General features: G+C 44.4%; 1 protein-coding gene across 2 annotated transcripts; it reads left to right on the top strand.

Moving 5' to 3' along the window:
• The first annotated feature begins 5,742 nt into the window (after positions 1 to 5,742).
• TFAP2C (transcription factor AP-2 gamma) lies at positions 5,743 to 19,231 on the top strand. Of its 2 annotated transcripts, none has more exons than XM_074888060.1 (7): positions 5,743 to 5,795; positions 10,788 to 11,264; positions 11,544 to 11,595; positions 13,089 to 13,311; positions 13,961 to 14,079; positions 15,501 to 15,642; positions 17,499 to 19,231. In XM_074888060.1, the coding sequence occupies exons 1-7, from the start codon at positions 5,766 to 5,768 to the stop codon at positions 17,782 to 17,784; spliced, it is 1,329 nt and encodes a 442-aa protein (XP_074744161.1). In that variant the 5' UTR covers positions 5,743 to 5,765; the 3' UTR covers positions 17,785 to 19,231. The 2 variants fall into 2 exon arrangements, with proteins under 2 accessions (XP_074744161.1, XP_074744160.1); XM_074888059.1 differs by lacking the exon at positions 5,743 to 5,795 and adding an exon at positions 9,266 to 9,410.
• The last annotated feature ends 41,717 nt before the right edge of the window (positions 19,232 to 60,948 follow it).

Here is a 60,948-nt window from a genome sequence, read left to right as displayed (position 1 = left end):
GTAGGTAGTGTAGAGCTGGCGGAGACCAGCAGAGCATGGCAAACATTCAGCCGGTCTGAGACTGCTGGAGATGTAAATTCTGCCCTGCTTGTCTGCAGACATGGTCCTCACTACTGACCAGGCTTATGGGCACAACACTCTCTCCAGAGAGGCTGAGGCATGGCTTTTAGGAAGGAGGGCTCAGGATTTAAAAAAGCAAGTACTGAAACCCTTCCCTTCCCCAAGTAGTGCTAACAGTTTTATATAGACAATTCAGTAAGACTGGGCTCTTTTGCCCAGTCTTCGAGGAAGCCACCACTGGTGAGCAGCTGTGGCAGCAGAACTCATCCCTCCCTCCCATCCGTTGCAAAGCCTTCCTGTGACTATTCACATGCCACCATTACCAAGCAGGGCCAGGTTTGGGCTCCAGAAGGCACTGCAGGCTTGATGAAGTTTGGCCTGCTTTGCTGGAAGAAGCCACAGGCGTAAGCAGCAAGCGGTGCCCTGGGCATGGACAGGAGCCTCAGTGCTCCAAGGGCACTGGGGGCTCTGGGGAGCTTAGGCCTCGTGGCCATGTTGTGCTGGCCACTGTGTGGCTGTGGTGGCTTTATATGCTGCCTGGGAAAGAGCAGACGATACCTAACCCACCAAAACAACCCTGTGCCTTGGAAACTTGGGAACAAACTTGAACTGGTGAAGAGATGTGTGCTGTTTGCGGTGATGTTGCTCTGAGCGGCTCCTAACCACGCTACAACAGATTTACAGTCTTGCTGAAACGCAAGCGAGGATTCCTTTGGCAAAACTATGCTGGGATAAGCCACGCTGACAGAAGAGCACTTTAGCTGGTGTATTCTGTGTTTACACAAGAGGAGTGTTTTATCGGTCTAGCTATACTGGCAAATGTCCCCTCAGGCTAGTTAGTCTTCTCTCTGCAGCTTTGCTGTGTAGCTGTATGGGCAGAGTCTCCAAGCAGAGATACATGTGGCACTCGGCGAGGGGACTTGGGAGAGACCCTCGCAGTGCCTGCACGGGGCAGTTTGCCCGGCTCGCCCCGGGGCAGGCACTGCCCGACAGCCTGGACGCAGGCTGGAGCTCCGGTCATTCTGGCGGCACACCGGCACACACCCTCGGTGTGGACATGGCGCGCTCTGGGGTAACCTGTAATTTGCATGGGTGCAGCTTGACCTGGTTTGAGCCCATGTCTGCCGCTGGATTTGCATCTGTTCAGCTGAGCTGGTTTTGTTTTGCTGCTGTGATTGTTTTCAATTCTAATGCAGCCCAGCACAAGGAAGTCGCGGCCTCCTTCCTCTCCTCTCAGCATCAGGGCTGGCTTTCAAAGGCAACCATCTGTCTTGCACCAATATGACTCTCAATTGTAAAAACTGTCTTCCCTTCCCTCCAAATTCCCTCTCATTCCTCAACAGACCCTTGCCCCATGGCTCCGCAAAGCAAAACTTTACTCCCCCAAGCCCCACAGGGAGGGAGCAGCTCTTCTCACATCCCCTGCTAGGCTGTCCAAGGCCATGCTCCCAGGGTCATTAGTCTCAGCTCTCTGGACCACTAAGTCACCTAACAGCATAAATTTAATCTGGATCAGACGTAGACCGACGGTTGCCTTTCTGCTGAGTTAGTCAAAGCACATGGTTAGGGTCAGGTCTGGAGTCACCATTTTTGTAAATTTGTTTTGGTGACGGGATGATGGTCCACATCTGGCTGCAATGGTGTGGGCAAAAGACGTTTTATGCAGCATAAAACTGCTGGTACCAAGTTAACATCAACCTCTTTTTTAATATCCCTGTATTGTTAGTGTGAATTTATGCTGACTTAGCGCTTTCCAGTGACAGATTTTTATACTAGTAGTAGGAAAGGTAAAGCTGGATGGACTGTATTGCCTGGTGGGATCTGGGCTGTGGCTCCTAAATCCCATGGGACAGGAACTGTGGGCTCTTTCCTGAAACAGCTATGTCAGAGGTTGGAAATCCAGCAAATACCTTTGTTACACCACTTAAATGTCTCCGCACTGATACGTACTGGGCACTTTTCACTGCTCTGGCAGGTAGAAATGTAGCACAAGCAAAGAGAGCTGGGCATCAGCCACGGAGAGCCATAGCTGCCTGATCACAGCGGTGCTCCTGTGCAAGACTCTGTTAATAACAGCAGTGATGGGAAATCTTGGAGCATGGGTGCATGTGCACATGTAGGGAGGAAAAGGGGAGATGGAGGGAAAAGCTGGAAGCCCCAGAATGAAGATGACTGACAGGCTGCCTGAATTCAGATTTGAACTGAAGCACCCTGGATCGTTTTGCCTCCATTTGATTAATGTGATTAATGAATAGTGAAAATTGCAGGGGTTTAGTACAAAAAAAAAAAAAATCTGGACATTCCAAGTCTGCATCCTTCTGCAATTGTACCTTCATGCAATTAGCTCAGCATAAATAAGAGGTTTCTACGTAGTTCATATTCTTACACCTCAGAGTATCTCCTTTGTGCCTTTGCAGCAGTAGTGCTGCATGAAGTTTTGCAAGAAATTTTGCATGGAAAAAATAGAGCTATAAAAAAAAATCTAACCCTGTCTATATCGGGTACAGTAACCACGCAACATCATCCTGGACTCCTGTCTCTGCAGATACACCTGTGAAATCAAGTCCTTGAGGACGCAGCTTGGAGCAGGTTTGGAATAATTTGAAGGTATTTGCTGGCACCCGGTATTTTACAATGCTGACAGCCCTTCACTGGTGCCTTATTAGTGTGATTATAAATGACAGAGTGCATTAGGTCTAGAGTTCTGACTGATGTAATTTTTGCCAGCAGTTCAATTCCACCCCCCCCAGCTCTGCTTCATCTTGCCAGGTAATGGTGTTGCAGCTCACCAGCGTATCAGCAATGGAGAAACACCACGAAGGAGGAAACGGAAACGTCATGCCACCAAATCCTCTGTATTTTCCAATTAAGCAAACACCTGTGGTAATCTATTAACAGGGACATGGAAGGGAAGAGAGTGTCCTTGTGCTCTTCTTGGCTGCTAAGTGATAAAAAGGCCAAAGGGTTTGGCAGTCTTGTATTTGTCTTTAAAATTTTTGTCCCTCCAAGCTTTTCCCCCATATGTGATACATTTCAGATTTTGTCCAACCGAGCTTTGATGAAGGACTTGGGGAAAGACTGGCTATTTAGAAGGATTAGGAGTTTTCAAGAAATTGAACTATGGAACTAAAAGAGTAACTGAATTTGTTTTCTTTAATTATTTAAATTGCCTAGAGGCAAAATACTCAGCTTCAACTCACATGACCCATTTCCCTGACATTGAGGTCAGTTTACTGATTTCATCACCCCTTTAAGATGACTGAAGAGTGAAAGGTAACTAGAAATAAAGCAACTAGAAATAAAGCATCTGACTGGTCTGAAATTCCTTTCCTACTGTACGGTACTGCCTGCATTTTTTTTGAACTCTTTATATTCAGAAGTGTTTGGATAATTTATCTATCAGGATTTTAAACTTGTGCTTGTGTGTGTATGTATGTATGCACATGGAGAAGTGGATATTTTAAAAAATACCCTTAACAGACCTGATGAATCCCCTGAAGGTGCACAGGCTGCAGGACCCAAGGCTGGGGATGCAAAAGACCTTCTGCACCTGGTGCCCATCTCTGTCAGTGGAGGAACCTTCCCCAAACCATCGCTGTTGTGCCCCAGCAGTTGTTTTCTTAAAACATGGTGCATCATTTAAGGTATCATATAGGCTGCATATACCATGAAAGCAGAGGAAAGGATAAAGAGAGCATCTCATGGCAGATGTTTTTACAGTGCAAGTATAGGTCAGTGACAATGCTCGCTCCTTTTCTTAAAAGGGCAAAAGGAATGGGAGGTTCATACTGAAGGATATGTATTAGCTACAGCCTGAATTGGGCTGAGCAACGTTTTTTCAGCTCATTTCTGTGTCTGTATTTGGAAGATTTGCTTTTCTGCTGATTTAGCCTATGGGATTCTTTCTTTTTGTGGTACTGGATCTTTTTTTTTTTTTTTTTTTTTCTTATTGTAGTATAAGCAATTAACTGTAGGAATGTATGATCCACCAAGACTTTATTTTTTAAAGTATGAATTACATATATTGTACCAAGAGTCTGTTTATCTTTTTCCTTTCAGAAAAGAGCCTAACTAAATATATGAATCCTGATTTCACATTTAGCATTGTGGTGTTTTGACTGTTTTTGATTTTTGATCTTGGGTTTTTTTTTTGATGTGGAGTCTGCTTCCTGCACTAACGAACTGAGTTCAATTACACACAGTCCAGCAACGACATCCTTTGGAGCAACACTCTGACTAATGGACATAAAATGGGAGGAATAAAAAAAATCAGAGCATCTCTCCAGAATGGAGCGATCACACCACTGCAGTCAAAATGTCAGAGCCCTGAGGATCATTGGGCAGAGCTGCAAGGGTCTTGGGGACCAACTCTCCCATTTCTCCCATGGTCCCACCTGATAAGAATCCAGCTCTCACCAGCCCTGGAATTGTTACTCTTGTTTTATGAATGAGGAGACCGAGGTAAATGCAGCTGCAGTCACATTTGTGGCCATTCCCTGCCTGAAGAACAGGGACAGGCTGGGAATTTGGGTCTTCCTCACCCCTGTCCCATGCTATGGCTGCAGGCAGGCTCATGTGAGCTCCCTCCCTCCCTCCCTCCCAGGTATCTGTCTCCTGCTGCCAACCATCCAGCTCGACAAAACTTCATGTGTACAAAAGCCAGAGAAACTCCTTGCAGGAGCCCGAGGCAGCTGCTGAACCTCTGTCACATGCTATGCAGCATCTAACCCAGGGCCCGAAAGTGCCTGGTGTCAGTCTGTCACTTCTGCCTGTGAATTGCTCTCTGCTGCAGGCTCACGACAGGCTGTGGCCAGGAGACTCCACTGCTCCAGCTCCATTGGGAAGGAGCAGGAAGAAAACATAGCTGGGACCGTGTTTATTAAGCAAATTAATAGGTTGGGAAAAAACTAGCCGCGGTGTGGGCACACTTTCTTCCTGCCTCCTGCAGAAGCAGGGGCTGGGACCTGGGCAGGTGATGAGTGTTCGACGGCACAATCTGCTCCCTGCTCCCCGTCTTCGCTTTCTCTGCTGGGGGACAAGCTGCGGGTGGGGGCTGACTGGGGCCGGCACACTCACAGCCCTCGACGGGGCGCCTGCTCCCCCATTGCACCTCAAATACGGGTGTAATATTGGTGTGGGTGCCCAGAGCCCCGCTGGAGTTCGGCCTTGCCACCCCCCGGGGGTTCGGGAGCCTCGGGGGAGGCGGTGGCCGCCCGGACCGCCGCCGGGACGGTGCGACTGGGCCAGCGCCTCCCGAGCGGCCGCTGCCCTCCCCGGGGGCGCAGAGGGCGAGGAAGAGGCTCCCGTCGGTCAGGGATGCTCCCGGGGGGAGCAGCCACGGGGAAACACGCGCACACACACACACACACACACACACACACACACCCCGGGGCGCATAAAGGGAGGAGAAACGGCGCATCAGAGACAAAAATCTCCTTAAAATGTCCCGGCTCTGCCGCGGCCCGGTGGGATCCGTCCAGCGGCGGGGAGCGACCATGGGAGGCAGCCATCGAGAATGAAACCCCGCGGCGGCGGGACCGTCTCTTCGTCCCCGTCCCGGGACTGGGGGGCTGCCGGGGCCAGGGTTTGGGAAGGGGGAGAACAAGCCGGGGTGGGGGGGCGCGGATGCGGTGCGCAGGCGCGCTGCTCCGCGCCCAGGTGTCGGCGGCTCCGCCACGGAGGCAGCTGCCGTCGCCGCACGCCCCATGGCTCTGCTGGGGAGGATCGACTGGCAAGTACGTACCTCCGCACTTGTCCCGGCCCCCCCCGGGGACCCCCCCAGCCCCGCGGAAGCCGTCCCGCCTGAGCAGAAACCCCTCCGCAGCCCGACCGGGCGTGGTGTGGCTCTGCGCCCCCCCACCCCCGGCTTTGGGCTGGCTGGGGGGGGGGTGGGGGGTGGTCCTGCCCCTCCAGACTCTGGCAGCCCGGGTGGGCTCCGCTGCGGTGGGGCGAGGGTGGAGGGGGTGGACGGGACACCCCGCTTTCTGCCCCTCCCCGCGGACTCGGCGTGGAAGTTACACGGAAAGTCTGCCGGGGCCGCGGGGCAGCAGCTCCCTTTGTGAAGCTCTGCAGGAGCCGAGGCGACAATCCGGACAGGTTGCTGCAGTCTCATTAATGATACAGATATGTGTGTTTAAATAATTTTTAGAGGAAGAGGGATGTAACTAATTAGCATCCCCACGCTCTCTTTTAATTGCTGCCAAATAGGAAAACTACTGGATGTGACAGAGACTCAGCAGTGCTCCCCTCCCGAGAGCGTGTTCACACCTGGGGGTGCTTTATGGTCCCCCATGGGGAACTGCATCCTCGTAAAAAGAGAGGTGCGCGGGGGAGCTAAGCCCTAGGAAGCAATAAACCATTTTTTCTTGGAGATAGGGGATGTCCCCAAAGTAAGGGCATCAAATTCTGATTTATTTTTAAATAAGTAAATAAAGCTGCCACCTGTCAGGAGCCACCTCCCTGGCTGCTCCTCGGTTCCTGCACAGCTCTGACCCGTGTCTCAAAGGGAGTGTCCAGGGAGGTGCCGTGTCCTTGCAGCAGCCCTGGCTGCCTGCGCCTTTCCTGTGCCCGGGAGTTGCCTGGAAAGGGAGAGTTTCGCCGGGTGTGGGAGGGCACAGTGGGGCGGTGGAGGGGTGCTACAGCCGGTGGGCTTTGCAGGTGGCCCCCGGCCCGCCCGCTTCTCTGTCGGTTTGCGTATAAACGGGGAGGATTGCGGAAAGCCACGCTTCGGAGAGGGAGACTCTCAAAAAGCGTTATCCCCCCTGCCACCCCCCCCCCGCCGCCAAAAGGCCCCCGCTGCCCAGATGCCGGGCTGTTTATTTAATGAAAACATCCCTCGACAGAAGCGCCCGGGGCAGGAGCCTCGCTCGGCCCCGCGGGCGGCATCACCTGCGCGGCGCGGCCGGGGCGCGGAGGGAGCCGCGCTCGGGCCGGGCACCCCGCGGGAGGCGGCGGGCACTGCCCGCCCTCGCCTCGCCTTTTCTCGCCTGGCTTTGCCTTGCCTCGCCTCGCCTCGCCCGGCTCTCTGCTCCCCGCGGAGCCCGGACCCCTGTGTCGGTCCCTGGCAGCTGCCGCTGCTGCGAGCAGGGACCGAGGAGCGAGGGGATGTACGGGGGAGCGTCTCAAACTTCCCCGTATTTAGTCTCTTCTCTGCCTGGTTTGTTTTCTAGGAAGACAAGTGTGCTTATTTTGGTCGCCTGTTTAGGTAATTTCTTATAAATCCCTCCTTGTCTTCCACGCCTCTATTTATAAATATTATTAATATATACACAAAAATAATAAGAAGCTGAATTAATCTTCGTGATTTCGGCCACCAAAAGAAACAAACCGAAGGTGTTCAGACCCTGACAATTCTCAAGAATGAGAAAATCATGGTCGCCTCTCAGTGTGACACTTCTGAGCAGAAAGAAAATCTGGCTTCTAAGATTATGATAAAAATTACCAACGTTGCTACAATACAAGGGTCTCTGGAAGGAAGAAGATCTGATCCCAAACTTGGGAAGCTCGACGGTTCCCTTCCTAGTTTCTTTTTAAATCCATCTTGTCCCTTTAATACAAATGAACTTTAAGCTCCCCCTGTCTTTTATTATTTAGATTCCTAGTCTTAATGACGCCAGGAGCAGCGCAAGCACACTCGCTAATAATCGTCGCGAACTGCATTTCAAAGAAACATCCCTGGAAGAAAAACACCGTCGTTTAAAAAAAATAAATAGAGACTCCACCAAAAATGATAATGCGGAGTCCTTGATGATGATGGGCTTAATGCAACTGCTGCAAATCAGCACCTGCGTGCTAGATAAGGCAGATAACACCTCCAACAGTTACTTCCAGCACCCCAGTCCTCGGTTTTATTTTTAGATCATTCGTTTAGTCGGATGGAGAGGTTTATTTGGTGTTCGGTTTTGTGGGGGTTTTGTTTGTTTTGTTTTGTTTTTTTTTTTTTTTAATTATTATTCTTGTTATTTTTCTTCCCTGATCCTTAGGAAAAAATGCGAGGGAAGTGTAAACTGGTTTAAATCTCGAGACATGGGTCTATCTCAGGCCTTTAATAACAGCTCTCAGGCGGCTCGTCCCCGGGCACTGAGATAGCCGAGATCTCCGCAGCCAGCACCGTCCAGGGTCATCTTTTGTCCCTGCCACAATAAACAAACACTTGCTCCTCTCATGTAAATGAGCAGTGATCCGGATGCACCTTAAAACACTGGGAGAAGTCGTTGCTTTTGAAAACGATGTTCATTTTGTCTGACACACATAACTGCATAGATCAAATGGCTGCAGAAAGGTAGCAATTTGGCAGGGAAGTATTTTCTAAGCTTAGATGAAAGTGTGCTCACGGCGTCCCAAAATGCCTGTCTCACCTCCCACCTGCTTCCCCAGCCCCAAGTTTGCGCGAAAAGATTAGACAGGCGGGATTTTCGTTAAAAAAATAAAAATAATAATGCTGCGAGGAACCGGTGTCACAATTCACACAGCCCCGAATCGGGGACGCTGAATCAGTGCTGCTTTACCTACCAGGGATTCAACACAACTGCAATAATCTTGTCGGATAATTAAGTAAATTATACCTTAAACATTGGTAGCTTACAAGTTGTAATCAGTAATTCAAACTCTTTAACAATTATGCAAATTGAGCTCAGGCTGGCGCTCGGACTTTCTCGCTTTTGCAACGAGCACTTTTTCCGAGTTTATTTCGCCCAGAAGCCGCCGAGTGTGGGGCACCGGCGCTGCACCACCCCACGCGGATTGTAGCAAAGTCCTTCCACGCGTGTGTGTGTGTGGAACACCCAATACTACTCCCTCCCACCAAATCCAACACGTGGGGGGGCATTTTGGGGCAGCCTCACTGCGGTGGGGGTGCGGGGGGGGATGCCCACGCATGACCCCTTCCCCGCGGGCCAGGGCTGCCCCCCCGCGCCCTGAGCGCTCCGGGGTCGCTGGTGGTGGTGGGGGTCCGGCTCTGCTCTGTCTGCCCACCCCTCCGCGGGCGCGGAGCGCAGTGCGGAAGGAGTGGCTTGAGGCTGCGCGCTCCCTCCTGAGTGGCTGGCGGCCGCGGCTCCCGAGCCATCCCTGGGGAGGAGTTATGATAATCCTATTGCCATTAAGGGCGTCTGGGCAGGGAAAAAAAACCGAGTGACCATAAGCGCGGAGGTTTAGTCCGTCATCCGCCTTCATGCCTGCCAACTGAGCTCCGTCCGGGGGGCAGCTCCTCTTCCCCAGCGCCGACGTGGATTTACTGCCCGTGGGGGGGGGCTGAGCTCTCGTCTGTTTTCGGCACCACACACCTGGTTTGGACGCTGGACGCCATGTTGTGGAAACTAGCAGATAATGTCAAGTATGAAGAGGACTGCGAGGTGAGAAGCGCGGGGAGGGGTCGGGAGTGTGGGGAAGGGGGGGGTCCAGCGTGGGGCAGCGCGGAGCTCCGCCGCCCCCCCCCCCGAGCCGCGCTGCCCTCCCTCCCCGCTCGCTTCAACCGGCGCCCGGCTCTCCCGCCTTCCCGCCGGGCGGGATTTGTCCCTTCACGGTTTACGTTTTTTTTTACCCTTTTGGAGATGCGATTTTAATTTTTTTTTAACTCTTAAATAAAACTGCGTGAAAGCCCTGGCTGGGAGAAACGAGCTTGCATCCCGCGTCCCCCCCCACACCCGGTGGAGCCGCGCCTTACGGGAGCGGGGAGAAGCACCGGCTGGGGCCGCAGGCGGGAACGGGCACCCTCCAGCCCCCCAGCGGGGCCCGGGGCCCGGCCCCGCTCTGGGAGAGCGCCGGGAGGCCCGCGGGACCGGGCCGGCAGGTAGCGGCTGCTGCGGGGATGAGCCGGGCCGTTCTCAGGCGCCGGTCCTCCCCACCTTCCCCTCCTCCGCGGGAGCGTCTCCCCCCACCCCCCCGTGAGGGGCTCCCGGGTTTTGATCTCTGCGGAGCTGCTGTGTCCCCCGTCCCCCCCGTCCCGGCTCCATTGGTCGCGGTCCCGCCGGCTCGGCTCCTACAGATTAGCTGCAGTCCCCGCTTCACGCTCCATTGGGACCCCATTCACCTCTTATTAACTAGCCCTGTTATTTTAATGACCGTGAAGCCAGAAGCTGCTAAATCCCTGGATCAGCATAATGTAGACATTTAAGCTTTGACTGCTGAGATTTGCAGTCGGGGGAGAAGCAGCGATGGGACGGCTGGAGGGAGGAACGCCGTCCTTCCCCGCCGCGGCAGCAGCCGTCGGGCGAGCGCTGGGCGTCCCGGGCGGCTCCGGGGCCTCGGGGAGGGGGGAGGGACGGGACGGGACGGACACACGAGGTGCCGGGAGCCTCCGGGCCGAGTTCTCTCCAGGGCCAGGGGGTCCGTAGCCCCCGGTCTCGGAGTCTCCTCCCCAGCCGGGGCAGCGCGGCGGAAATGGGGCTGCGTCGCTGATTTGAATTTTTCTTATTTTAATGATCCTTCCAATGAGTTGCACACGCGCGAGGGTTCGTCTGTTGCAGTCGCGATGAGGGGAGCAGTGAGAGCTGGTTTGTGGTCTCTTCCCTGGGAGTGGGGCTGATTTCTCACGCGAAGTGCCTTAAAAAGAGAAGACCCCCTGGGCAGGAGCAGGGCGGCTCTCCCTCTCTCCTCTCTTCTCCCCCCTGTGCCAGCGAGTGCCGCCGCCCGCCGTGTCGTCCCCCCCCCGGGTCTGGGCTGCCGCCGCTGCCCGACAGCCCCCTACTGACGGCCGCCCCCCTTCTCCCCCACCCCTCTGTGCTTTCCAGGACCGGCACGATGGGAGCAGCAACGGGAACCCGCGGCTCCCCCACCTCTCGGCGGTCAGCCAGCACCTGTACAGCCCGGCTCCGCCGCTCTCCCACTCGGGCGCCTCCGACTTCCAGCCCCCCTACTTCCCCCCCCCGTACCAGCCGCTGCCTTACTCCCAGTCCAGCGACCCCTACTCCCACCTCGGGGACCCCTTCTCCATCAACCCGCTCCACCAGCCGCCGCCGCCGCCCCCCAGCCAGCAGCAGAGCGCCTGGCCCAACCGGCAGAGCCAGGACCCGGCCGGCCTCGCCCCCCACGGCCGCCCCGGCCTCGTCCCCCACCTCTCGGCGCTGGAGAGCGGCTCCGCCGGCGGCCGCAGGGAAACGTACCGCCGCTCCGAGCTCCTCCTGCCCCACGGCCACGGGCTGGACGCCTCCGCGCTGGCCGATAACCTGGGCCTGCATGACATGGCTCACCAGATGGAGGAGGTGCAGGTAAGGCCCCCCCCGCCCGTCCCCGGATCCCCCCGCCCGTGGTGGCAGGCGGGGGACAGGCGCTCCCCGGCTGGCACGGAGCTGCCCCAGCGCTCCGCTGCGTCCCCTTCTGCACATCCCCGCTTTACTTGCCCCGTCCTTGGAGCGAAACCCGCCTTTTTGCCCCTTCTGCCCTTAAAAAAGGGGATGCGCGGGGAGGGGGTGGGTTTCCCAAAAGGCCCCGGCTCGTTCCCTCTCGGCTTTTCAAGGTGCGAAACTTTCTCCCCTTTCTCTTTCCAGAATGTGGAAGATCAACACTTATTAATGCATGACCAGACGGTCATTAGAAAAGGTCAGTAAGGTGGCACTGCAGTTTACTTTCCCTTGTCAATAGTTAAAGTTTAATGACGCACCGGTGAATTGACGCCTTATTATCTTTGAAAAGACGGATCCTTTCGGATGGGGAGGGCGGAGGAGTTTTTATGACATGCTCCGTCTCTGCATTTTTCTAACGCCATCCGAGGGAAGGTGGCGGCGGGGACAAACCCCCGGGGCTGCCCCGGCCCCGCGGCGAGTCCGGGCTGCGAGACTCCTCCGGGGGCCGCCGCCGGCCCCTGCTCGCGGGGGGCTCTAATCGAAACCAGGACCTTGGACTGGAACTGATGCTGCCCTGGAATACGCGGGTGTAAAGTGACACGGGGCTTTTTGGTTTTTGTTTGGTTGGGTTTGGGGTTTTTTTTGTTGCTAGCACTCGAAGAACAGTTTGGGTTCTTTTTCTTTTCCTTCAACTTCTTTACAAGACTTGAAGGGAATGAGTTCACTGGCATAAGCCTGCTCCGCTTTATTCTAATCGAAATGGTTCTGTAGCTGAGGTTTTAAGGAAGGAGAAAGACGTATTGAGTCAATTTACAGTCATTTAGGGTTTTTTTTCCTGCTTTTGTTTTTAAACAAAATTTGTGCTTAAAAAAAAAATCAGTGGAAGTTTCCTCTGAAGACTTCAAACAAATACCTAACTGAGGAAAAGCAGAAGTGTTTGTCAGAGCGCTGATTGCTGCGTTTAGCTCATGGGAGAATAATTTCGCTGTCAGATGCTCCACTGAAAAATCTTTCCCCCTCCGGGGAGCGGGACCGACCTCGGCTCTTTAACCCCTTCCGATCGGTGCTGTGAGCCGGCAGCACACCACTGGGGGTTAACTGGGTGGATTCGCAAGGGGATGGAAAAGCTGGATCTGCGGTTTGCTGCTTAAAGCCTTTGTTGTCCCTATTCACCTAAAGGCTGAAGCCATTAACGAGCAACGTTTTACTTTCGGTTCTCTTCTGGGCTGCATCCCTCCCTCTGTTGTACTGCCTGAATTTGTTGGGATTAAATTCCAAAGGCGGCTTTTTAAATCCGCGTGTGCGAGGTGGAAGATGAACCCCAGGAGGAGCTGGGAGGCTTCTCTCTGCCCCGGCTCAGAAAGTTTTTGGCAGTAGCTGAAGGATGCTAATTTGGAGTCTGTAGTTGTATCGGGCTTTTTATAAGCATGGATTTGCTAATTTGCAGCATGCTGCTTCAGAGATGGGTTTTTTGTTCGTTTTTAAAAAGTATTCTTAGTTGTGTTCGGCAGCTCCTTGAAATTTAGTGTGGCAAAAGAAAGCTGTTCAGGAATAGTTGTGGGTATCTCTTGGTTGCAGCCCAGCCCTGTGTGGCAAAGAGATGCTGGCGACTGGGGTCAGTGGTGTGAGCATTTAATGCAAAACGAAATCCTGTGTCCCGGTCTTTTTTTGTAGAAAGGAAATTCACTTGCCACTTCCTATTTATTTTTCCCTTTTGTGAAATACCTGCTTTCCCTCCTCCTCCCGCAGGTCCCATTTCCTTAACGAAGAACAGTGCTCTGAGTCTCCCCTGCCAAAAGGATGGATTAATTGGAGTGGTCATAAACCCCAATGAAGTATTTTGTTCGGTTCCGGGGAGACTTTCCCTCCTCAGCTCCACGTCGAAATACAAAGTGACAGTAGCAGAGGTGCAGAGGCGGCTCTCGCCCCCCGAGTGTCTCAATGCCTCTTTGCTAGGAGGAGTACTCAGAAGGTAGGCTGTGACTCCCCTTGCATCGGGTCTATTGTTTGTGATTTTTTTTTTTTCGTGTGTGTGTGCGGACAGATTAGCATAGCGAGGAGCTAAGAAAGCTTTTTAACAAACTTCTGATTTTTAAGAAGCCCGATAACACTGAATCCTAATAGGCTTTGGAAATAAAACTTCTTTGCACTTCTGCTACTTCTCGAGAAGTGCTATTAACAGCTCTGACAGCAATTCTCATTCTCTTGTTTAAAGTTGGATTTTTGTTTCAAAAACAGCTCTTGGAGCTTTCTTACTCCTGTGACAAACTGTTTCCCCATGGAATGATTTTTGGATTAAATCTTGTGGTCTTGATTAATCATTTCAAGGACACTTTATATGCCCTTCTTTACATACACTTAATTCAGCTTGTGATCGTTCTACAGCTGTTGGTTTTGATTGTGCAGTTTGAAACATTTTGATTTTGACCTCTGCTGTTTTCTATCCTGGCTGGTTTGTAGTAGAGCATTTAAAAAGTAGGTCACTTGAAAAGAGCCTGGTTTTTATCTTCCCCCCCCCAGTAGAACCCTATTGAATGTCAGTAACTGGAATTTCTCATCTTTAAAAAGAAGTGTTCCCTGAAGATAAATAAGGCCAATTTTTTTTTTCTCTTTAATTACAGAGCCAAATCTAAAAATGGTGGCAGATCATTAAGGGAAAAACTGGATAAAATTGGCTTGAATCTTCCTGCTGGTAGAAGGAAAGCTGCAAATGTGACGCTATTGACATCTTTGGTGGAAGGTCAGTCTTGAATGTCTCTTAAAAATAAACTTTTTTTCCCCCTTGTGTACAAGCTTTTAGCCTCTAGGCAAAGCATGGGAAGGCTAGAAAGTCACTGAACATAATAGAGAGGTTTTTTGTTTGTTTTTAAGTGAGCATGATGGGGACATTGCAGCAACTAACAGCTATGTTGCCTTTCAGGGGCCCCTCTCCCCTTTTTCTCCCTTCAAATCTGGTCGCTAAGCCCTTGTCCTCAGAGCCCTACCCGCACAAACCCAGCTAATGCCCCTCTACCTCTGGGCTGCATCGCAGGGATGCTGGCAGGGATGCAGGATCTTCTACATACCAAGATGTTCCAAATGCACGTTTGTCCAGCGTGTGTTTCTTGAGGGGGGGTGGGTTGTTTTGGGTTTTGTAAGGGTGTGTGCAGGGACAGGCAGGGAAGGCAAAAGGGGTGAAACTCATCACATGAGTGGGCTTGGTTCCTTATTGGGAGACTTTAAAAGTCTGGGGCAGCTGACTCCAATGCCTGCCCTACCTCAGCGGTATCCTCAGAAGCTCTTCTAATAAACAAGCATATAAAGTGAGATTTATAGCTTTTGACTTCCTGATAGGAAACTGGAGCCCCTTTAATCTGTAGTGTGTTATGTGGACCCTCTATCAGCTAAGCTGACTTGAAGGGTGTGTATATATATGTATGTGTGTGGTTATGTTTTGTGTTTCCGTTTAAAGCAGCTCCTGGTAGTGGTACAATTTAATAGGAATAGAAACAGCAGTTGAAAAGTGAAAAATGATCTAACAATACCCTACTGCTGTTTCACTTCTACATCAGCTCAAATAATACAGTAACTTCATTTAAAACCTTTATTTGTAAGTGGAGTTTAAGAGAGCTTATGCATGTGCACATGCACACATGTACATTTACAGGTCATGTACATGACACTGATCATGCCAATTCACTTTTTTAAGCCTGATCAAACTGCCTTAATGAAAAAAAGAAGCGGCCTAGTTATACACCTTACATTTTTATTTTCTGTATGAAAGTGCTTATTAGAAAGTATTTAGAAAATACACAAAACTGATAAACCCTTTAAGTGGAATTTAGTTGCCAGGTTATTTTAATGTTTTTGGACAGTTTGATCTAGACTGAATTCTAATCTTTGCTGCACAGTTAATCTGGATAGACACAAGAGCCTTTCTAGTGTAAAGGCAAGACGATTATTTTTTGTAGTAGTCACCATGTAGGTCTTTTTTTCTTGATGCAAGCTTACAAAGAAACACTGATCTATTAATTAGAAGATGCTAATGAGTGGTATAGTGGTAACATAGCAGTGTCCCTTTCTGAAACAGGAATACACTTGAAAAATTCACAGCACCTTCCCTGATCTCCTTATAAATAGATATTACTACATTGAATAAGCGTTCCCTTTTACTCACGCCAGGTGAAGCTGTACATCTTGCTCGTGACTTTGGTTATGTATGCGAGACAGAGTTTCCTTCCAAAGCAGTGGCTGAATATTTAACTCGACCACACATGGGCCGCAATGAAATGGCAAACAGGAAAAATATGCTTCTTGCTGCAAAGTAAGTTTTGGGCTTGGATTTCTTTTTTCTCTTTAAAGATGCCTTTGTCTGACCATGAGTATCTGTGACTGGACAGTTGGTATGTCTTCATGTGTAATTTTAATCAGGGAGGTGAAGCAATCCTTTTTATTTGGTTTTGGTTTGAATTCAACTATGGCAGTAGTTGTTTCAGTCTGAACCAATAATAATAATAATAATAACAACCACCGCCACCCCGTATGATAACTCTAAAGCAGTTTGGACCCATTCTGTTCTTTTTTAACTGTAGTAAAAACTTCAGAAAAAGTTCTATACCGGGACAGCTATATCTCTTAAGAAAAAGATGTCCCTAGGTCTGACGGTTGAGAACCCAGAGGGCAGATGTCGCTGGAGAATGTGAACCAGTGTCTGGGACTGGGAGCAGGAGATGGTTCACCCACCTCTGCGTACGTGTGGCCCAGAGGGGCACCTCAAGGAGAGTTACTGAGGATGTGCAGGGTGCAAGGGAAGCTCTGCTGCTGTGTCCTTTTAACAGCTTCACTGCTTTTGGCAATAGCAGCACACAGGTTTCCCCCATGAGACACTAGGAGTCAAGAGCTGTGGATAGTCCCTTTTCGCAATTATGGCTGAAGATTTTTGTAGTTCAGTGACAGCCAACCTTTGGTAGATGTGAAAAGTCCCTGTACTTAAGTAAATTCCTATTACAAACCTTGATGACCAAGGGAAGGAAGGGTAAAGGAGAGAAGCTTTGTTAAGGCTGTTCTGAAGCCACTTGTATCTGTAAGTACAGCACATGCTGAACAGGTCTCTGGTGGGAAATATCTGCATTGAGTTATGCTTAAACCAGTGGTTGGAGTGCTTGCTGTCCCCCTTTACCCCACCCTGGCCTTCCCAGGCTGAGGTTTAACAAAGCCTTCAGTTCATGATCCATTCTGGGCTGGTCTGTTTTCTGGTTTGGGGTCCATGTCATTCCGTGCTTTTGAAAGCACTCTTGCTCTGCAGAGGATCTGAGAAAAGCCTGCTTAAAACTGCTGAGAAGAGTTGCCCTGACTTTGGGCTCAGATCTGGCATGCAAAACACACTCCTGTTGCTGAATTAATCCAGCCTTCCAGAGAGACCTTCTTTTACAAGAATATCTCTCTTATAAATTTAGAAGTAGTCCCTCTTTCCTAGAGCTTAAACCTTATGCTTTTTACTGAGCGCTACTCCTGCTTTTCAGTATTTTCATTACTGGTGTTGTTATTGGCACTAATAACAGTAATCTTATGGAAAATGTTTGTGATTGAGAAATTCTGATAAAGTGGTGATTCTGTTAAGATTGCTCAGCTCCTGTGAAATCCCATCAAGGGGACAGATTTACAAGTAGCAAACAACATATGCTTGAGCATTATTAACCATTCATGTTTTGCCAGGCATATGTGTTAACGTTTGCAGGATCAGAGCCTAGGTCTCTCTTAAAGAGGGCATATACATATAATGCACAACTAAACTGAACCTCCTATTCAGCTGCTTCAGTATTTCTGAATTATTTAACTGCAGCTGTGGAAGTTCTCATAGAAACTAGCCCTAGATTCCCACTCCCCCTCCCTTAAAATCTAGAGCGAATGATGCAGAGCCAGACAGATACCAGAGGTGGGGAGAATATTTTGCAGAGCGTGTATGTGTTTTTGTGACAGATATGACAAAGTTCATCAGAAACTAGTGCTGATAAATAGGCTTTAATATTAGACACTGCTGCTGCTGGAGTAATGAATTTCTGAACACTCTTAATTCCCCACAGAACTGTCAAATATTTGATACAGGCTTTCTCTGTTATTTATTTGCTTTTGCATAAATTCCCACCATGGTGTAAAGTGTGATCACTTTGTGTCTTGCAGGCAGATTTGTAAGGAATTCACAGACCTCCTCACTCAGGACAGAACTCCTCTTGGAAACACGAGACCTAGTCCCATCTTGGACCCTGGCATCCAGGGCTGTTTGACTCATTTTAGTCTGATCACACATGGCTTTGGGAGTGCTGCCATCTGTGCTGCCATGACATCCGTCCAGAACTACCTAAATGAAGCATTAAAAATAGCAGACAAAACATACATGAACGCTGGCGACCAGAGCCCTGCAGAAACCAACAAAACCATTGATAAAATGGATAAGCACAGGAAGTAAAAGGAGAGAAACCAGACTTTAAACTCTTCCTCCTAAACACAGACTGGGATCTTCTTGCCAGGGGGAACATAGAGATTTGGGTTCTTTTTTTTTTTTTTTTTTTTTTAAGAAAGGAGGGGAAGAGAGGAAAAAAATCAGTCTTATTCAGGATCTTCACTCCCCCTGGATCCATGCGACAAGTCTTTCTAAAAGCTGCAGTATCCCTTATCTGTGGAAACAATTACCCAGAAGATAAGTACTTGGTACAAGTGTATTGAAATCCTTTGCTGTAAAAGTGGTGCTATAAAGGGTTTTTGATGGAAATATACAAAGAGATATATTTAGATTTCTCTTCAACATCTAAGTATCTAGTGGTGACCAGCTTCATGTATAGTTTTTAAGATACAGATTTTAGATGGCAGCCTGTTCGTTATCCAATACGATTTCAGGGTTTTGTTCTCTCTAAATGCAACAGTAACAATAAAGCAGTATTAAACAATGGTATATAAATTTATGTACATTAAAATTTTTTATAAAACCTGAAAACAGTTAAGATTATTCTGCGGGTTGTGTTTTTTATTTTGTTGGTTTTGGGTTTTTTTTGTTGTTGTTTTTTTTTTTTTTTTTTTTTCAAATTACCATAGGAGAGTACTAAAATCCTGCTAGACTTCAAAGTTATCTGATGGCATTTGACATGCTTATTTTTATGGAAATATTCAGGCTTTTAAAAACTGCAGTAATGTTGGCTGCAGTGAATATTATCTTGATATTTTTTTAACAAGGAATAGTTCAAAATGAAAATGCTATTAGAAAATTCACTTTCTGTGTCTAAGGATATTGCAGCTTTATTCACATATTTATATTGTCTTGTTTTTAAATTGGGGGGGGAAACTTGAAAGAATAGGCACATAGCTTTTTTTTTTTTTTTTTTTTTGCCTATTGAGGCCAAAAACATATTTCCAGGGAGGCTTTATGTGTATTAAGGGAAGCAGTGTGTTTGAATGTAAATATTTATTTATGTGTAATTTAATCGGATTTGTAAATAATGGTGAACTTTTTAATACTTTTTTTTTTATAAATGGGTTTCAAATTTTAATTTTGGTAAGTATTTCAAAGGTAATGGGTAAGCTAAACATATCTTTAGGTTTATGCACAGGTATGTTATACAGGGTATTTAAGACTTTTTTTTTTTTAAAAAAAATCTCAATTCTTGCCACTGAAGATTAAATCTAATCTGAGGTGTATGTTCACAAAGCAATAATTTTGTGCATCATTCACCTGATAACTGACTAGACATGCAAAATGAGTGTGTGAGTTAGTGTGTATGTGAATAATGGAGGTTCTGAACTATCTTTACATATTTGTAAATGTTCCCAATATAATTCTGATGTATATGATAACCATATAATAAAAGTATTCTGGATAGAAGCATGGAATGTTTTGTTAACTGAAAACAGTTTTGTTTTCTTTCTATACTTTGGGAATGTGGGGCGAGTAGCACTAGAGGACATTATGTATTGAGTCATAATTGCAGCACTTTGTTCGGATTAACAGAACAGAAATATGAAGCTGTTTGCCAGTAAAACTAATGGTTTCAATTAAACACATTATGTATCTCCAAGAATTCTTTTTTTCTTCCTAAGATGTCATTATCATGCTAGCTGCCTATTTAAATGGGCAGCTTAAATACAAACTGCAAGGCTTCCTCTAAATAAAAATCAATCCTACCAACTTTGTCTTCTAATGAATCTGACTTTGTTAGAATAATCTGTCTCTAATGACAAATATTTGCAAAATCCTAGCATGTGAAATTCGATAGGTCTCCCATCTGGTTTCAGCCCAATTTTACTGATTTGAGGAAGTTTACATCATTTTGCAGCAAGTCCCCAAAGTACTCTGTGTGCCAGCGGTGAGGCAGGATCTGAGGCTTTCGGTGGCATTCAGTTTTCTCGGATGCAAAATAGATAAACAAACCTTCTGAAGAGAAACCTTTTCTTCAGTGCTATCTGAAAAAGGAACAACATGAACCTGGGTTTTAGTCTGTTCTTGGCATTCAACACCTGATCAATCCATCAGGCATGTGGCTAGGGCAAACGTGAACAGTGACACTGGACATAACTGCGAGTAAGAATTTGGTTGACATCATGGCAGTGTTTCACAGGTGTGGAGAAGAGGCAATATGTACGATTTCTGAATACTTCGTTTATAAATTCTTTTTATGTTGCCATTATTTTTCCTCTAAATGGTAAAGACAAACTACTGAAGGTGGTGTGCAGGGAGAAGAAAGGGAAAGGGAAGCTCAAAGGGTGGTGAGCTGGGAGAAGGCTGCAGTCCAGTCCCCTCTCCTAAAGAGGTGTGAAATTCCAGTCTCTGCATTTGTTAGGCTCACTGTAGCATTTGAGAAATAAGCATTTTGGACAATCTGTAGACGCAAGCATAGCCAGGACACCCGATAACTAACAGAACTTCTAAAATATACAAACAATATACCATTCTGATATATTTTTGATTGTATGTACACACAAATATGCTAGGTATTGTAATTCTGGGTTTTCCTTCTGTTTCTGCTGCTGGACTGCTTATACAGCATATCTAGTAAGATTTTAGCTACCAGACGATGGAATCTTGCTTTTTATTAATGCACAAAGCCAGGCTCTGAAATAATTGCCCCTTGGGATAGGAAATAAGGATGTTTCCATTTATTCCTGTGTGCACTCAAACAAAGCCAGTCAATTGTCTAATGTACTGACTTGGGTTCTATTTACGTTTGGAACATTAGAAATGTTGAGTCTCCATTACCTTAATGCTTTTCCTTTACTGTATGTTTTAGATGGTACATTATTTTGAGGCTCCACTACCTTATAAGCTGTGCCAGTAACATGAAACATGAACAATGTCTTCTGCTCCATTCACCGAAGAGAACAGTTAAGCTCTGACCTGAACTTGTCTGTCGTCTAAAGTTATTAATCTTAAGGAAAATGTAATAGGTTAGTAACTTCTTGGGAAACCTGCAAAGCACTGAGTTATCTGAATACACAGAAGGGTATTTTTTCGCTGATCCTCAAATTTCATGCTTTCTACTGCTTTTGCATAGGCTATTCCCAGCTGGCTAAAAGAAAAAGTTCCAGTGTAAGACTCCTCTGAAGTTCCACTTTTCATTTCCTTTGAAAATGGAATATTCAGACGACTCTGTCCAGTCTTGTCCCTTGCCCTTCTCCCAGAAAAAATAACGGGTTTGGTCTTTATATAAGGGAAATGACTAGGATTTAAAAGTAAAAATTCTGAAGTTGAAATGGATCATTTTAAGTATTGCCCTTCTGCAAAAATGTTATTTGTTACATACCCACAAAATAGTTGAATTCATGTCACTCGGTATAAAAAGGGCTTGCGGAAAAAGAAAATATTTCAACCATCTGTCGCTTGGCCATCAGCAGCAGCTGAGCAGCAGAGGATGTTGGGGTCTTCCCAGGCAGCAGTGCTGCTTCCTTCCACCTGTGGCAGCTGAGGGCATGGCCTTTGCAACCCTCTCACCTGACAGGCAACCTGATTGTTACAGGTTATTAATTGCAAACCTGATGATTATTCAAGACCCTGGCTCATTAAATCATCTGACTTCATGGCACTGTTGCTTTCAGTTTAAAAAGAATTTTTTTCTAGTGTTCACAGCTTCAGAGAGAAATAATGATGCAAAACTAGTAATATATAAGAAAACAAGGAAAAAGAATGAACTGTCTTAGTTTAGTAATTGATTTCAGTTAACCATTTCTGACTGTTTTTGCTTTACCTTTCACTTGTTTCACTGTTATTTACAAATGGTACATTTAGCTCTGCCTCTTGGCTACAGCCCTACTGCTGTCTGTTCCTCTGCTCCCTCAGACTTTTGCAATAGGAATAAACCCGGCAATACATCTTGAAATGGGTCTATCTCGCTGTGATAGTCTGCTGTGCTTATTTGTTGTAGCCCTTTCTTCTCTATTTTTTCCCGCATGTGATGTTTAGGTACAGCCTCGTAGTTACTTCGGCCTAACGGTGGGCAGCCTCAGTCCTGGCAGTGGGCTTGGGATGCCTTCTGGGACACATTCTGCAATAAGCGCTTGATTTTTTAAAAATTTATTTATTTATATTTTTTAAAAAGAAAAAAAAATAGGGTGCTGTTAAGATTTTGTCCCCAAACTGTTATTTCACTAAAAGAACGTTATGAGGTTAGGGACAAAGATGCTTCCCTCTCACTAAAAGAACCCCCCCAAAGTATAACATGTTTCTGTTCATGGACATTTGCAGGTCTTTGCACGGGCAACCTGGAGCCAGTCTTGCCAAGCGCTCTAGGGTCGCATTGGGATTGTGACCCAAGGCCTGGTGGTGAGCCACAGGAAATGCATATGGAACCATGCAAACGAGAATTCGTTCCTAAACCCTGGCTGCAGCCAGAGATACCGTGCCTTTGCAAAATCTGTGCGTTATCCAAACCCGTTGTGGTCTGTCATAACATTTCTATGGTGCTTGGCTATTGCTGCTGCCTATTGCCCAATGTCACATTATCCATGTGGCTGCATGGATGACCATCTATAGAAATTACACAGGGCCTATGCTGGAACCATATTTTTAAACAAATTGTTAAATTCTGTTCTGTATCATTTGCTGCCTTCTTCCTCTTTCATTTTCACTTTCACAGGGTTATATAAATAAGCCTTCTCCCAGTTTCAGATGCCATTTTGCATTCATTGGATGTTCTTGCATGTCTTACAAGGATGTTCCAGCTAGTTTCCATGGGCCATTGTTGTGTAAGGGCTGGCCACAAATATTCCATTTTTCTCTCTTTTGGCTAAACAGCCCTTTTTAACTGGTTCTTGTGAAGGCTTTGCGCACAGGCTTCTACTATTCCATGACACATTCCATGACAAATACCCCATTTGATCTACAGTTTTAACCATAATTTAAAATTAAAAACATGTAATCAGACACTTTCTCTCTCTCTGCCATGAATACAGCAGTAAGTTCAGTGATCTACAACAAACAAAACAGAAATCATCTTTTAGGTGAGAATTAGAGCTTATATTTCCATTGGCATAAAACTGAGGGAAAAGTAGCAGTTTAAACTAAAAGGATCTGAAAGGTACTGTTCTTCAGCTGATCACTGCAACAAAAAATTATTTCTAGTTAACTGAAAGACTTCTTTAGTAACAACAGAAAGCCGTCTAAAATGATGCCAGCTCCCTTGTTACAAACAGGGAAGCTAAAGCAGAGAGGAAAATGTTTGATCACAGCCCTCTGGCAGAACGGTGCCTATCTGGGAGCGGAAACAACTTCTGCCAGGTCCTCATCCTGTCCTTCCCTCCTTTGCATCACGTCAACTACACGGAGAAAGAAAAAAAACCCCAAACCACATGAGCAGTGCAGGTTTTGAGGCATATCGAGTGAAATGCATTATTTTGCCTTTGTAAGGTATTAAGGTGCCCTTTAGGTTGTGCCAGCCTGCTGCACCTCTGCTTGTTGCTGGAAGACCACAGACCTGAAAAAGCCACAAGGGACGAAGGAAAAGATCTGCAACCGTGAGACCTGCTGCCAGGGCTGTGAGCCTGGGGTGAACCTCCACCGTGTCTGCTGGAGGACAGAAGGGCAGAGGCAGAGCACAGCCTGGCGCCTGGATAGTGCTGGAGCTGAGCTGGGTGCTGGACTGTGAGCTGGAGCAGCTGGGATGGAGGCACACGTGCTTCTGGCTGTGCAAGAGAAACAGTAATTAACCTCCAGCAGAGGGGTAGGGCAGGTACCTGGGACCAGTAATTTTCTCCAACTCTTGAAGCAAAATTTACCTGAGCTCATTTGTCAAGCTTTGAATCCTTAAATCTATAACTCTAATTAATTAAGAATCTCTAATTACCCCAAAATGGTGCTCTATATTTAAGGCTAAGGTGTGGTGAAATCCAGAGAAAACATGAGAGAAGCTGGAGGATGTTCAGAGCTGGAGATGCCAGGAAATTGTGTGTTTTCAGAGACCAAGGTGCACATAGGTGCAAAGGAAGCCAGATGGCTCAATGTGTCAGCAAGACCTAGGGCAGGTCCTAAACTGCCAGAAGCCACTGTCCAGTATGTGGACATCTATCCTTGCGTGTCCTAAGAAAGCAATGCCCACCAAACCTCTCAGCAGGGGGTTTGTACATCAGAGACCCAAAGCCAAGTAACCTTTAGGTTTTAAACCCAAATCTGGGTATTTTCTATACCAGAAGCACATTGGATGAGGCTCTGGTTCTTTACAGCCTTGAACGACAAACCCCAGTGGGGGTAGTATGGAAAACATCGGTGCAGACAGGTTCTGGCCCTGCCCTCATAGGAGGAAAAATCCTTTTCACAGTTGAGGTCTTATTATATTAAGTTAAAAATTTATAGCTTTTAACTAGGCTGCAACCAGTTAATGTGACTCAGGCAAAGATGTAATGTGGACAGAGGCATTACTTAGCGCTGCCATTTTTGCCTTACTGCAGAGGTTACTGTTTTCCAGACCTCACACACAAGTTCCTAGAAGACCAGGCTAAAACACATGTAGAAATTAGGCTCTGAGGTCATCTGATTAAGTGAGGGGGATCAGCTGAGAGTTGGGCTGATTGACTTCAGCAGTGCAGCAGATATAAGCCTGAAACACTTTTTTCTGAGCACTGTTGGGCTGTAGCTCCTTCCCTAGGACTTGCCCTCACGTTGCTTCAGTGAAGGTAAGGCTTCTTCATCGGCTGGGGGTGTCTGGTAGCAGTGTGTGCAGGGGCTGTGGACGTACATCTGCATGTGTATGAGGTCCTTGGGAAGACGTTAAAGGAGGAGAAAAATTATGCATGCTTCTATGTAAAAGGTAGGGTGTCCCCTTCAGAGCCTCAAGTACTGTTTTCTAGCTCCAATAGTAGGAAATCTTTGTATTGTCTGGCAAATAAATGCCAGTACTTAGTGGCTTTGTCTGGTGGAAGATAAAAGTTGATAAGATCCTGGTGAGGCACTCCTGTTAACTTCCCTGCAGAGAGTGTTTCCAGGGATTCGCTCCAGAAAAACTGCTAGACTTGGGAAGAATTCAGAGTGATCAGTGATCTTCGTTAACGTTTGAAGTAAAAATGATCTCTGTCTGGTATTCTTTAGGACTTGTGTGATTGTGGTGTTAAAAAGCAACATAAGCCTAGCGGAAATCAATCCTTTTTTTCATATTGGCTGGCAAGGTATGGCATAGCGAATTGCATCAGAAAGGTAAAGATGAGAATGAGTCGTTGGGCACTAGTTAAAAAGGTGAGAGAAACGTGTTAAATCAATTACGGGATTTCCTTTCCATTCATTTTTTTCGGGTAGCTGAAGACTCGGGGCGGGGGGGGAGCGCGATGAGCTGTTTGGATTGCTCCAAGCAGCACAGTTTGGGTTGGTCAGGATACGGGAGATGTTCTCCCTCGCCACTTTCTTGAAAACCCCGAGGTTTTCACCTTGGCAGCCTTTCCCCGCTGCGCAGGCTGCCGTGCTGCAGGGATGCCCCGACGCCTCTGCCCGGGGGGCCCCGGGTGTACCCCGGCCGCTGCCGCCGCGGGAGGGTCGTGCCCGGGCACCCACCCACGCCCCCGTGGGGCACCCACCCCCCCCGTGGGTGCTGACTCAGCGCGGCGGGGGCCACCTACGGAACCGCCGCCCGGCTGCCGGCAGCACCTGGCCCGCTCCGGAGGTCTCGCAGCCAGCGCCGAGCAGGCCCCGGCCTGTCGGGCTGGGAGATCTAAGATCACAGCCGGGGCCAGGGGTGATATGGCCCCAGGCCATCATCTTACATAAAACCCAGAAGTTTGCATAATGTGTTTTACAGGATTAAAACTGAGGAAACTTTTTTTTTCCCTTTTGCATAAAAGGGAATAAAATAGGTGAAAGAGCTTTACAAAAATGGGATGTCAGAAACCTGTGGTTTCCAAAATGACAGTGTCGTTAATTGGGTTTGAAACGATTTTGAGGGTGGCTGTCTTAATTTGGAAATCTGTCATTGTGTACTTGGGCAAAAAAGCAACCCAAGAGGTAGGACCATAAATGGAAAGCAGGTACTGGACCAGTGATGGGGAAACTCATCCCTTTTGAAGGAGCAGTTTCTCCAAATCTGTTGGATGCTGCACGTAGGAGAAAACACTCCTTCTGCAGTGGGGCTGTGGCGTGGAGAGGGTTGCCAAAGCTTGTCGAGTCACAAAACCAAGGTGTTCTTACATTGCTTAATTACAGTGGGTGACTCGAGTGCTAATGCAGAGGTCAGCAAATGGCCTATGATCTCCAGAAATGCACCTTACTGGCAGACTTGGCCAGCGCTGGCTCACTGGGAGTGGATTTCATGCAAAGGCCGCTGTGTGGATCAGGCTGCTGATGACTTGTTGCTCAGCTGTACGTGCCTCCTGTGCTGGGCTTACTGCTTCCCATAGGGGCTAATCCTGCACAGGTTCTTTAGTGGAAAGATATGTGGAGGTGAGGGGAAAAAATTCCAAGGAATTGCAAAGCTTGGATGTTGTCTCTCTTCTGATGCATTAGGAGATGCTGGCTGGTGCTTGTGAAAGTCTGATAAATATCCCAGAGTGTAGCAAGGGCCATGGGCCTCATTAGCTACAGCTGCTGCATTCAAAAAAAAAAAAAAGAGCAGAGAAATTTGCCACTTTGGGGAAGGCAGAGGGTAGAAAAATGTCCCTGCTGGCTGGGTGCAAATGGGCACTTGGAAATTCAGTCATCTGCTCCTGTGAAAGTGTGAATCTTTGGGCACGGGGGGCTCCTCGGCTGTGGTAGGGCAGGTGTCCAGCTTCCTCTCTGGGAAGGGGGTGGCCAGGCTGGGCAGCAGAGCTGGCTGGAAGTTATTTTCAGCTGTTGCTTAAGGAACTGGCTATGATTTTAATAGCTGGTTTAACTGAACCAACCAAACTGCTTCCAGCACAGCCCTGTACTTGTAGGTGATGAAGAGACTTGAATGAGAGGCAGTATTGAATTTCCTGAGAGGCTTTGTTTTAGCAGGGTTTGGTTTACTAATCCCTCGCTCAACCACTCCCTGCGGGACTCACAAAGTTGTGGTCTTCAGTTTTTCCCCACGATTTGGCAATGGTGTCCACAGCTATGCCCGTGTACATGGCTGTATTCATCTGTTTGTGCAGAGGCAAAGGCAGCTGCTTGCTCTGGTTGCAGGGGATGTAAATTTGTGTCTTGTTACAATCAGCTACATCTGGGGTATCTATGGCCAGATCAGGCACATATTTAGGGCCCCCAACTGTTACTGAAATAAATAGCAGTGAAATACGTAAGCGTTTTGCAGATCAAGAAGACAGGTCTAAAAAGGCAAATAGCTGCTTGCCATAGGAGAGTTGTGATGGGTGTGAATGGGCCTGCAGTGTGGTCCTGGGGTGAGAAGTGCCATGGACAGGAAATCTGTCCGTGTGGCCGATATAAAGTGGTTGTATGAGGAACTGGACTTGTGTCTGGTGAAAAAATGTATCTTTTAAAAATTTTTATTATGTCTCTTTTCCTCCCACCTTCCCTTTCACATCTCTTGTTTCATAAGCCTCATAAAATTACTAGCTAGGAGGGGGAAATATCCTGCCTTGTACTAGGGTGTGAACTTAAAACCGGGAAAATGGAAATAAACATGTTGAAAGAGAATTGCGTGGAGGAGTACCTCCATGTCTGTGCTAATATGGCTCATTTAACTTGCAACACTATCTCTGTTTTTCTACTTCTTTCCTACCATTCTTCCCTGGGGTTTACATCCCTGCCTTTTCAACTGTGTCCCTGCACAGATCCAGGATGGGCTGTTACTGTACTGCTGTTATCACGATGACACAAGAAAAGCTGACTCTTCTTGTGGTTCCTACATGCAGTTCCCCAAACCCAAAATATGGCCTGGATCAGTGTGTGTTTAGGGGCGTCAACACACCTTCCACTCAGGAAAGGTGGAAATGGTGCTCTGGAGCTGGGATGTTGTGGAATATCCTCTCTTGGGAGTTTAATGAGCCACATTACAATAACGAGTCAAGCAAACCAGTCTGTGCTGCTGGGTGTGAGAGCTGATTCCTGGAGCTGGTGACTTGATGTCTGGCTGCTGAAAATCTCTTTGGTTGACTCTTGTGTCCTGTACTTATTTCTGAGGCTTGAAAGACCATCATATGCAGGCGGCTTTTGGACTGTGTCCCAAGTACTTTGTAGACAACAAAAGTTGTGGTTCGTAGCTTATCCAAAAGAGCAGTTTGGAGGAAAGAAGGCTCTTGTGTCAGAGGAATAAACCTCAAAATTTAGGAAACCTGAACTGGGCAAATAATGGAAAGAACTAAACTTCTTTCTCTCCTTTGTTTTTAATTACTGTGAAAAGAGAGTGTTCCCTCTGGCCTGTTTTAGCTGGCCTTTACAATACAAGGGAAAGGTGTCAAAGAATGTATACCCTCCTCAAAAATATGTACCTAAAAAACCCCTGAGGCCCAGACTCTTTCTTCCATCAGACTTAAAATCCAGAGCCACGAGGCTGGTAGGAAATTGCATCCCTGGGGAGGGAAGAAGCTGAGGGTAAAATGCACAACTGCTCTTCCAGGCTGTGCCAACTGCAGCCTGGCTGCAGCAGGGCTGTTGGAGGACTTGCTGAGGGGAGACTTCCGCAGTGTCTTCCAGCACAAAGAGCATGTGAGCATTTATGGTGAGTCACTGCTGGGCTAGAACACTGCCTAGCGATGCTGCTGGGTTGAACCATTTTGTAAGCCTCAGTAGTATAGAGGTTATTCTTCCTGTTACTTCTCTTGGCAGCACTAACTTGTTGTGACAGTGATGTTGTTGGCTGCTGCTATTAATCCAGCCTTCTTGGAGATGAAAAAATCATGCTGCATCTGGGGCAAGCCCTGCTCTGTAGTTAGCTACACAGCTATTCTGAGTCATGTCAAAATACGATAGCCCTTGTGTGCAAGGGTTACAAACTGGGGAGGGATGTGACTGGGACCCCCTCTTCCATCACATTCCAGTGCTGGACCACATCACCTTATTGTACAAGAGGGTCACTTGTCTCAGTACACCTCCAATTTTTCCATGCAGTCATACATTTCTGATCCATGCTTCAACTTCCTGCCTCATCAATGCAGCCCTTATCCAACCCTTAACATCTCTGCAGATTTACCAAGGCACAGCTTCTCATCCTCAGAGATGTGTGCTGGGTAAAATGCTGGCTTTCTTGGGGTGCTTTGTGTTAAGGGGCAGAAGGAACCAGCCGGATGCTTGTGCCTTTTTCTTGATTTCTCAGTAATGGTGGAACTGGGGCGCTGTGCTCTCTGAACCATGCCACTCCATGCTCTGTCCTCAGCTGAATTTCATTCCCTGCCTTTGTTGGGAGAAAGTGGCCATATGTGCAGCAGGCAGGTGTCCTGCCTCCTCTCCTGGAAGCACCGGTGGAGTTTCTCATGTGCCATGACAGGGAGCTCATTAATGACGGCCCCACATGAGGTCTGCAGACGAGGGGCACGGGCTGCCTTGCACAGATTGCTCTGCATATGATTATTTCCACACACTTCCCATCAAAACAGCCGCTCTTTCTGCATGAGCTCCTCTTGCAGCTCTCGGCACCAAGGGCGGTCAGGATGGGCATGGGGGGGGGAGGTCTCCTGTTGCAAGTCTGCACGTATATACAGCCATGTAGGTGCAGTCTGGCCCTCGCAGAGCAAAGAGTGAGGAGAAGTTTTGATAGACTTCAGCTATAATTTCCCTTCCAGTTTGAAAGATTCCCGCATTGGAAAGACCCAGTCTTCCTTTATGGCTTCTCAAAGGCTGCATTTCACTTGCTGTACGGGGTATCCATGCCCAGGTGCTGGTGGTGGGGCTGCAGGGGCCTCTGTGAGCGGAGGTGAGGAACTTCTGGTGCTGGTTCCTCAATGGCCCCATGCAGCCACAGCTGAGCCTGTTGGCAATGTTGGGGAGGTCCCTGTGAAAACAGGAGTAAGAAAGGGCAAATGCTATCTAGGATTGAGGTGGGAAGAGTGTAAGAAACAGCCCTGCCATCCCCGAGGAGGTGCTCAAGGTGCTGGAGCAGAGATCTCCTGTGGCCCATGGAGGACTTGGCCTAGAGCAGGGGAAAAGTGTGAGGGAGAAGGAGCTGCAGGGAGGAACTGCTGTTCCCCATGCCCTACCTGCTGTGTGGGGCAGGTGAGGGGAGGTAGAGGAGGTGGAAATAAAGGAGTGAGGTTGAGCCTGGGAAGAAGGAGGGAGTGGGATGGTGTTTTGTCTTTGTTTCTCACCATCCAAATGTGTTTGAATTGGCAATACATTAAATGAGTTTTGCTGAAGTTAAGTCTGTTTTGCTGGTGGCAGTAATTGGTAAGGGATCTCCGTTTTATATCTTGACCCATGAGCTTTTTGATCTTATTTTCTCTCCTGTTGAGGAGGGGGGTGAGAGAGTGGCTGGGTGGGTGGCTGGCTGCAGTCCAAGGTCAACCCACCAGACTTGCACAACACTTTTCACCCAGTGCTTATGCTATATCCTTGATTCTTTTTATCACAAACTTTCTTTCTTTCTCTGTTGTAAACCTGATCAGCACAGACCTCTAATTCATCAGGAACACAACAGATCAGTTCCTCAGTCAGTGGGGAGTATCACAGCTGAAATGGGCCAGATTTCAGGCTCTGGATTCTCTGGGCTATGAGGATTACAAAGGCTCACTGTAATCTCCTACAGCCTAACTACAGATTTTCCTCAAAATTGTGAGCAACATACTTAGAAATTTTAGCAATAGATAGAATACTGTGCTTAAAAATACTGCTAACTAGGACTTGTGGGTGTACTTATGATGGCTCCATATGCAACTGCAAAAAAACTGTGTGCAACGAATGCACGCTGCACCCTCAGCTCTGCATGCACAGGTCTGAATACTTGGATTCATTCATAAGATGTGCATAAAACTCCTTCCCCTTCGCTTGGTTTTACTGTAACTGACAAAGCTGCCTGACTCAAGCAGTTCTGAGAAGCATTTCAGAAATCTAATGCTTAAGATTTCACTGTGGATTTTTGGCTTCAAAGTGATTTTTGTTATGTCCCCAGAGCCTGGTTAAATCCTTAGTTATAATGATTGCACACTGAAGGGTGCTGTTACATAGAAATGCTGTCCCATAATGGCTTCGTTGCTGTGGAAAATCCGATGTTATTTGGTCATTCGCTACGAGTTCCCTAAGCCATCAAGACATTTGCCTCAAGGCTACAAACACAAAGCTACAGGCAAAACCCTCTGGACATAATGAGTGGGCATTTATGCAGAACTAAAAACTGGAACAGCTGAGCAGTAGATCTATGAATAGCAAGCATGCCTCTAAGCACAAAAGACATCATTCTGGAATAAAGGGGTTTATAATGGTTCTGACATCTTGTATGTCAAGATCATGCTACGTTGTTGTAACTTTTTTTTTATGTTTGTTTGTTTGAAGCACGTTCCTTAAGTAAGGTTTGAGTAATTAAAGGGTGTAAAGGAAACCCTATAGCTTTGGTAAGAACAAAAATTGGGCAACTGACACTTTTGGCAAGATCCATCATTTTGATCATTCATGCTAGGGAACAAGCTTATTGCTCCTGTGCTGTTAGTATCCCCAGTTCCACCCTTCAGGATTTCGTAGGGGTTCGTCTTGTATCAGCAGCTCTAAAAGGCTCGAATCCAGTGTTAGCTGAGAAGTGTCCTCTGATGGAAATGCAAGGATTGGACTAACCATAAACTACAGGGTCAGGGAGTCAGGCAATACAAAGGAGGGTAATAAAATTCAGAGTGATTTGAATCAACAGGGAGCTGGGGGAGCTTAATGTTGAGAAATGTACTGCAGTGAGATCACAAGCCTTTGCGAATCATCTATAAGGACTTCTAACTACATGTCAAGGACAAGATGGAAAGGGATGTGTGGCTGTTACACCAGGAGCATAATGAAAACCCAAACAGAGTTGAAATTACAGCTAGAATATAGTAATAGCCTAGAGGAGAAACAGGGGAAAGGTAATGTAAGAATACCTAAGGATTATAAATTCATGTTCTGTGTGTCTGCATCCATGTGTATCTGATCAGTTTTTGAGACACTATTGATTTCCAAGATGGTATGGGGTCTTGGGGTTGTTTGGTGGTTTTTTTGGTTTATTTTCCAGCCCTCATGCCAACATGCTGTGGGACTGGGGGAGGGGCTGAGCAACCCTTTGTGACTGGGAAAATGTACAAGTTCAAACGTGTTTTGCAATCCTTGCAAAGTAGTTTGGGCCTTGCAAAACCATTGGTTGTAGAGATGAGCAAAGCCCTAGTTCTGTGAAGTTCCTATAGGGAAACGTGACAAAGGGACAAGGTGCTAATCTCTGACCTGAGATGGTGTGATGAATGTCTACACTGCAGACTGTAATGCAGCACAGATACCTGAGCTGGTTGTGACTAGCTTATTTGGCAGAATACCACTTTGGGGTATGGGAAGCAAATTTCCCTTCTACCAATGGAGTAAGTTAACCCATGCAGAGATCAGTGCTAGAGTCCAGGAAGTCTCTTGGTAGAAAACTGTAGCCTACAATACAGCTGTGTACCTCATTTCCTCATGTCCAAATGTCTTGCATGGCCATAAGCAAATTATTTCTTCTCTTGGCATGTACCCTTCTTGTAATTGAAAATGAGGTGTTGTGCCTATTTTGCAGTTCTCTTCAGGGTGAGCATGCAAGATGCTCAGATAGGGAAGGATGTTACTTAGGTTGCTTAGAAAGGCAAAGGGATTAAATCCACTATCCCTCCATCTTCTTCCTCACAGCTGTTGGTGACAGCTTTTCCTGCCTGGGAACAGACTCCTGAAGCCCTGTTGGGAGAATGACAGCTCTGCCCTGCCGGTAAGTGATGACTCTATAGCCACTCTTGGGAGACTTGGCAGCATGGAAGAACAGGGATGGAACTGTTCCCTTTACAAAATGCTAGGTTAAAACCAAGGATTTCTACTTGGTCACAGTGATGTTGGCTGAAGTTGTATGGCTGTGTTGGAAATGTGTCCTTGGTGTGTATTGCTGTGAATGGTCCTGCCACGCCAAGTATGGCAGTTTGGTCACGGAGTCAGATTTTGTTTTGCTGTGTGTGTGCACCAATTGTATTTCAGGCAAAGATTGTCATTTTTTTCCCTGGAAAGCATCTTTTACTGTTGCATATTTTAGTAGCGTCTCTCTGTGTGACTGAGCGTTTGGCAGAGAAGAGGTGATTTGGCAAAGAGGGATCTTGGCTGATGGGAGACTGAAATCTACTTCAGTTATTTGGATGTTCAGTCTTTTGTTTTTTGGCTGTTAAACGTATATCCAGATATAAAGTGAAAATAGGGCATTAAAATACCTGTGTTTTTGCGTGCCAGCAAGTGAGTGCTAAAACATAAGATGTGTAGTGACAGCAAAACTAGAAAAACTGATACTGGTTCATGGCAGAGGTATTTCTTCCTCCACCATTTGTCCCCTAGCACACAGAAGAGACAGAGAGGCTGGTAGTCATCTCCTGCTGCGGGTGTGTGTCGTCCATCACTAGAGGCCCCTCAAAAGCAACTGAAGAAAATGCATGAGTGAGAGGAAATCCCTTCAGGTTTGTGAACAGAGAAGACAGACTGTAGTCTAGTCTCTGATCCCACATCTACGCTGTGTTTCTCTTGACTTCCTGAGGCCTGACTCTGATTTTACCTCTTCAAGCTGGTTTATGTGTAAGTGCTGCCAGAAGCTGCTATCTCCATTGCCTGGAAGGGTATGAGAGTTACTCCCTTCTCATGTAATGAAACTCTTCCAAGTAGTCAAAAGAATTCTCCCGTTCACAAAACATCTCCCTTATCAACTCACTTCTGAACAAACTGCATAATAACAATGTAGCTTGAACAGCACTGCAAGCTTATTTGCTTTGTGATTTGTGGTCGGATCATTGCATTTCAGCATTTACCGATGAAAGGAAATTACTAACAAGACACTGGTGTTTACATTAATTGTGGCTTTGGGGAGATAGTCCAAAGAAAATTATGTTAAAGCCAGTTATTATGTGTCTCCCTAACAATTAGAATGAAACCCAAAGTTTATAAAACAGAAGTTGATCTCAAACAGATTTTAGCTGCTACTTGATATTTTCCTTTTCTAGAGGTTGTGGGGAAAAAAAGGGGGTTTCCCCTTTTTTTTTCCTCCTTCCTCTTTGTTTCATCCACCTTCTAAAAACAGTGTGAAGAACATGACTTGAAAGATAGCATGTATGTTACTGCAAGAGAAACTCCTTATTTACACTAAGTAGCACCTCAGCTTCCAAGGAGGCCTAGTGGAGTGGGTCAGTTTTCGCATCACATATTAAATGGCAGGGTTTCCTCGGTTAAAACCATCAATTTTCGTTGGTTTTGTTTCACCTCAGTGCAGTCTTATGCAGCTCTGCAGGTTAAACAGAGGCTTGGCTCCAAAATCCTGAAGGTACCCCAAGCACCTGTCACCTATGTCCTCCTGGATAGTCTTGTGTGTGTCCTAAGACCATACTTCTATTTCAGTTTGAACTATTTCTGGACACTAATTCAATGCTTTTATAATGTTAGATGTATGATGAAAAGTAACTGAAAGTTTCTTAGGATGACTCACTTGCCAGCATAGTAGATCCAAGAAACACACACAGATGTGAGATTTAAATTCTCCTTTGGCATAAAACGCTGCCAGGACTCTTCATGCTATAAACCACAAACAATGCCCAATGGAGACTAGTAACACTCTTCTCTTTTGTAGCTTCTGACTTCACAGGTGAGCAGGGATTCATACACCTTGTTCGTTCACTAGATGTTGATGCTGTTTGTATATCCCCACTAATGGTGGGATTTGTCTCATCAAACTCTAGATGTCCAGCCTGAGATTCTTGTGGAGGCTCCATTCGTAATGAAGAAATACAAGGACTCCTGAAGTATGACTCACCTGACTTGCTGTCAATGTCTATTTTAGGGACATGCCTAAAGTAAGGTGAATTCTTCTGTAAGAAGGGGGATTTTAGATGCTGTGGGGAGGCAGTCTGGGCTTCCTTTCCTTGGATGACCCTGTTACCAGTCTTTACCCTTACATCACTCTACAAGTCCTCAGCAGATCCAGGCATAGGAATGTGTGTTCTGGTGCACGCCTGCACAGGGCGGGCACACAGGCATGTTCATGCTGACCTTGCTTTGGGGTTATTCTGCTCGTTCCTCCACTCATCAGTGTCAGTGGACAGCACTGTTTGATATGTGTCTGGTCACCAAAAGGCTGCAGACTGAAAGTGTAACTGGTTTTAATTATTAAGGCATAATTTAGGTTTTCATGTTTATAGGATAATTGTTTCTTTTTTTAATATAATTTAAACTTCGCAATACAAGAAACAGGCCTGAACCTGTGGATGGAGTGCTGGAAACTGTCTAAGATGATTAAGGTTTCTTAATTGATTTAACATAAACAGGTGTGACGGAATTCATCAGAAGAAGGTTAAGACTAAATGTATGCTGCTAATTATGCAAAAATTGCCACAGTGCGTGCTCAGTTGAGCAATTGCCTTCTCTTTGCAAGTGGGATCATTCCTCAACTGTATTGTCAAATGGCAAAATTGACATTTCCTAAGCAAATGAACCAACCTGTTATGTGCTGTGTTTTATTTTGAAAATTTTTTGCTTGTAGATATGTTGGCAGTGGTGGATTTGGCAACAGGACATGGGAATGTCCTTTGTGTGCTGTACTGTGACTGGTAGTGTGGGAGGACAGATGTCAAAGCAGGGCTGTATCATTTTCGAAACTTCAGGAATCTGCATTGATAAAAATTCCTATTTTAGAGAACTGAAGGAGTAACTCTGTTTAAAACACTTGCTACTTGCTGTTAATGTTTGTTTATGTGACCTCTTAAGTCAATTTTTTCTTGTCTAAACTTAACTCTAGTCTTTGGAGATGCATAGCATGGACAATGCAACAGTACGCAGGACACCTTTTGTCCTGGCTTTCAAAATAGTAAGTGGGGTATACAACTCCTCATACAGCTGATAAATGCACTTATTTGTTCTGCTTGCTCTGCACTCTTTACCATCTGTATTCCTTATCTTACATCTCAAGTGAAAGAGAAAGAATTAACAATGTTGACCATAGTTGTGGAAAGGACAAAAGTTCTGCTTTTGAGATGTCCATCTCAAAGACCACCTAGATGTGACAGTAAATTGCATGACAAGATAAAAGTATCACAACACAGCATCACGAAGGCCCTGCAATTACTCAGTAGTGCTCCTAACAAAACCATTTGCTGATGAGCCTTCAAACTGAAGGATGACTAGTATTTAAGGTATGCTTTCAGAGACAAATTTTCACATATGCGGTCATCTAAAATTAATTTAGCTGCTTAAATCACTGTTTTGTAATAGCAAAGATATTGCTTGTAATGTTGGAAATTAATCTAGAAAATCATATCCTGCTTGTATTACTCTCTTTAAAGTTTGAGACTCAAATGCACAATTAAATCAGTGAGCGGTGACTGATGATTGGTAGCACTCTGACCATGTGTTTTACTCAAGTTAAAGTGAGCAACTACCAGATAATAAGGAACAAAATGTTAGTAATTATGTGCTATATTTAAAATGAACAAACCCCCTTAACTGCATCTCTACAGGACACTTGGAAACTGTCTTCTAAGTGCAGATGCACAGTTCTATGTTTATTAGTAAAGGTATTCATCATCCATTCAGGTTTTCAGCTAAATTTTTGGAGACAAGGCTCTCTGAAGTACAAATCTTTTTCTTAGGGGATCCCAGCAGGAAAACCTGTCTGTGTCTGCATTTTGAAAAAGGGATGTAGTCACCTGTACCTGCTGAACAGGAATTGATGTTGTGCTGCTACCAAAAGAAAAAGTTAAACATTATAAATGGACTAAGCCATGCAGAAGAGATTGGAGGTAATCTTCTGCTCTTCTTGGTACTGGTAAAGCATTATAGGAAGACTATACCCAGACTTAGTCACTGCACTTTGGGAAAGATATGGACCAGGTGAAGAGTGTCTAGAGAACAAGGAAAAAAGTAAGAAATTTGGGAAAATGCTTACAAAAAAAATGAACCTTGGGGTTGCTTTGCTTGCAGACAAGACCAGGAAGGCATTACAAGCCTTCAAAAAGAAGGAAGAGAATTTGTTCTCTGTATCCATTCATCCACAAGAAGCAATTTCGTCAATATAAAGCTAGACATCAGAAAAATATTTTTAGCAGTAAGAGGATATTTGTAATAGATTGTGAATTTCAGCTGAGGAAAGAATTAGACATGGAATTGTTTGGAATGAGAAAGGGAATAGCTGGAAGGTTGCTTGAGATCCCTTCCAGCCCTGTTCTTCTGATTTTATGATTATATATATATATATTTTAATAACTGCTGTAAGCACTCTTGCACCATGAGTTAGAATAAGTAATTTTATAAGGTTGTAACATCAGTTACTGAAAAAACATTCCTTATTCTAAGCAAGCTTGTCAGCTTAATTTTCCTGTCCTGGGTCACAAGCTTTTCTTCTACAGAAGTGTCTTCCTTTAAATGGAACATGATCAAGAAATTCTTTGGCATCTTCCTGTTGACTTCTCTAGAAAAGCACCTACTGGTGCAACAAAGAACATTTAACAGAACATACAACTCTCTGAAGGAGAGAAGAAAAAAATCACATCTTGAATGATGCCGATACAGAAAATAACCATATTGTCTGTGTCTCACACACTCTCTCTCAAACTTGACTTTATTTTGCAAATAGAAAACCTGTTTCTAGCCATCTCTGTTTCAAACATCTCCTTCAGGCTGACTTTTGGCTGTTCTTCATAGAAAATTTTTTTCTGTATATCCAGGCTTAGATTTCTGAAGGATATGAATGTCCCAGTTCCTTTGCTTCTCTGAAAACCCAAGTTGTACATTAATCAAGACAGTCAAGAGCTGGCTGAAAAGGCATTGGAATTGATAGGATTTAAGAGCATGCCTTAAAATATTTAGATAAATTAGGCAATTCATATTTATCTTGTGCTTAACATGAAACTTACTCAATTTTGTCAAAACAAGATCATTTAGGCTCCCACCTCCCTGCTTTTGTGCTGACGATTACTCAAGCGCTAAAATTAGAAACTGCTACATGATAGTTTTAAGCAGGAAAGCAGTTGTATGAAGGCAGTTTGGAGTGGTAGGCACCTTTTGTCAAATTGAAGCATGCTGCTGCATGGCAGTGTATGCAAAAGGATACATGCTTACTCATTTGAATGCAAACCAGTTGTAGGCAAAACATCTTCAGGGCATGGCTAGAAAGGGGGAAATGATTGATTGAAATAGGTTTCCAAGTGATTTATCTAATCCAAAGTTATTTTCCACATCCTCTTCAATTGATGAAAAAACAACCCTATACACTGAAACCATTTTGCTCTCCGAGGTGTGAGGTTATACAGGAATTACTGGTACTTTTCAGTGGTTGGAAGCACTTAGCTCTTGGCCCCCTGCCTCATAATACAGCCCAGGCTGGTACAAGCAGTTCTGCAAAACATATAATTTTACTTCACTTGTTTTAATGATCAGGAAACATATACTTTTAAACTGATCTCTACTGTGCAATTACATGTGTTTTGATGGAAATACTTTTTTTTAATTAGTTTCATTCTCATAATGATGCTAGCTAGACTGTTCTATTAGTAAGCAAAAACATTGCATACTTTAGTCAGGCTGCTTAGCTTTCGAAATCCAACTTTGTTTCTATTAAGAAACCAGATCAGAACTGATTATTTTAAAAAGAAAAAAAGTTCCTCCACTTTGGCGAAATTAGATCTATAACGAAGCTCTGTTTTCAGGTCAGTTCCAATTCCATTGATAAATATATACAAATGTTTCTGTTTAAAACAAAAGATGTCTGAATCCTGAGTCTGTGGCTTCCTATTTATTTTCTTGTGCTAGTGTGGTAACAGCAAAGGGAACAAAAATCTCTTCTCCATGTGTGTGGTAGATAAGACTAGAAATAATAGGTTAAAATTGTAGGTGAGAGAGGATTTTCATGCTACTTAATAAAACTTGATTTATTTCAAGTAGCTTGTGAAAGAATGGATAGATCGGGCTGGATTTTGAAACTTTAGGGTCATAAATATCACTATTTTGCTCTTAGTTGGAAGGAACATGAAAACTATTCAGGTTTTGGGGGGAGCTGGCTGTAAAATTGCAGGAATTTAGAGGTGGGGTATGTGTTAGTTATTCCGTGGGAATGTCACTGGCTGTCTCTAGGACTGCGGATTGAGATATTATTGTGTAAATGAAACATTAGGTATTCATTTTCCACATAGGAGATTCAGTAATTACTGCACTCACACAGTAGATGACAGCTGTTATCATTCTGATGAAAAGAGCCCTAAATTAAAACCCTGTTGCTTTGCATAGATCCCTGTCAGAAACAAATGTTAATTTTCTTGGTTGGTCAGCCTCCTTCCTTGAGTCCTCTGACAGGTACAAATAAGGACCAGATCTTTGTTTCTCCTTTCTTTGGTGTTCCCCGCATGCTGATAGTTTTGCAGCTGAGAGAATAAATCCACGATTAAATCTTTCTAGATTGGTGCATATAGCTGGCATTCACACTTCAGCTAACGCTTGGACATTGTGCATATGTGCAAAGACTATAAACTACCTAGATCTTTTTTTTTGTTTTGTTTGCTTTGTAAAATGTGGTGCATTTGGACAAAAAAAAAAAGGTTAAATGACCAGGATGCCCTCTTAGCGCAGATGTCTGTGTGGATAGACAGAGCAGGGTCTGTCTGAGCAGCAGACAACTTTGCTCTGCTTTCTGACTGCAGAACAGAGCGGCTCCCATGGATTAACTTGGTGACATCTGTTTGGGTAATACACATTCAAGATGGGGAGGTGCTATTTGTACACCTCTGTTTTCTTTGGAAACCTTTCCCAATTATAGGAGATTAAAACCTTTAATATGTCATTAATTCAGGCCGGATGTCAACTGCCAAGCACCACTACACTCTTCAGATAACAAATCAAAAAAAGGAGCTCGTTGAAAAGGCAAGCTTGACATACAGAATAACTGCTGCCCATTAGCTCCTTATGCAGGAAGGTTTTAAGATATATGGGAAAGCCCTGACACGTAAAGCCAAGGGCTTCTCTGTGCTGGTTTAACCACCAATACATGAGCATCCCACTACTGTTAGAGGCCTCAAAGTGCCGCGTGACTTGTACAGTAAATACTTTTAACACTACCTAGCAGTCACTCTTGATTTCTGCTACAATTAATAACCCAATGATATGATTTACAGCAGCAGCAGTCTGTCTCTGTTACATTTACTTGGAATGACCTCTGTTTTATAAGAACAAAATTCAGGGCTCCAAGAACACTATTCTGTGTCATCTTATTTTAAAAAAAAAAGCAAACCACAGTTGTTTGCTGATGATGATTTCCTTCCAAAAGTGCAGGATAAAAAGAATTTGGATGGGGAAGGATAGATGCAGGGTGAAGACCTGGATTATGTGTGGGTTTTGAGGGCCCTTCTTCATTGCAAACTAAGCAGGACACAGCTTGAAGGGCAGAAGAGAGGCTTGAAACACTTGAAGGTCCTGGGGCTTGTTGGGGAAAATTTGGATCTGCTTTGAGTTCCTGACTTCATTCCCATAATGCAAATTGTCCATAAAGCAAATGAAAATCACTGAATTGTCCCCCAGAAACAAAGCAATCTGATCAATTTAAGAATAATAACAAAGGTTCTTTATTTTTTGAAGGCAATGATAAATCATCTCTTTAGAAAAATACAGTTCATGTCCCAAAGCAGAACAGCAACAATAAAAGCCCTCTTGAGCAAATATTGCAAAAGAGACTTTAAATGTAGTCAAGCCTTCTATCTGTTTAAGATGGTTTGCTGCAAACTCTAACTCTTCTGCAATATTAGAGCAGCCCACTAGTAAGTGAATCAGACTTCTGGTTTTCTGAGGTGGAGAAATATCTCCCTGGGATTTTATAGATGAGAATGTTTTGGCGTTTAAGAGCATTATAATTTTGTTTTGGTTTTTTCCCTTCTGTCTAGAGCTGCAAGGACAGTGTGAATATTGCCTGTGGATGTCATTATTTCACTGCCTGTATTATTTGCAAGCACAAAGTCTTTGGAGTTTCCATGTTGTAGAGATTCTCCTTGACTACCTGTCCAAGAAAGGAAATGTGAGTTTAAGAGCTTTTATGCTTTTAAGAGCTGGCTGGGCCGATGCTTTTAAAAGCTGGCTTAGCTCTGAGGACTTGCAGCTTGTGAGAATCTTGCACATCCCTCCTGAGAGGGAGACACAATGGCGTGTTGATGTCTTTTAACTCAAATGCAGGTCTGAAGCTAACTTGGGTTTCGAAGATTGAAAATTGCCAGCAGCCTTTTCTTCGTTGTTCTCCTTTGGGCGTATGAAACAAGTTAGGGCTCTCTCCAAATAGACATGTGTGCAACTTTTCTTAATCAGGCAGCTGTCTTTATTTTATTTAGTGTCTCTTCATGGCTGAGTAGTTTGCATGCTTTTTGAGACGGGTGGTGGGAAGAGAGGAGGCCTGCGCTCACTCAAGGAATCGTCCGTTCTCATTGCTGGCCTGGCTGTGATGGGGAGGGTTTGTGGAGAAGCAGGACACATGGCGTTGCTGCTTCTCATTGCTGGGGTGTGGATTGGGCCCTTGTGCAAGCAGTTACAATTTTGGTTTTTGTGACTATTCTAACTTCAGAATTTCCAGAATACTTCTACCATTTTTTTTATTCCTGCCTTTTATTTATATTAATAGAAGCGCATGCAGACACAGAACTGAGGCTTAAAAAAGTTCAAGCCAATACTTGCAATTTTTCTGAGATATTTTCACAGCTCTAATATTCCAACACTGCTTTTACTAATTAAGTTTTCTTAATTATATGATTTGCAAGATTAAAAGGCCACTGCCAATATAAACCACATATTGCCCCTAAACTGTTAGATTATTAAATTGATTTTTTAAATTAATTTTTACTTGCCATGATTTGTATTCTGTTTGTTCTGTGCTATTTTAAGCTTGGATAATAAATATCATGTCAGTCTCATATTCATTTGTGGACACTTCCAAGTTTTCAGTGCTACAGGGTAAGGGTTTGAAAGGCAACAGCACAATTTTTTGTTTTGCTTTAAAGAATTGTTTTCTTAATTCTATTCATCTTATGCTTTACAGAAGACTTTTATTTTTAAACAAAATAGAAAACTGGGCTAAATATAAGTTGACAGCATCTCTTAAAATGATATTCTTGTTTATGACAGTGTAGAGGAGAGGCACAAAAAGTCAGAGGTCATTTTTTATATGCAGTAGATTCTCATATGCAAGAATGTCTGGATGTGTAAAGTGTCTGTATGAGACTGAGTCATTTCTTCTCTGATGGGATTTCTCAGGGCTATTGCTGTAAAAACTGCTTGTGATAAGAACATCTCCCTAGTAATGTGTTTTGCAACCCTGGCGTGGCCTATTTGAACCACCTAATTCCCTGGCGATGGCCACAGCTCATCAGACTACAGGTGGGTGACTGGACTTAGTGAATAAGATTGTTGGGGAGAAGCAGGAGCTAAGCCCCCACCATGGGTTAGCAGGGGGGCTGGCACATGCAGGCCAAGCTCACACCGATTAGGTGGCGATGGCAGAGTTGTACTAGTGTAGGAATAGCACCTCTGTGGGTCAGCCTGCTGGTGGTGAGCTGCTACGCTGGGCAGGGACTGGGGCACTCGATGGAGGGCATGTTTGGATGGAATTGGTGGGAGCAATGAAGTTAGAGCCACGCCATGGGAGTCTGACAGAGCATAAGGCAGTTTGGTAGTTCTGGTTCATTGTGCTGGCCCTTAAGTCAGTTTTGCCCATTCCTACTGGAAATAAACCCTAGCGGAAGAGCTTGAATAAGCAATTATGCTTGGGAATCCATTTTTGGGAGGTGATCAGCTCTATAGGTGGCATGACAGTGTGGTTTGAGGATGGCTGGGGATTTGGCCCCGAGTGCCCTTATCCCAGTAATGCAGTGAACAGTGGTGCAGGGCCAGGGCGCAGGCAGAGCCTGCTGCAGGTGTCATGGCTCGGACCTGGCCGTCTCCACTCTGGATGTTAAAGCGCTTGGTGATGTGAAAGTGAAAGCCACAGAGATGCAGGGTAAAGCAAAGCGTTCTCTTCAGATTGTACAGCAGTTTCACAGATGATACAAAATCCATGTTAAAAGTAGTGGTGATCAGTACAGGGAGTGTAACCTTTGGGTCAAGAGCACAACATTAATATAACTTCAGTTTTGGCTCCTGCATGCTTGCTATCTTAGGCAAACTGAAAGCAGTGCACACTTCATGGTGAGCAGAAACTTGCATAACAAATTGTTGGTTTGCTGGGTAATGAAGGAAGTGGCTTGTTATGTATTGTTTTGCCTAAATTTCAAATATTGTGGGCCAACACTATGAAGTGCTATAACAAGCTATACCAGATTATCAAGTGGCTAAACTGATATAATAAACTCTGCTTTTACACTACAGAATTCTGTCCCTGACAGAAACGGCAATAAGAAAATATTGGTTGCATTATCTAATAAATAGCTTATGTGATGATTAATTGCATATACTTTTTCTGATCTGCAAAATACAGACCTGGTTCTGCATCCAGGTTAGAACAGACAGCCTCAAACACCCTCAGACTTTGGTAGATACTCGTTCAGGTGCAAAGGACTTGTTGCACAAGTAAATAATAGGACTAAGGCCAATATATTGTTTGAAACGCAGATGCCTTTTGAGGAGAGAGGAAAGCTGAAGTCTGTTTAAACAGCAACAGTAGTGCTGAAGTAGTGAAATTGTGAAACGGGCAAAGTAACTCCTAACACCAATTGATTATTCTTTTTTTGGGGGGTGAGGATAGGCATGTAAGTATCTTGAATTCAGAATTCATGGAGGAAAACCAAGATTCTGGAAACTTACTGTTGTGGATGGTTTTTTAAGAGAACACAAGGTTTTTGATTATTTGTCTCCTATATAAAGTAAAACTGAATGTTTCAAACAAAATGTGCTGAGTGTATGCATGTAGTCTTAGATATTGGGGAAGGAAGATTTTTTTTTTCCTTGAAAGAAAATGATCAATATTTTTGCCATCTGTCAGAAACAAGATATATTTAACAAAGCTTGAAATGGTGGGATTAGGGGGTATGGAGATAAGCTTTTTTTAATTTCACGGCTTCCTGAAAAATCACACTGAAGAAACCCCCACACCATGTGTGAGCAAATGCAGAGGGGTGACGGTGCAGACATGCCATTGGCTTTAGACACTGTCTTGATAAGGGCCTTTCTCAGAGCCAGGACCAAGTCCCTCTCAGAAAGCTGCCTCTGTTATGCTGCTGTCCCAGTTTATGACTTTTTCTTTTTTCCACTGCAAAAGATCTTGGATTGAGGGATTGTCCTGATGATCTGTTCAGTGTTCCAAAGAGGCTGATTAATCTGAAAAACCCAACAAGACAGCTGAAACTGCTGCCAAAAACTGTCATCCGTTCTGCTCTCTCAACTGCCAGCTTTCTGTGCTTCTGCTGTAGAGACAGGTCCACTCTTAAAGATGCAGCTTGACGTTTCCTAATACAGCAGCAACAGGGTAAATGATGGGGGGAGTGATTTAGGGGTCTATGAGTTTTCCCTTTATTCTGTCACTTCTGAGTAGTGGTGTTTATCTCCTGAGGTAGCACAAAGCTCAGTACTGCTATTAATTCTTGTCCGTTGAAGGCAATTAATCCAGTGGCAGAGAGGATGGAAACTTTATGGAGGGGAAGGTGGCCCTTGAAGGTCAACATGATGGAGTTTGTATGGCTGGCTGTGCACCTTGCAGCATCACTGGTTCATGGCAGTAAAAAAGGTGAATTACTCCTGAAGTGGATTTCCTATATGCTCATTTAAAGCAATTAATAATGCTTTATTCCTGCTATGGATGGGAGTGTGAATGCTGAAGCTAAAGAAGAGAAAAGGAGGCTCCTTAGTCTTTGAAGGGAGAGATTTTGCAGCTCTGGAAGGAGGGGGGGTGGCCTAGCTATCCCTTGCCTGACCCACATACTGTGTTTATGTAAGGCAGGGTGAGCCTCTGTCCCCCTCTTGTGGCTAGTGCACACTGGGGTTGAAGGCAGGAGAGCAGATGGTCTCCAGACCCACAGTGGAGATGACAACTCCACACCAAGGTCCTGGGTTTAGGGCTTTTCAGATGCCAGGCCTGGGTGCCTTGCTGTGACTCACTAAGGATACTCTTCAGCTGTGGAAGCATAAGTCAAAAGGAAAAAAAAAAAGAAAACTGGATAACTGCAATCGAAAGCTTGAGGGAGTGTTTAATGGGGCCATTAATAAATGACTCAGGCAGCCAATGGGACATAGCCTTTGGTCTCATGCCTTGCAATACTCCAGAGGCACACTGTAATGAACCCATAAAACGTGCCCCATCAAGTCTTAGTGCTTTAGCAGAAAACACTGCTGAATTTAATGTATGGTGGATGGCAAAGTGGTGCCTCTAGTAAACATCTAGGACAGCCAGTGCCGAGAACCTTATTAGGGGATGGATTTTTTTAAAGGGAAATCTTCAACTATTTTCAGAATTTTTAAGAATACCAGAGTGTTCTGGGTGAAGGAGAGGATCAACCTTCTGAACTTTAACTTGTCAGCAAACCTCTGTGTTAACCCCTGCCACGTATGCAAATGATGAAAGGTGTAAATGTCTCCAAAAATGTTTTGCTGTGCTAGCAATATGTTTTGATCCTGGATACAGCTACAGAAAACAGTGCATTGTAATAGCAATCAGTACTGTTCTAGATACACAGATAGTATAGCGCAGGGTGCTACAGGAGCCCCTAACTAAAGATTAAATTTGATTAAATACACTCCCAGCAAACTGGCTCGCTTGTGCCAATTAACTTGGAAATGCAGCAGTGTTTTATTGCTTTAGGAATGAATGGTACTTATTGGCTTCTTATATAACAGTTTGACTTCCTCATCCAGTCAGAAAATTGAGCATCTGTCAGACCATCAACCCATAAATGTCTTCATTAGATCTGATAAACAGACCATGGCAAGCCAGAAAGTTGGAAGGTACCACCCTTCTGCCTGGGGGGCTGGACTCACTTAACAGGCTCAAAACGAGGGAGCTATGTAAAACAGGGAGAAACTCTGGGTGAGTGATACAGAAGAGCTGCTCTGAGACGTGCCCAGGTGCAGCACTGAAATAACCTCTCTTAGGGCCATAAGGGACTCTTCCCCATCCCTGTTACCAAACAAACAAAACCTTGGCAAGTAACTGGTTCAGGAAGCTGTCCCTGGACAAATTGTTGGGTGTGATCCCAATGTAGTTGGACTTGCGCCTACTGACAGCTGAGATCCCTCTGGAAAGCACAGGTTGTCATTGATTTGAAGGAACTCTGTGACCCAAAGACTGGGTTTTCTACCAGACTGAGTGGTGTTTGCTGGAGGCTCTCTTACTGAGCCCTCCTGTTGCCTTGCCTCCGAGTATTCTGCCTCTGCTTTGGGGTCCTGCACAAAGAATCTGCACAACAAGTCAGGAGCATCACCCAGAAAATGTTGCTTCTCCTAAGTGTTGGGATTATCAGAGTAGCCCTCACCTTGAGTGGTTGTACAGCCTTTCCACCTGACCTCAGTACAGTAAATCTGTGACATTGGAGATGTTGACAATATTACAGTAGATGGTGGAAGTCCTTAATCACACAGGGATGTATGGATGTTTTATTTCCACTAAAAGCACTAACAAGAACAGGGAAGACGTGGTCAGATGAGCTTTTAAATGCTGTACCACCGAGTCTTCCTTCAAAGTGAGAAATTATTTTTCATCTTCTGCAAACTTCTACCTGACTCTGTGCTCTGATAAATCTTTCGCTTTAAATAAAGCTGCTGCTGTTGCACAACTTTTGGTCTTGCAAAATGCAAAGCCATCTGTTACAACCTCAATTATAGGTTAGAGGAGACAGAAACTTATTTGATGGACTGCAACAGCAGGATTTACCTTCACTGTATGTCTGAGTTAAAAGAGCCAACCTTTATGACAGAGGCCAGGTCAAGAACGAAGGGTTTGTCTATCAAAGTAAACTGAAGAGTGGGAAAACCTCAAGACAGATTTTGACTTCATACCTAACTTCTAAATGAAGTTAGGACTGACATAGCTAGATGTCTCTGGGTATATATTGGTATGTACAAGCCTTTTATTTTTCCCTCCCAAAGTCTGCAAATATTACTTAAGTGCTGCTGTGTATTTTGAGAATCCATACCCCTGTGAAGGAAAAATCAAAGCAGTGGTAGCCACTTGAATTACTACATATATGTTGCTATTGAGACTAAATAATTTAGTCTGAGTTAGTTCTTTGCAAACTCAACCTGAACAAAATAAACTTGGTGCCATATGAGAAAAAATCAATAGCCTGTCAACTTCTTTGATTTTTACTGGGAGATTGATATTTTGTAGATTTTAATCCTTGTAAAGCTGTAATACATGATTATTTCGGAAAAAAAAAAAGCTTTTAACTCAGAAGAGTTTATAAATGTTGTAGTTTGCTTTTTTCCTGCAACTAAGTGTATGGAAGAAGCCTATAAAACTCCAAAATGTAGCTTAAAAACATATCATCTTTGTTTTCACTTCCCTACGGGTAATTCATGGGATCCTCGGAATGCACAACCAAGATTTATTTTTGATGCTTGGGGTTGTCATTAATGAAGCAGTCACCCTGCCAATTAAACCAAAGCTGTTCTTTTAACATCTGATTATTTTTTTTTCTCCCTTACCTTGTTGCAATTCCCTTGGGAATAGGAAGGCCAGGTGCCTGTACTGGCTGTTCCTTGGGTGAGTACTTGGCTCCAAGGCCTTTTGCTCCCAGGGTGCACGTTGGCTAGGCTCTGGCTCACCTGGGAAACCTTGGACAGTATGTCCTAACTGGAGTAACGCAGTCATGGTTGGAACTCTCCTTCTTTTCAAAGTGAAATGAAAACCTAAGCCAAGATCATCAGTGAAGTTTACCTTCCCCCATCCTGTCCAGCAGACTCATACATGTTTGATTTATCTCTGTTCAAGTCTGTTAGAGCAGCGGGAGGTTATTGCTTTGTATGGGGAAAGAATCTGTGACAAACCTGAATGTGCTCAGTTTAAAAAAAAAAAAAAAGGTGAAAGCAGTAAATATGGTAACTATGCCAGTCTTTCCTAGTCTGCTTTTCTGTTACATTCTTGTTATACAATAGTAAGAGCTATTGCAGTGAGCACTGTTGAAAGATGGGGGATTTAAGAGAGAGCTGTGATGGTTTTGTTGGATTGATGCCTATATTTGGACTGTATTTATTATTCTACTTCTATTAAGGTGCTTAAGTTATTCAGAGTTGGGTTTAGACAAGAAATAAATATCTGAGCAGCTGTGACTACATGTCTGTTAGTGATTAGTCATCACTACAACTCTCAAGAGTTGGATTTACCAGCAAATTGTTAAAATTCCCACAAATGGAGTGAAAAAAGTTGAGTTTTGTTTTGTTGCGTTTGGCTGGAAATTTAACCTCAAGCTATCCAACAGGCCAAGAGAAGAGAGATCCCGGCCTGGCATATGAGAACAAGCTGTTTACGATTTTCCTTCCTTGCAGGTGCTATTTCCTGTAGCTCACCTGTCAGGATCCAGGGGAAAATGCACAGATAGCAGGAGAAGATATATCAGTGCTACTTCTTAGTGAGAACAAAGAGAATTGCTAAAGTCTTGGGAAGGGGGAGCCTGATTCCACCTGTACTGCAGTGACTGGAATCTTTAAGTGTTCAGCATGTCTTGGGTTTGGCTGTCTATTTGAAGAGGCAAGGAAGTATTGAACGGTGTCTTAATTTCAACCTCAGACAGGTACTGCAAGGGAGACTTCTGCATGTACTGATCTATTTTTCTGAGAATATTAAGAAAAAGGATCTCGGTATATTCTGAGTTTGACTGATGCAATGTATCACAATGCAACTGCAACTTCTGTAATTCTTCCTGGTTTGGTTTTGAAAGCATAAAACGTCACCATTTTCTGTCCCTTCTAAAACTGAAGGAAGGATGCTCATGGTTACAGTAGAAAAAATGCCAGCTTTTGTTCAAAAAAATAGAAGTTTCAGTGGAAAGCAAAAAGAGAAACTCAACATCTTTCCTGACCCTTCTCGAAGGAGAGAATTATTTTTGTGCTCAAACAAATCTTGCAGCAAGTTTTTGCTTTAATTCCAGACAGCATTGCTCACTGGGTGGGAGAGGAGGGAAGAAAACACTACAGTGAACTGCAGTTCTTGAAATCCAGCCCTGCTCAGCAAGTAAAAGTGTTCCCTGCAAACAGTTTGCTGAGGGAAGGTGCATCCAGCGAGGAAGATGCTAATTGGGAGCATGGGGAAATTGGGATTTGGTTTCCTGCCCTGCCCCACACAAACTGTGTAACCTGGGGCATTTTGCTTGCAGGTGGGTCTATTCATGTTATGTCCCTTGGGTATCTAGGTTGAGTGCTAAAATTATGTTCCTGGGGAGCACTCTGCACCAACTGTTGCTCTGATGTTGCTGAAGTTAGACACCTGGAGCTGTTGATGGGAATAGCTCTTCCCCTTGCCTCCTCCTTAGCCTAGCTTGTGCTCATGCAGGGGTGTTTAAATATATCACACACACAACACCAACAGGGATGATGTAAGTCTTTAAAACTGATGTGGGCCACATACAGATGTTTGTGTGGCTGGTATTCAGTGCCCAGTTAGAATAATGCTTATTTGAGAGAATCTGTCCTCATGAGAAATACAGGTCCTGTTAGGCTAGAGGATTAGTATTCAGGGCTGCAGCTAACAGGTGTTGGGGATAGTAAATTCTCAGGTCATGAGAAATAAAGCTTTGACTGAATCATGTTGTCTGCCATTGTTGATGAATCAGCTAGATGAGAAGTCTTTACCTTTTGCATGGTTCTGTGTATCATGAAAATCACCTGGATATTATTCTTCAGTGCTCAGAGCGCTGCAGCCAGATGGAGTGAATGGATGCTAAGTTTTGTGCCATTGACTAGTACAACCTAATTTGATGCTGAAATGGGTAAACTCGGTCATCTTTTCAGGTAAAGGAAGGACCTGTGGAGAGGCTTGCATAACAGTTGTTGATGCCTTTGTAATTTTTAGATGGGGTGGTGGTACCAAATAATTTATACTATTTAACATTAGGAATAATTTTGATTTCTAAGTTTCATTCCTAGCCTAGTCTCATCACCACCAGAACTTGCCAAATGGATGTAGTGTAAAAGGTTACCAGTAAAGCCCCACAATTTTTAGTGTCAGATCAGTGTAAGTGATAAATCACATCTTTTATTTAGAAATTTGTGATACCTGGTTTGTCTGTTAGGGAGGTGTGTTTGTAAGACATACATTTCTTGGTCCAGTTAATCTGCTGTTTCTAGTAACACTGTGTGAAGGTTAGGAAACAATTTCTGGCCAAAAATTCCATAGCTTATAATTTTGCCAGGCTTGAACCATTGGGATGAATTTTCCATATCAAGGATCTGCCCTTCTTGTTTAACCCAGAAGTATGTGTTTTTGACTGTCTCATTTGAGGTCTTGACTTCTAATTTGGGAATTACTGTGTAGCCATGGCTCTGAGTGAGGCTTGGGGAATTACTCATCGGTTGTATTAGATGCCATAAAAATACTGAATGCTCTTTTAAGTAAATTAGGTTTTGGGTGCTTCTATCAGGGCATCCAGAAGTAGCTAATTCTTGAGAATTTTAGGGTTTTTTCTTTGTATTCCAGCTACTATAGAGGAAAAAAAACCAACAAGCAACCAAAACACCAAAAGGACCCCAGAACAAAAAAACCCCACAACCCAGAAAACAAAACCCAAAAGACCCAAAAAGCAGCTCATCAAGGTGTAGTAAAGATAAATTTGTTGAAGTCTGTTTCGCCAATATTTTTGTTAATGATAGGTGGTAAATAAAGCTTGGGGCACCCCAGGTATGGAGAGGGTTCCTGTTCCACAAGCACGATCTGTCCCATGTGCTGAGCAGTGAAATCCCATGGGGACAAAATAACAGTATTTAAGAGGTGGTGGGCTGAATTTCTTCACTCAAGCTTCTTAAAATTGTGTTAATTCAAGCACCTCCAAGCTTCTGGAGTCCTGATTATGCAACTGTAGAACATAATTTTTTCCCTCTTTCGGTAAATAACTAAATATTTGCACTGTGGTAGTACTGAGGAGGCACAAGCTGCGTTCCAAACGCAAAGCAAGGTGTAGTTCCTGCCCTGACTTGTAGATGTCTTTCTGATTTAAATCCCTTGCTAATGATAAGACTTCAGCATTCAAGTCATTATTTTTGTTCTGATCCCTCTTAATAGAATTACTGTAATAAAAAAAAAAAGAGTATATGTGAACCTGTGTGACAGAGTGTTTCAGTGGCTCAGGGAAAGGAAACCCCCAGTTCTGCCTGTACCTTGTGAGTGGTACCAGGCAGACCTGCAGGTAAATAAACTGGATCCAGCAGCAGTCCAGCCTGGCCTTTCTCCAGGGAAAAATGTGGACTGTATTTGAACTGTTTATACTCACCTGAGCTGGTTTGTCAGTATGTAGTTCTGCGTTAATAGGTCTCAAGAGATTGACTTCTCCAAAGGCAGAAAATGCTACTCAAGTTTGAAATATCATCTGCTACATACCCTGTGATTCTTTAGGAATTGCTCCATCAGTCAAAACATGCTCTTCAATGTGATGTCCCAGGTTTGTTTGTTTTTAGTTTGCTGCCATGCGGGAAGCTAGATGGGTGCAGTTGTGAACGGGGTGTGGATAAATGCTGCAACCCCCTGATCTCACTTGATCACTCGCAGTTTAGCAGATACTGGCAAGGCAGTACCACACGTAGCTTGCCCTGCATCTTGATGAGTTCTCCCAAACTAAGCAACATATCACCTTAAACTTGTGCAATCCTTCTCCTAATCCATGCGTGAAGACATCCTTGGTGTTTACGTAACATTTACTGTGCAGCAAGCCCGGAACAGGCATGGTTCAGCTCATTCTGTCATGCACAGGAGTCGCCTTTAAGTGACAGCCTGCTGGATAAGTGTTTTTATTCCAGCAGAGAAAACTCAATACAGGAGATCTCCGTTGTTGATTGCCTCTCTGAGTGTCCTGGTTTCAGCTGAGTTAGTTTTCTTGCTAGTAGCTGGTGCAGTGCTGTATTTTGGATTTAGTGTGAGAATAATGTTGATAACACACTGATATTTTAGTTGTTGCTAAGTAGTGCTTATCTTAAGTTCAGGATTTTTTTGGTTTCCCATGCTCTGCCAGCAAGCAGATGCACAAGAAGCAGGGAGGGAGCATGGCCAGGACAGCTGACCCGAACTAGCCAAAGGGATATTCCATACCATAGAACACCATGCTCAGTATAGAAACTGGGGGGAACGGGCCTGGAGGGGCAGATTGCTGCTCAGGCATCAGTCAGTGGGTGGTGGGCAATTGCATTGTGCACCACTTGTCCTTTCTTAGGTTTTATTTATGTCTTTTTTTATATTCCTCTTCATTACAAATATGATTATATTTTATTTTATAATTTTTGTTTTAGTTATTAAACTGTTCTCATCTCAACCCGTGAGTTTTACTTTTCTGATTCTTCTTCCAATCGCGCTGGGAGGAGCGCATGAGTGGCTGTGTGGTGCTTAGTTTCTGCTGGTGTTAAACCACGACACTAAGGCTCTGTTCTCCCTCTTCTACCCCAATTTAAACTGAATTTCCTAGGAGAAACCATGAGCAAAGGGCATTTGGGGTATGAAATATGGTTCTTCCAACTTTGCAGACCTGAGGACAAATTGAAGATTCAGCTGACTCTTCTTAATACTGAATCTTTCCATTGACCCTTGCAGGGAGCTGAAATGAGGTCTGACCATTCTTATGTTGCCTTGATTTTTTTTGTTTTCCCTTCTGGTTGAGATTCATAGTATTTGCAGCTTCCTATGAAGTCTGGGAGTGAATAAAGGGATTACAGAAGTCTAAAGGTGACTGCTTTTCTTGAAGCTAGAATTCTAATCTTTCTTTTAGCAAAATATCTGGGATCCTTTTGTAACTAATAAAAAATAACACAAAAGAGAGGGGGATTTGGCACTGTTGGATTTATTTTCTCTTGATTTCCCTTTATATAAAATTAACCATAACTAAACAAATATTAAAAATCACAATGAAATCGGTTGGGTTACCATGGGTTCAAATACAGCACAGAGCAGCTTTTGAAGTTGTAATATGAAAAAAAAAAAGCACTGACCTTTCAAGTGCACAGCACTTAAGGCCTATCTTCTTCCATTTATTTTGGTAGAAAAAAGTCTTTCTCACTTCTCTGAACAAAGGTTTGCTCTACAGTACATGATGTCTGGAAAAATGCTTAGAAATTCAACACCTATCAAACCCTTGAAACCGAACCCTCAGTGAGGACAGGGAGGTGTATCCCAGTACAGTGGGCATGATGGGAACTGTAAACATACAGGTAGTCCAAGGAAGGAACTGAATCTCTGTTGAACTACCTTTGCTCTCTTACTACTGTACTTACTGAATTTTTTTTTCTAGTAAGGATATGGGTTTTTTATAAAACTTGTTCTGTATTTTAATGCCCAAATAGATTCTCAGATCTGAAGAGGCACATTCCATGTTTTCATTGAGTTAGATAGATCTCTGAATATTTTAAAACTCTCTTGCTTAAAAGTGTCAAAATAGTTTCCTGACAACATGGTACAACAATGAATGGGCAGGAAAGCACTCAATGACAACGTGTTCCAATACACGTGTGTCGTTTCTCTCATTGTTAGCTTTTGTTTTGTATCACTTTATGACAATCTGGCATACAGAATTTTTGCAAGTTCATCAGCGATTTGGGCACCTAGCAGCTTCTGGCTCTTATTGTTGGAAATGAGCTTTGGATTTGCCCTACTGGCCTCACAAGACTGTTGAAGCCAGCAGTGATGGCAGGAGTTGGCTCTGCTAAATGCACATGAAATGAATCTTGTAAGACCATAAAATGTTTCTGCAAGCCAGAGGATTGCCAATATGCTTTAATCATTATCTCTGCAATGGTCCTCTGAATAATGTAAGTGTTCAAATTTGTTACACTAAAAATTAACCAAAAAAAGGGAACCTCCTCCAAACAAAACAGTTGGTTTTGTGGAAGGATGTAAATCTTCCTGCTCCAGGGCAGAAGTAAAACTTTCCTTAACTGATGAGAGTGATTTTATTTTTTTTTCCTCCTATTGTAGAGAAGTGATTCTGTAGCTAAGTACTGTGAGGTGTCTTTCTGTGTGTAGCCAGAGTTGGGCTGCGTGGGTGTCAGGATACGGGACTGTTGTGATCATCAGCTGAACTGGTCTGGCAGTTCCTGTGTTGGCTAAACTTCAAGGTGAGTTTGCTTGAACACTGCGAAGGGAGAATTCCAAATCTGTGTGGTAGTTTTTTGGTTGGTTTTGTTTGCTTTTAAATCCCGCAGCCCCCAGTCTTGCCTGTTAAATGCAGAGTTTGGTAGTGCGTGAACAGTTTTTGTCCTAGATCTAACTTTTTTTTCATTATTTAAAACAAAAAACCCAACCCTCAATTTAAGAAAATCTCCTCTGTCGTAAGTCTATCAAGCAAAAACACTTTTGCGGCATCTTCTACAAAACAAATGAACTTTCACAAGACTGCATGACTTTAGGCTATGCAGAAGGTATATGTACAACCCTGAGAAAGGAATATGTGAACGTTGTTGTGAGCGGAGGAAAAGCCTGGTAGTCATTGGGCATCAAGTAGGATTGTGGCAAAGCAATGGCAGGGTGGTTGGGTTTGACAACTAACAACATTGTAAAGCTTTGACAGAATAAGAACTTACATGTGGTGTCAATCATCCTCTGCATGCCACCTCCAATTTCTCTTGCTGTAAGAGGACATCTGTCCCCACTGGCATCTGAAATACAGCTGTCAATGTCACTGCACCAAGGATGGAGGGCACTGAAGGAGCAGAGTGTGGGGTGGGGCACGTGATTGTTTCGGTGTTGCCTACAAAAAGTTCAAGGCTGAAATTGAGGAGAGATGGTTCTGAGATGTGTCTTCAACTCTGAAGGATAATCTTCAGAAAAGTGGACTAAGGGGAGGGCAGTAGGTGAGAGTGGCTGAAGCCATGGCTTGGTCTTTCTTTAAAGTGAGTGAAGAAGAGTTGGAAGCACTATGGTTAGGACATTTGGAATGGACTTGAGTTCATACTAGTGTTGCATGGCAGCTGACTGGACTCTTCTACACTGCTTCTAGCTTAATTTTAAGAACATGAGTATCTCCTCTTAAATCTAATTAAATGTTCACTGTCTGAAGAATAAGATAAATATATTTACTACATTTTTTAAGCTGTAGGGGGTGCAGCATGAAGGCTCAGTATTTTTCTGCTTCAATCTTCATGTGTTTTCCTGTAAATCAGTCCTGGAGCCAGACAGAAACTGTGGTTTGTTGTTGTTTGTTGGGGTTGGTTTTGGGTTTGTTTTTAAACCAAGTACCTCCATGCCACTAATAAAGCCATACCATTCAGAGGTGGGTTGGCTGATGTGCTGTCCTCCTGTCCTGCTCTCACCCACACAGACCTGGGAAAGAAGGGTCATGATGAGGAACAATGTTTCCAGTATTTCACTGGAGAAAACTTTCAGTCTTAAAACTATAGAGAAGAAATGTGTTGTTTATGAAGTTACAAGGCAAATTCCCATTTCAGTTTGTTTTTAAGCTTCTTGTGCCATTTTCTGTCCCTAGAAGGCTTAATTTTTAAAAACTTTTCACACATTTTCCTTTTTAGTTTGTCTCTTTCTTAAAAGAAACAAAGCAAGCAGGAGGCTTTTTTTCTTTAGAAATAAACTATTCTAAAAAAATCTCTTTGAAAACGTTGAGTTGGGAAGTTAAAGAGCACCACTCAACACTTTGACCAAAACTGGAGTATATATGACTTGTCAACCAACCAGCCTATCCTGCATGCTTGAAGTGAGAAAGTTTTAAACAAAAGGTATGTTAAGAAAAGAGTGAGTTTGCTTGAAGAAATTTTTCTCTTCTAAATGTGGTACTTCAGTCTGTGAGAATTTCCTCCATCAGCTGACCATGCTGTAGCACAAATGTACTCCTGCTGCAATCTCTTCCTCGGAGAAAAATGAGGATATCTTGGTTTGGTTCCTTCCCGCATTGGAAAGTTACAGGTTTCTCTTTTCTTTCTGCAAATCTTCATTAAATGGAATTTCAGATCAAAGCAAACTTTTAAAAAGGATTAAGGACATATTTTGAAGCAGAAATAATTTGAAAGGTGATGGGATGACCAAAACTCTTGGCTGACACATCTTCATGATAGCTGCTAAACAGAAAATCCAAGGGAGCTTTTAGGGTACTGTGGTCCCTGATTCTTAAATTTTTTTTGAGTCATGCTGGACTGATTAACAAATTGCGAGCAAGGTAGTAGTTTGGAGTTACACCTGCACGGAGGCTGGGAGGGAGTTTTGGGCTGCCCAGGCACCCACAGTGCCACTGATGGAGAGAGAAGAGCAGTGTTGCCAAACCTGCTTGAGACGCCAGCAAAACTAGAGAGCTGAACTCCTCAGTCTGAGGCTGCTGTGACTGTGTCCCCTCCAGCTGCAGTGACTCGATGCCCTCATTTGTTTGCACAACTGTCTTCAGTGCATGCAAAGTCCTATCTTGCAGAGCTAACTGCATATGTAACTTCAGTAATGGAGTCTGTGTGCTGGGTGTCTATGCTGACTGTACGTATAGGCTCTAAGTTGTGTTTTGATTAAAAAGTTGCACATGGTAGGGAACAAAAGCTATTTTTGCAAGTCTGCCTATGCTATAGTTGTATTTCATCTCTGTTTTAATCTTCTGGGAAGCATATACACTAATATTTGAATGCCAGTGCAGTCCAGACTGCTACTCCATCCTCTTGCTCCACCCACTGTTGTGGGTGTGGTGTTTATCATGTTTGTACTGGGGGGTACACAAGCTGTTCTCTGTCTGCTCTGGCTGCCTGTTAGAAGTAAGAGTTATACTGTGCCCTGGGGCAGTGTCTGAGTGTGTGTGGTAGTGACAACTGTTAGTGGAAAGGATGACTGTGCATGTGCATATGGGGCCAGCGTGCCACGCCGACGCAGGAGGCTGTGCTTCTGCATGACTCTCACAAACACAGCAAGTGATAGGAGAAACGAGGGAGGAATTTATAGGTTGGAGTTGTAAATCAATTCCGCATAGTTTTGTATTGCTGTGAGAAAGAAGCCTGGACATCCGCTGATGCTCTTCCACCTCTTAAAATGTTCTATTATAAATTTACTGCTTAGTTATGATCCTGTTCTGGCGAGAGAGATAGATAAGATAAGGCCATCTAGGGTTGCCAGCACATATAAAACTGTGACTTTATTTGACATGATCTTAATGTACTTGAGAGGAAGGTGGGTGTAACAGTGTGAGACTACTCCAAAATGCGTCTCCAGTGCATCCTCATAGTTGTCTACTTCTCACTTTATCCTCAGTTATGTGAACAGCAGTAGTAAAAACATGTGCAAGCTGTGTCATCTTTGTGTGTGGATAAGCACAACTGCAAATAGCAGTGAAAATTTGCTATTTTGATTCTTTTTGCTTTGTTTTGAATACTTGGTGATGCAACCAGAACCCTATTGTTGCACAGGCAAAGCTCCAAAGAACAATCAGCTCGCCTCCTATTTTTATTTGGAGTTTTACAAACTGTAATAAAAGAGCACCCAGACAATGCTCTGGGCATTGCGGATGATCTTATTTAAAAAATACACTCGTAAACAAATGGCTTCATCAGCCACCTCAAATCAGATCAAATAAAACTTGCTCTATCTATGCTGTTGCTAAGTTAGGAGCCATCTGTTGCTATCTATTAACAGACTATTTACATGTATACAGATCCAAAATACTTTGGTAACAGGAATTGTCTTTTCTGTCAGCATCCCACTTTGTTTAGCAGCTCTTTCCACCTCCCAGATCCTCATAGAGAAAGGTGAAAAGAGGCTCTGTGGTGAGCTAGGCGGACTAAACCCCTGGTTTGCATTGACTTGGTGAACAGATTTTCCCGAGTTTGGGAGCTCTAAGGGAGTTTGTGAGTTTGTTATGAAAATGTGGTTACCAGGGAGAGAACCACGTGCTAGGCTGGAATAGACTGCGTTAAATCTCCAAATCTGACAAATTGCTTTTTTTGTCTTGTTTATGGAACAATAGAGTGAAGAGACACATGAATTCTAGTAAGAATAGGCACAAGAGCTATATTGTTCTTCTAAGATTGCTGAAGAAACTAAGGCTGCCTAAGAAACAGCATTCAATCAAAATGTTTAACCTGATCAGCCAGAAATGCAAAAAACCCCTAATGTGCAGTATTGCCTTTCTCTGATACTGCCTGCTTTTGGTAGGCGTGTTGTGTCACATCTGAGGTCTGCATCTTACAGAGAATTTCTGGAAGTCTCTTAATTTTTCTGCTTAAGGAATGTTAAAATAAAAGTCAGAAGCGACATGCAGTCCATGTTATGTGATATGCACTGCTGAAAATTGTCAGACATCCATTTTGCAGTGGTTTAATAATGCTGGGGAAACTAAATACAGTCAGTTACAAGTTAAAATTGAGAACCAAAAGCTGTATCTATGGAATGATCACATACAAAACTTTTCTCCAGATATGGTAAATTGGGGTAAGAGCGATCTGCCTTTTGGTCTGGTCTCTTCTTTTGCATCATTCTCTCCTAAGTAGCTAATTTAATATTTTGTTCAAGTGGTGAGATCATGCAGATCCAAGCTTCAATATCAAAAATGATAGTTGTATTTTAAAGGAAAAAATAATAACAATAAATCGGCTCTTAAACTGAGCTCTGGAAGTGGATGTGGAAGCTTCCAAGGAATATGCTTCTGTGCCAGAGTATGTGGCTACCTTCGGATGAAGATTTCTATCCAGTTAGCTGACTGGGGAGTAGGAACTTCTCAGGAAGTTGCTGGAGAGCTCTTAGGACTGTTTGGTCAGGAAGATCATTGCAGCCTTTTGCTCACGCAGAAAAAGCTGCTATTGGAAACTCAGCTAATGCTGTTCTATTCCTGATGGCGACATTGTCCTCGCAGGTTCTCCCTTGTGCTGGTGGGTGTCTGGGTGCAGAGCTTGGCCCCCCCCTCCCTCTCCTCATGCCCTGTGCCCTGCTGCTCCTGCAGTGCTGTGGGCTGCAGCGTTGGCTCGGGGCTGGGGAGAGCCGCAAGCGGTGTGCAATGTGCTGGCCTCCCTGCCTCCGACTGCTAGTTTGGGCAGAGTCCCTCTGCCTGGTGAAGAGCTAGTCTGCACACGCACGCGTGCACCAGCGTAGCAGGAGTTGTGAATGAAAACCAACGGAGTCATCTTAGCTTAAGTTTTCATAAGGGTGGTTTTGTCCTGGAGTCAAAATGGTTGAAATTGCTCTCAGGTGAGTGTAGTAACTGCTTTGGGTGGCCAGAGAAGTTGCATCTGTGTGAGTTCCTGGCCCCAGCAGAAGGGGAGAACGCTGGGTGAAGTGTTTTAGGGTGGACAGAGGCAATCGTACAGACACACAGGCCCCTGACAGGTGCTGTGGGCCAGGAGCTCCATGATCTGCCCAGCAGCCTAAGGGTTTCAGTAGCTGTCATTGCTTTTCTTTTTCTTTTTTCTAAAGTGTTTGCAAAATGTAGAAAAATGCAGTAGGTCCAGAAAAACTGGAACTGTTTGGTGCAATTATTCAGAGCAACCGCTGAGCATAGACAAACCTACTATATTAAACCTCTGCCGAGAAAGTGCTGCAAATGCAACAATTGAATAGTAAGAAAAAATTATTTTTTTAATCACTGTAATCTGCCCGTAAGAGAAACGGGAGCTCAGCTATAAGCCTGATTTAAGGTGAGCATGGTATGCAGTTTCTTTATGAAAACTGCAGAGACCCATAGAGATCACGGTTCCACTGAATGCAGGGAAAGCGGAGGAGACAAGTTATGTGAGATGCTCCTCCAGGATCACGTATTGTCTGGAAAAATTATAATCATGCCCTGTACAGCTGAGTTAGGTGTTTGTGTTACAGCGCATCACATAGCAATGTAGCACAAGTGTGTGGAAACAGCTCTAGGAACACCAACAGCGCAATACCACCATTCTGAAATTTCCTGAAATTCTTGAATAACACAGTTTCCAGCTTCTCAGTCACTTTAGAATTGGTGACTCTTCTGCATGCTTTCTATCCCTAAAGCATCAGGCCCGATAGTCAAAAGACTGGTCAGGCAATGGCACATACACTAGCAAAATTCATGAAGTTACTATTGCTCTTGTGTAAGAGAGCCCTTGGGCCACATGAAGATCTGGTATTTGCATGTGTAGATGCTCAGTCAGTGCCTCCTGCATTTGGGGGACAACCAGTTGGCAGTGCAGTGCGACACTCGAGACACTTTGACTTCCTGCGAACTCAAGATTTCTTGTTTCCCCCACAATAGGACACAAACTGCCTCGTGTATCCTCCTCACATCAATCCCATGTGAAGTATTGGGGGAACCAGTTATAATCACCAGTTTACTGTAGAAAATTGTGTGCATGTGTATGCGTACTCTACTAACAATCATCATAACTTCTTTCAAGGTTCTTCTTAGCAAGGGCAACTGCCGCTGGCATTTTGGCTCCCCTTCAAACCAGTCTTGTCAGCAAGAAAAACCATATGAACTTGGAGATTGAAATCAGTTGCCCCAGGGTACCAGGTCCGGTTTCATTTTAACAATAAAAGAATCTGATGCCTTTTAGCAGGCAGGTAGTTATTGCCTAGATGAAGGAAGAGTTGTAATAGTAAATCTAGAATTGCATTCAGATGTGACATCAGCTGATATATAAATACTGTATGTCTTGCCATATCCACCCACTCTTTCTATATGCAGGGAAATCTGAACCAAGCGAAGAGTCAAATGTTGGGCTGGCTCCCCCAACTCCACAATTATGTGCTAGTAATCCTGAACTTCCTCTACATTTTCAGGTAGCTAGAGGGGCCTGAATCCTAATGTTGTGCTCGATTTCATACATTGTTTACATTAATCTACAAAAGCTTGAGCGTGTCTGCTTTTCCAGACACAGAAGACTTGAGGACAAAATAAATGTTTGAAAGTTCCTGGGAAATTACTGTCATGGAAAGGCTCTCCTTTGTAGAGTGTGTTGTAGTTATGCCCTGGTCTCCTGTGGCCAAGGTGTTCACTGGAGCTAAACCTTCAGTTGACTGATTCCTACTAAAAT

The sequence above is a fragment of the Strix uralensis genome, chromosome 18 (genome assembly GCF_047716275.1).
Source record: "Strix uralensis isolate ZFMK-TIS-50842 chromosome 18, bStrUra1, whole genome shotgun sequence".
Classification (NCBI taxonomy): Eukaryota; Metazoa; Chordata; class Aves; order Strigiformes; family Strigidae; genus Strix; species Strix uralensis.
Note: the sequence above shows the minus strand (reverse complement) of the source record. Positions and strands in the feature narration are given on the sequence as shown.

Coding starts and splice junctions, on each gene's coding strand:
- TFAP2C (XM_074888059.1), top strand. CDS start 9,363: ATGTTGTGGAAACTAGCAGATAATGTCAAGTATGAAGAGGACTGCGAG. Junction 9,411..10,787: donor AGTATGAAGAGGACTGCGAG/GTGAGAAGCGCG, acceptor TGTGCTTTCCAG/GACCGGCACGATGGGAGCAG. Junction 13,312..13,960: donor CTAGGAGGAGTACTCAGAAG/GTAGGCTGTGAC, acceptor CTTTAATTACAG/AGCCAAATCTAAAAATGGTG.